This window comes from Callorhinus ursinus, unplaced genomic scaffold, assembly GCF_003265705.2.
Source record: "Callorhinus ursinus isolate GAN/ISIS: 27379988/994484 unplaced genomic scaffold, GSC_fseal_2.0 scaffold1, whole genome shotgun sequence".
In the NCBI taxonomy this organism is placed as follows: domain Eukaryota; kingdom Metazoa; phylum Chordata; class Mammalia; order Carnivora; family Otariidae; genus Callorhinus; species Callorhinus ursinus.
In genome coordinates, this window is record NW_027397063.1 from 35,017,193 (window position 1) to 35,078,963 (window position 61,771).

Here is a 61,771-nt window from a genome sequence, read left to right on the forward strand (position 1 = left end):
CTATCACTCAATAAACTTTGCTTTGCTACCCACGACTCTTCATCTGGTCTACCTCTTCATTCTTCGAAGCAGTGTGACCAAGAATTGTGGGCACCGGAGAAGAAATCCTACAAAAACAATCTGAAGGAAATAGTATATTCTATTGTTTGTCTTATCTAGTTAGGTTGTTTTTCCTACTCAGCAGAGAAATAATCTTGTTTCTCTTTCAATTTATAGCATAAATATGGAATTACCTGCTCTTTTCAAAAGATACCACATTTTTCCCTTTTAAACATTCTTATCATAGTGTCTCAATTTTCTTTTCTTCTTTCTTTACCTATATCAATCCTAGCTAGCTGAATAAATTGATTTCAAAAATTGCCTTTTCTAGAGAACCTTTTTTTTTTACCAAGCCAATAACCTAGAATTTGTGCCCCTCTCATAGGCCCTGTAACCCCTGCATTGATCTCCTTCTCTTGTTTTATTATGCTACTTACTCTGAACTTTCTCAGTCATTAGACTGTGATGTCTTTGTAGTCACGTACCCTTTCCTTATTTGTTTCCCTAGCACTTGATGTAGTCTTAAAATACCATACCAACACAATATTTATTGAAGAAATGGCCATTTAATTCTATATCTGCATCTATGAATTTAATAAATTCAATCATAATTTCTGATACTTTAGCTACTATCCCATGTATATTATTGGTTGGTTAAAAACCAGACCCATGACTCTGATTATAACTTGGTAAAGTCATGATGAAAATCTGAGAAGGAATTTTATTATAAGACTAAATATTATTGAAACTACTGATACTCTTATTACTCCAGAGATTAGAAAGTAAGCTGTCCACTTAGATAAATTTTTTTAGACTGCCAAATTGAAAAATGTTAAGAAACTAAACATGAATTCCAACTGATTCTTTTGCAGGATTGTTGAGCACAATAGTCAAGAATTCTTAAGACTTTTTATGGTACAACATTGTAAGATTGTTTGAGTAGCATGGGGACAGGAACCATGGGCAGAAAGCTGTACTTTTTGCTGTATGAAGCTGGTGGTTATATACTTAGTGCTCAAGGGGAGGGCACATGCAGAGAGTATTAAATCATAAATGTTTTCTTCGAATTTCTACTCATGCAACTACTTTCACAAGATTTCTTTGGTGCCTATCATTTAGTTTAATATTTTTTTTATTATTATGTTCAGTTAGCCAGCATATAATACATCATTAGTTTTTGATGTAGTGTTCAATGATTCATGAGTTGCATATAATGCCCAATGCTCATCCCAACATGTGCCCTCCTTAAGTTTAATATTAACTATCAGTGAGATGTACAGGCATTCATAAGACCCTCTAATAATGTAGCAACCAGCACATATTTGATCTTTATCAGAACTATGCAGGCTATATGTCAACCTTCTGGGCTAAAGGTGAACATTTTCCTACTTCTATCCCTTATCAATTCCATAGGGTTCAAATCAAAAGCCAATCATGTTACTTAGAAAAACATTCAGTGGTTTGAGGGGTAATTTTATGTGTCAATCTGACTGAGCTAAGGAATGCCTAGATACCTTGTAAAACACTACTTCTGCGTGTGTCTGTCAGGGTGTTTCCAGAAGAGATTCGTATTTTATTTTATTTTATTTTATTTATTTATTTATTTATTTATTTATGTTAATCACCATACATTACCTCATTAGTTTTTGATGTAGTGTTCCATGATTCATTGTTTACATATAACACCCAGTGTTCCATTCAATACGTGCCCTCTTTATCACCATCACCAGGCTAACCCATCCCCCCACCCCCCTCCCCTCTAGAACCCTCAGTTTGTTTCTCAGAGTCCATAGTCTCTCATGGTTTGTCTCCCCTTCCGATTCCCCCCTTCATTTCTCCCTTCCTACTATCTTCTTTTTTTTTTTTAATATATAATGTATTATTTGTTTCAGAGGTACAGGTCTATGATTCAACAGTCTTATGCAATTCACAGTGCTCACCATAGCACATACCGTCCCCAGTGTCTATCACCCAGCCACCCCATCCCTCCTACCCCCTACCACTCCAGCAACTCTCAGTTTGTTTCCTGAGATTAAGAATTCCTCATATCAGTGAGATCATTATGTTGAGTGAAATAAATCAATCAGAGAAAGACATGTATCATAAGAGATTAGTATTTTAATCATTAGACTAATTAAAGAAGATTATCCTCAACAGGTGAGTAGGCATTATCTAATCTGTTGAGGGTCTAAATATTACAAAGCACAGAGGAAGGGGAATTCACTGTCTTTGCTTGAGGACATCCATCTTCTCCTGCTCTCACATATTGGCACCCCTGGTTCTCGGGCTTTAGGACCCAGCACAGGATTATTGGCTTTCCTAGTTATCAGGCCTTTGGGATTGGACTAGAACTCTAACATTGGCTTTCTTGGGGCTTCAGCTTGCATATAGCAGTTTGTGGGACTTAGGCTTCATAACTGTGTGAGCCAATCCTTCATAATAAATCTCTATTTACCATCTGTTATCTATCTATCTTCTACTGGTTCTGTTTTTCTGGAGAATTCTAATATAAGTAGATTCCCTTAGCTTTTAGCATAACAATGCCCAAATGTTTCTTACCATGTTTGTCCTTGCTCTCTAGCTTTTCCTCAGTTCTAATTTTCTTCCTGCAATAGGGTCTTCACATATGCTTTCCCAGCCTAATTGTTTCCAGTCCTGAAATCAATTTGTAATGTTTTATTTTAAAATTATAAATACATTATACTGTCCTGATTGTTCTTGAATTACATATTTATTTATTTATAATAATATGAATATATATATACACACACACACATAATCTCAGAGGAGATATATATATATATAAAATCATAAATATGTTATACTGTCCTGATTATTCTTAAATTTCATATTTATTTATTCATAATAATCTCAGAGGATATCATTCTTGAGGATATTCTGATCCTTCTTGAATCATGTCATAAATATCACAGTTGTGTCTTGAAAAGTAAGAATATTTTTATGGTGAGGAAAAGATAGTCTTTTCCTACCCCAGAAGAGAAGTGTAAAACACATGGTAGAAAACAAAAAACTCATAACTAGCTTGAGTGAACTGTCTTATATTCTTCATCTTACATCAGTCTCATTCTTCATGAAATCAGGATAGAAGATCAGAAGATTAGTGTAGGAGATGAAAATAGCATCTACATTTCATTAAAAAAATGAATGATCTTAATCTGTACTTTTTTTTCTTCTCATCTTCCCTCTTCCATTTGCTCACTTTATTTTCTGCTCTTATATCATGTTAAAATATGTTAAATTATGCTCAGTGAAGGAGAGAATATACAAGCATAATTTTTTCAAACCTCTTGGAATTAAGCAAAAAAGAATGATAACTGGCTTCAAGTTGAGTTAAAGAGAGAAAAAAGACCATATTTATGTATTCTCTCTCTTCACACACAGACACATATACACACACATAGATGTCTTATACATATACAGGCATACTTCAGAGATACTGTGGGTTTGCTTCTAGATCACTATAATGAAGTAAATGTTGCAATAAAGTGAGTCAAATAATTTATTTTTGGTTTCTTAGCACATATAAAAGTTATGATTACACCACACTGTAGTCTATTAAGTGTGCAATAGAATTATATTTAAAAAACAATATATGTATACCTTAATTAAAAATACTTCATTGCTAAAGAATGATAACCATCATCTGAGATTCCCACAAGTCATAATCTTTTTGTTGCTTTGATGTTGATGCTTGCTAATTAATCAGGTTGGTAGTTGCTGAGGGTTGGGATGGCTGTGGCAATTTATTAAAATGAGACCATGTTTGCTGCATCAATTCCTTTCATGAATAATTTCTCTGTATCATGTAATGCTGTTTGATAGCATTTTACCAAGAGCAGAACTTCTTTCAAAATTGGTGTAAATCCTCTCAAATCCTACCACTGCTGTATGAACTAAGTTTATGGAATATTCTAAATCCTTTGATGTCATTTCAATAATCTTTATATCATCTTTACTAAGGGTAGATTCTCAACCACTTCCTTTGCTCATCCATAAAAAGCAATTTCTCATCTGTTAAAGTTTTATTGTTAGATAGCAGCAATTCAGTCACATCTTTAGAAATTACTGCTAATTCTAGCTCTCTTGGCTAAGTCCACCACATCTGCAATCAGAACACACACATTTGTCAGTTAAGTTTGCTGTCTTGTGTGGGCACCATTTGTGGTGCCCCCCAAATAATTACAATGGTAACATCAAGGATGACTGACCATAGATCACCATAAAAATATAATGAAAAAAATGAAATATTGTGGTAATTACCAAAATGTTACACAGGGACACAAAGTGAGCAAATGTTAGAAAAATGGTGCCTGTACAGTTGCTTGTTGAAGGGTTGCCACAAGTCTTCAACCTGTGAAAAACACAGTATTAATGTGTTCTGAAGAAAAGATTCACAGAAGCCATACTCTCAGTTTCAAAGGGGAAAAAACACTTTATTGATATTCTGAAAATCTAATAGAAAAAGAAAGAAGAGAAGGGAAATCTACACATAAATGAGGGCACTAGTAAGCAGTAAAGGAGAATAAGACAGAGTTACATCAAATCGGGTACTTACAACATCCAACCTCATTAGCTGGGGAAGCCCTGGGGAGACAGCCAGGCTGGAGTCCTGATTGAGAGACCTGGGCAGAGCATCCTCCCCTTAGGTGAGATTTCCAACTGACCATCCCCATAAGGCCATTTTTATAGGGCAAATGATGGGGTCTGAAGTTAAACATTTATTTGCCTATGTGCAGTTAGGAGGGGGCTGCCTTTCTATTTTATCATGTCTTTACATATTCAAGGAGTCTGGGCTAGGTGTGCTTGCCTCCCCTCCCAGATTCCACTGGGGGAGGAGGGGAGCTCAGCCTGGAGCCCCAGGGGATGTAAGGGCAAAATTTATAGCTCTAGGCGTCCAAACCAGAAGGGCCAATTCTGACCTGGAGGCCAGCTAATGTCAACTAACCAGGTTCCCGAGGTCACTTAATGCAGCATAAGTCTCACAATATTCTTTAGCCTGCCTGCGAATGTGCAGGTCGGGGTGTTCAGTTATGCGGGACAAATCACTGAAACCTCCATCCATACAATACACCGTGAAACACAACAAAGTGCAGTAAAATAAGGTATGCCCATAGATACATATAAAAGCTTATAAATATACATACGTACCTATATATATATAGGCACGTATGTATATTAGATTATGAATCCACCAGGTGTACATCATTCATGTAGCTAGCATCCAGCTATTTATCACTCATTCATCTCACATACCTCTGTTGATTTACACTCTGCAAATGGAAATTGGTTAGGAAAGAACAAAAATATCACATGAAATTAAAATAGTTGGTTATTTTACAGAATAAGGACTAATAGATGGGAAGGAGAACCAAGAAGTTTAAACAATGATTGGTATAGACATGTTTTTAAGGTGTAAAATGAGCAGAGTGGACATATAACAATGAACCACGTGATATGTTTTAAAACCCACTAGGGTATAAGGTCAAAAATAGTAATGAAGAAATTTGCCTATGGCGAGATACATATTTTGTTTATATAAGAGATGAAATTTTTATTGTGTTACTTACATTTGTACAATACAGTAATATAGAATTACTTACACTGTGGATACAATTTTTGTAAGAATAGACCAACTAAAGTCTATCAACTTTAAAAACATGAAGACTTAATTTAATTGTTAATAGGGAAAATATATATATGAGATTTTTATCTTCAAGATGAAATTAAATTGGAAGTAGGAATTTAAAATGGAAATAAATTAGTTTTTTTATCTTTAGGTTAACAAGCACATGTCATAACTGCAATGGTGCACTGATTTTATTTGCTATTTTGAAAATATTAAATTATAAAAACATGTTTATAACCTTGTTTAATAAAGTTTAAGTCAATATTGCATTATAATTTGTACAACTCAGGAGTTTTTTGTACCTCTTGTTTTACTCTCCTATTTTATTTTCCAAATTTTCTTGGCAAATATTTGGGAGTACTAGAAGCCATTCTTCACTTCATATTAGATTTTTGTAGCATGATCACTGAACAAATTATTTCTGCTATAGGCATATTATGTCAATTTCCTAGTTCTGTCCTCCCAAACATCTGCCTGGGACAGAGATGTCTCTGTGCTGAGGGGCAGAGAATCTTCCTCTCCCTACTGGATGTCAGATCCAGTGACAACAGGAATTTGTGTGTTTTGTTCCAGTTTTAGTCTCAGAAACTAGAATATGGGAAATAATGGAACCTGGTTTAGCATTTGTTAACCAAACCAATTAGTTAACCAACAAATTAGTTAATTGAATTCATTATTTTCCATGCCTATTTATTTTTATATAAATCAATTTCTTTGACTGCTTCCCATTTACAAAGGACTTGCAATGTTCTCAAACTAAGAGCTGCTTAGAATTTTCATGAAATTTCAAATATTTGCAGTCTCATGTTGAAGTTAATTTCTATTATATTGTCTTACAGGAACAAATTTTAAAAAGTATTTAAGAGGTAGATGGAAAATAAAACCATTGTCATGATGGAGCTTGTTGGGATGTAAAGTTAAGTGACGGAGATGTGCCTTTGTGTAAAATGGGGAAGGATGTTTGAAAGAGGACTGCTGAGTGGCTGTTTCTTTGGTGAATATTTTTATGCTGTGAGAACTTTTGCTTCCATATATAGACCTGTACCTGAATATTTTGGTTTATGAATACTTCTTTAATGTGTTAATGCCTACACACAAGTCCTGCCTTTCTTGTGGCCCATGATTTACATATCTACTACATATGCATTATATTTACGTATATAGTTGCATATACACGCATACTGTATGTCTAATATCTGTATATACAATAAATATGTGTATGCATATGTATATATGTACATAATATACCATTCTGGGACAAAAAAATTTTGCCTCCACTTAGTGTATCCAGACATAGATATCTTCTAAAAATATACAATCCTGAAGTCCTATTGGCCACATGGGGTTTTTTTTGAAATTTTTTTTTTATTATGTTATGTTAATCACCATACATTACATCATTAGTTTCTGATGTAGTGTTCCATGATTCATTATTTGCGTATAACCTGTTTGATTGGATCATTGTGCAACAGCATTCTTTACAATGGGCCCAGAGCTATGGTGGATTAAACATATAACAGCAGTGCTATTCCACCTAGTAACTGGAATTTAATAGAAATATCATGGGAACATTGAGTGATTTTTAGTTTTTCGTGTACTTATTTAATTTTAAAGGATACACATCTTTGAAAAAAGACTATCTACCACAAAATTCGGATGTCTTTTACAAATGTTTGTTTATTTTGTATTTTTTTCTTTTTAAGATTCTCCAATGGTAGCATTTCTTTTTAAAAAATTACTATTTTAGGAACTCAGCATATTTTTAACACTGTCACAAACCATGCTTCTGCTGAGCATCTTACTTTGAGATCCCAACATCTTAAGTCACTCAAATATTGTAAAGCTCCATTAAAGATAAATTATGTCTGTAGGATAGCATTCCCTGGCATTTGATCTCTAAACAATTGCCTTCCAATAGAATTTCCTGCAATGGAGGGATATTCTGTAATCTCAGCACCCAGTACGGTAGCTACTAGCCACATGTGGCTTTTGTAAACTTGAAATGTGGCTAGTGAGTCTGAAAAAAATTAATGTTTTAAATTTCATTTAATTTTAATTAATATAAATTTAAATCCATGTAGCTATATGTAACTACCATACTGGACAGCAGTCTATTCCAAACCTTAAAAAAAAAAAAAAAGGATTCTTCAAGACAGAAAACAGAAAGGATGGCTTGATTTAAATCAGGTTTTATTCCTTAATTCAGCCTATCATTCAATATCAATATTTATTGATTGCTCACTATTTTCCAGGCACTGGATTAATTACTAATTAGAGAGTGTCCAATCATGAAGACATGTCTTATAAGAGAAAGGGTCTAGGGTATGGAGTACTGTTCTTCATTCCCAAACATACCCTCAGCATAAATAAAAATACTCATAGGAGAGGGGCACCTGGGTGGCTCAGATGGTTAAGTGTCTGCCTTTGGCTCAGGTCATGATCCCGGGATCCTGGGATCGAGTCCCACATCGGGCTCCCTGCTACGCAGGGAGCCTGCTTCTCCCTCTGCCTCTGCCTCTCTCTCTCTCTCTCTCTCTCTCTCTCTGACTCTCATGAATAAATAAATAAAACATTAAAAAAATACTCATAGGAGAAAGGCAAGCAACAAAATAGGTGTGTGTGTGTGTGTGTGTGTGTGTGTGCGCGCGCGCATGTGTGTGCATGTGTTTAAGAAGTGGGTATATACCTATATGTGTGCATGTTTGTATGTTCTGAGCCATTGGTTAAATTTCCTGGAAAAAAGACTTCAAGAGGGAGATATGTGTGAGGAAATTTATCAGGGAATGTCGAGATTGGAGAGAGAAAAACTAATTTGAATTGAGATGTCATTGTGAAATACACCTCACTTGATTCTCCAGAGAAAGCTCTTGGAGTCCAGTTATCAGACCATGGCTGGGATGGGGCAACATCCACTAGTTACTGGGTTGGAGTAATTCCTTAAAAGGGATTCAGCAGACAAGCATTGTTGCCAACAGTCTGAACAGCTGGGAAAAGGAGTGTGTCTGTGTGGGAAACAGGGAGAAGGGCAGAGGGCAGGAGATGAAGGTGAGGGGAAGGGGACTAGTGGAAGATCAATGGGAGGAAGAGTTACAGACTGAGCTCTTTTTATCTCAACACTCGTCATTTTATGTTAACCTTGTGTTACTAAGGAATTTGAGGTAGTATATAATATCATATTCTTTAGTTTGACTGTGTTAAAAGTTCTTTAGCTGAATGATCATTTTAATGATTTTGAGGATCACAGTCCATTTATTTATTTATTTATTTAATTTATTTTTACTTTTTATTACTTAAAAAAAAAAACCTTCATTTTTTTTGTTTAGCTTTTCTGACTCTGTGCTTCTGCCTTCAACATTTTCTCAAAGGTTTTCTGCTCGTCAATAAGAAAAGCACACTTGATCCTGTCAGGAGCACACTTAGCACACGTGAAACCACCTTAGGCCCTGCTGATACGTTTTTTGTTTTAGAAAAACTCATACAAACTTTAGGTCTCACAGCACAAACTCCTCAAAGTTGGCCTGGGCACAGGCCACATTCAGATTTTGGTGCTTCTTGGTACAAAGGTAAACAACTCTATTACCAGGGGTTTGGGACAGCCTGGTTTTGTTAGAGAATATATTGTAGGACCGCCTACAAAATATGTCAAATGCTGGATCATTCTGAATGCCTGTGGACACCATTCCTAGAACAGGAAAAAGGCTCATAGTCCTCTTTTAATGGACATGATATTTTTCACAGAAAATGAATATTTACCAAATGCCCCATAATTTTAAAAGACCCATGAAAACTATAAAGTCCATATCATCTGATATGTTAGCTTATTTCAGACTTGGCCAATTTTCAGGCTTACCACCCTGGAGTAGGAATCTGCTTTGCCTTTAAATCCTCAGTAGATCTAAATAAGAAATAGTCAAGTGAATTAATTAGTATACAAAACTCTTATTTGTGTCTATGTAGAAATTGTCATCTATGAACATAGGGGAATGTTTGTATATATATTAGAAGTAGATTTCTTCTTCATTCTTTACATCCCAGTTTCTGCCCCCTCTGTCCACCCTTGGTAGTGCACAAAACCAATCATGCCCCTCTGTCTAATGGCCTCACTCACCATGGAGATAAAGTTAAACCTTTGCAATTTGTCATATCCCCTGTTAACCTTCCTGAGGATTTTGCAACATTAGTTACTACTGTTAATCTTTTCCTTGCTCCTGACATGCAGCTTACACTCCAATTACACTAACCTAACTACACATTATCTGGCTTTTTTGTGCCTCTGTAGTTCTGAACATTCATTCTCCTCTGCTTGTAGTGATCTTTCCAAATGCCTCCCCTAATAAATTCTTATCCCTTAAGAAAAAGCACAAATTAATCTCACTGTTGGTTGTTTTTCTAAACTCTTACAATTAAGGAGAATTAATCAGTCCTTTTATTATTATTTCTTTACATATTTTTCTATTTCTCATTGACTACTTATCTCTTCTGTGCTCTACTGGGAAACACATTTGCCAGACTCCCTGTCACCAGGTTTCTGGATGTGCTTCAGGTCTTTCTGGTGAGATGCTCTCAGAAGAGCCTTGGGAAGAGGAAGAGGGGCAGAAGTTTTCTTCTTGAAGCTAGGGTGGCTCCTATGTAAAGTTTAGCTGACCTGAGTTTGCAGTGGCCAGATTCTGTCTTCCACCTTTTGGTGCTTTGAGGCTCTGGGATAGCTAGAGGTTAGCAATAGGCCCTAGACACTTCTTAGGCTCTGAGTGGCAAGTGCAGTGGCTTGGTTTCAAAATCTACAAGGCACTCCTGGGGTTCCACCTTCCCAGCCCTTCTAACCGTACTAAAGGCAACTTCTTCCCAAATTAGGCTCTTTTCTGCTTGAAACAACTATAGTGGGTCTATTCTCTCAACTCTGCCCTAAATAAGGCTGTTAGCCTGTTTGATGAACTTAGGGATCAAGAGTTAATAGATGCACTGAAAAAATAAATATCACATATATTTATTTAAGTATAATATATATTATTATGTATTTACAGATCTAATTAGTATTATAATTACATGTAAATATATGAAATAAATATAAGTATAAACATATACATATATAGACATATGAAAGTATTCAACCTTTAGTGTCATTCTGAATTGTTACCCTGAAGTGCTATTATACATCACTTCTTCCCTTGGGAAAGATATAGATGTATTTTGATATAGATGAAAAGATGTATATAAACCTTTCATATATAAGAAATTTATTTGTGTATAAATATTTTTATATATAAAAAAGATACAGATAAGCCTTGATTTCTTTTGAATATGGCAAAACATAGAATTTAGCTATTCCTTCTGTTTAGTAAACTGCTTGAATGATTGTTAAATTAGCCTATAACAGTATATATAATAACTTTAAAACATTTAGTAGTTAACTGCTTGACTATTTTGATGGAAGTTGTATGTGAAAAAGGATAGGTTAATAATACCATTATAAATATTATATAACTATGGATGTATAATATTATTACACCAAGCAGTATTTATTTCCATGAAAAAAATAAATTTACTTTCACAATAACAGCAGTAGTAGTTTATGTTCTGTATTTTCATGGAGTATTTAAAATAAAATTTGAATGATCAAAATAAAATTTTCACACAACTCTTGAAACATAGCTACAAGGTAGGCTGTCACTGGAACTATATTCATTCTAGAAATAAAATATGATTAATAATGATAATAAAGTACCATTGGTAACAACCAGGTGTGAGGATTTTATGCCCTTAAACCTCATCTTTTCATTTTTAAAAAGCAATTTTTCTATCAGTTGTTTGATAAATACATATAAAACCTCAGATATCCTACAGTTTGCTTTAATGAGACTTTCTACCAAGATATCAGTGATCTTTATAAGATTTATGTATCTATTCCAACCTAACATTCAGCAGACTGAATTATTCAGAAACAAACAGCGAGCGAGTCATTCCTCTTTGCCTAAATGGAGTATTCCTCATTTTTCAAAATCATATTCCAGCACACGGTAATGTAATCATCATGCTGAGACTGTCAGTAATAACCCTTACTACTCAAGTGGCTTCTTTGAACAGCTGTTCTGACACAATTTAAAATCCCATATTCCTCTGAAGGATAACAAATAATGACTATGGCTATAGAAACATTTGAAATCTTAATGAGATACTGTATGAAGATATTTACATAGTATCAGCAGTGTGTCAACAGAGTGCCCATTTTCTTCTATTAGGTATTTATTGTCTTTGAACCTTTTAGGAACATCAAAGACATCATGCATCCTATACATGTGACATTCAAAAACTAAAATTTGAGCATACAGATCTAAAAGTATCCAGCACATTTTCCTATTCAGTAGATCAATTCTTCATGCCTCAGTGTTTTTGACATAAAACATTGTCATAAAGTGATGCAAATCATGAAAATCTAAATTACAAATTATGAATTTAAGAAATTCTTTTGTAACTTGTTAATATTTCATATGGTTATTCAAGTCCCAAACTGTTAGACCAATTTATTTTTGCAAAAAAGGAATACAGGGATGCCTGGGTGGCTCAGTCGTTAAGCGTCTGCCTTTGGCTCAGGTCGTGATCCCAGGGTCCTGGGATCGAGCCCCACGTTGGGCTCCCTGCTAGGCAGGAAGCCTGCTTCTCTCTCTCCCACTCCCCCTGCTTGTGTTCCCTCTCTCGCTGTCTCTCTCTCTCTGTCAAATAAATAAATAAAATCTTTAAAAAAAAGGAATACATAACTCATAGATTGAAGAGCCTGATCAAAACAAACACAAAAATAAAGGAAGAGAGAGAATAATAAGGAATATGAATTGATGTACAAGAAACTATACTAGAAGATAAGTATGATAGAAAACCATGTTTTCAGCATTCTACTATAATTATAAATTATTGCAAACACACACAATTAAAGAGGAGAGAATTGTTTCAATGTTAACCAAAGAATTTGGCATCCTCTTCTAACTTTATTATTGGCAAGATTCATTTTCTATTAGTTAGATAAAGTTTGCCTCAAAAAAAAAAAGAGTCTCTGACTTCTGTCTCTTACCCCAAAGGCTTCTTTTAGTGGCTCACCTGATTTGATCAGGCTCACACAAGATAGACTTCTTTGGTTAACCTCAACTCAACTGATTATAGGCTTAATTTCATCTGCAAAGTTCCTTCACTTTTGCCATGGAACTGAATTAGAAGCCCAGAGTAATATTCCTAAAATGTGCTATATTTTACTGGGTAGAAGCAAGTTTCAGGTCTGTCACACTCAAGAGTATTAAACGTGGGTATGGAGCATGGTGGAGGGGGTGTTGGTATTCTGCCTATCATAACACATAACAATATTCATTACCACTGTAAATATTTTTGCAATCATTTCACTATTGTTTGTTGGAAGTTTATCTTTTAATAGTTTCTTCAAGGATCATGAGTAAGGCTTTCTTTTAGCCAGTGAATACTTGACAATATTGATTTGTTACTTTTGTCTTTAATAATTTGTATGCTCATTGAATTATTGGTTTATATTTTCTTTATTTGTGGGATTTGCAGGCATTGCTACAGTACATTCAGAATTTACTCTTGATGTCTCAATTAACTTTATTAAAATATTTCTAAACTGATCACTGTTGTTTTTTTTTCTAAGATCCAGTATATCCTTAAATTTGGTAATTTTACTACATTTTCATTAGTTTTCTTGAATTTCATTGTTTCACCTCCTTTAAAATGTTTTTATTTTGTAGATTTTTCGACTTCTCTCATTCTTGTTCTGTCTCCCATCCTTTGTTCTACCTCAAAGTAATTTTTTCCTCTAAGATAGTTCATTTTTCTCTTAAAATTCCTTTCAGAAAACCAGTACCTACTTTATTTCTATAGTTTGATATGTTGTTCCTGAAATTTTGTATACTCTAATTGCACAAAAATAAAATGACATATTGATTTATCATATATTTTTTAAAAATACAATGACAACATTTTTGGTCAGTGTTTACATTTCTCTGTACAGTAATCCCTCATGCACTCACCATAGTCTGGAAGCAGATAATACTCCTGATGTATTGTCAGGTCAGTAGTAAGTTAATGCTACATCACAATGCCTACATCACTCACTCACTTTATCTCATCATGTAGGCATTTTATAATCTCACATCATTACAAGTAGACAGGTGAGTTAGTACAATGAGATATTTTGAAAAAGATGACATTTACATAACTTTTATTACAGGATAATTGTTCTATTATTAGTTATTATTAACTTCTTACTGTGCCTAACTTATAAATTAAACTTTATCTTAGGTAAGTATGTAAAGGGGAAAAATGTATACATAGAGTTTGGTACTATCTGTGGTTTCAGGCATGCCCTGGGGTACTTGGAACATATCTTCTGCAAATAAAGCACAGGGATAGAGGTTACTCTGGTAAAAAAACAAACCAACAAAAAAAACTGAGAAGTGTTAACCATCTGGTTTCTCTTTTTTTCTTTTCTCCTTACATTTTGTAGATTCTATGCTTGATATTTTATACTTTACTTAGATTTGAATGTTCTAATTACTTCCTGAATTTGATTTTTATCAGGAACACCAGCATCATGTTATAGTATAGCAAAGCATTTCTTGTGTCTATTTGAGTATGGTCTCTTAGTCTATATTTCTGCCAAACAACAACGATCAGTTGCTTATGGTCTACTCACAGTGCAGCATGGTTCTCCTTTACCGGCCCATTTCCCTGAAAAACCTACTTTCTGGAGATAGGGTCTCTGCATAATTCCTCAAACATAGCTACCTTCCAGATTCTTCTTTGTGCCAAATGAGCCTGGAAAGAGGAAACTTCTGCCACTAGCCGTAACATACATCCCCTGTTCAAATTTTGTCTTTGAATCTTAAGCGGTATCACTTAATTTGGAGAATTTGCCTCAATTAGTAGTATACCATTTTCAACCATGGGCATCTTCTCTTGACATCATTCCAGGCCATTACCTCCCATTTACCTCCATTAAACAGACTTACCTTACATAATGTAGTACAAGGATACATAAATTTTCCATTATTATCGCAAATAGAGATTGCATTTCATCTTATTTATCCTTCTTGATTTTGAAGGATTTCTGAAAAGACAATAAGAAAGGCACATGCCCCTTGAAATTTTTAGGTTATAGTTCTATTCTTGAATTCCATACAAGATTTTTTTAAATTGTTCAGTATTTCTGTCCTTCTTTATTCCAGATAAAGAAGATCCTATATATTAGTTTTGTTTTGTATTATGTTTAGTGATGGTTGTTAGGTAGTTACGTTGGTCATTGCATAGCTCAAAATAAAGTCTTAATATTACCCTCTTTTGAATTACAGTGTAGATAACATTCTAGGTTGTTAATTACTTTTCCTTAATATTTTTTCAGATATTCTTTATAGCTGGTTAAAAACAATCTGCTATTTTATTTATTTATTTTTTAAAGATTTTATTTATTCATTTGAGACACAGAGATACAGAGAGAGAGAGAGAGAGAGAGAGAGAAAAGCAGGCTCCCTGATGAGCCAGGAGCCCGATGTGGGGCTTGATCCCAGGACCCTGGGATCATGACCTGAGCCGAAGGCAAATGCTTAAGGACTGAGCAACCCAGGTGCCCCCCACCTATTGTGTTTCTATCTTAAGGACAATATAGAATATTTTTAGTATTTCCAAAATTTTTAATTTTTTCCATAGTCATAAATTCTTATTTTATTCTTTTATTTACTAATACTAATTTTAATTTTATTTTTTCATATAACTATTTGAGCATCACAAACATGCTGAATTTGATCTCTTCATTAAACCACTTTATAAAATTATATTTAATCTATTTAATTTATTTACCAGTGGTTAATTTGTTTTTATTCATTACCATTATTTTGTCTTTTATTAGAATTTGATATGTTGTATCATTTGGAAAAGGAGTTTTCTTTTTAACATATTCATATTTTTTTCTTTGTTTTGATTTTCTTTTGCTATCTCCTAAACAACAGTTTGCTAGTGTGTATTCCCTGATCCACTAGTCCTTTGGACTTAAGGCTGATGGTGAAATTTTTCAGCCTTATAAAATTAATAAAATATTGGGCTTTTGAGTGTATGGTGGTATTGGGGAGAAAATTTAAACATGAAGTTTCCACAATTTTTTTCCGTTTTGAAGTTGTTCATGTTTCTTTAATCTGTAGCTTTAGGAGTACAGTTGCCAGATAAAATACAGGCTGCCCAGTTAAATTTGAATTTAAAGCAAACTGCGTAATATTTTTATAGAAGTGTGCCCATTTTATTTGGTATTTCTATTTGCTAAATGTGACAATCTTATTTGAAAGGTGGTCCTTTGGTGGTATGGCTAGATTCATTTGCTGAAGATAGGGATCTTGACAAATAATGCTTACATTCAAGTAGGGAGCCTGACCCTTGTTCCCATATCACATAGTGCATGTATCCCTTTATCATGCCAGAGCCAAATCCTTGGGCATCACTTGGGTATCACTTGTCATGGTCAAGGACCCATGACTTCAACACTGTATGCATTCTGTCCATTTCTCTTTTTTCTCCCTGCCTACCCCTTTTCAATTACCTATATTTATAATGGTTTATTTGTATTTAAAGTTAAGAAAGGACATTGTAATCTGAACATACTGTGTCATCTTGCCCAGAAATTCATCATTATTTTAAGAATAAAAATACATAGAAAAGAAGTAAAGCATCACAATATTTTTCAGAGTATCCAGTTATCTACATAAATATATCCTATCCCAGAATATAGATTCTGCACAAATATTTAAAGAGAGATAGCCATAATCCCACAATTAAATCTAAAGCCAGTGCAATATACTATTGAAATTCAATGTGAACATTTTCTATGGAATCACAAACCCAGTAAATATTTGGGAGAACTTGACATTCGTATTCTGAATTGTGTATAACACCGAACTTTTATGAAGTATTTTGTTATTAGGGATTAATTATAACATTACCTTTTAATGGAATCATAAATCTTTAATTACAGTTCAATATGTTGCTGACTTAAATTGTTTTTGGACTGAAAATTCTATTACAGTGTACAGTATGAAGAAGCAATTACTTTTCCTTAAAATAAATATCCCAATTTCTAAACATAGAAGAGATGCATTTTGTAGTACATATCTTTTGGTTGTCCGGGGCGGGGGCGGCAACAGTAAGACATCTTTCCTAGTGAAGAGATGTGACATTATTTACATGTCTTTACTAAACAAGAGAAAATCAGAATGGGAGGAGGTACCTTAAAGATCAACTGAGGGTTCTAGAGGGAGAGGGGGTGGGGGGAATGGGTTAGCCTGGTGATGGGTATTAAGGAGGTCACGTTCTGCATGGAGCACTGGGTGTTACACGCAAACAATGAATCATGGAGCACTACATCAAAAACTAATAATGGTGATTAACATAACATAATAATAAAAAAAAAGATCATTAGTTTAAACCACAAATGGAATCAGGATTTACTTTTATTGCACTCATAGTAATAGTAACACACCAACAACAATAACAAAGACCCTAGTAACACAGGATCAAATGTTTGCTTGAACATGGTCCACTAAAATAATATCTAAGAATTGTGTTTAAAATTATTCTTTGTGTATTGTATTTAATTCAGTTTATATGAAACCTCATATATATGCACATGTATTTATGTGATTTAACATGTAAAATAAAAAAAGACATACCAGTTAAGTGCAAATATGATACCAGACTAATTTAATCAATATTTTTAATTTAACACAGACTAGAAAATATTGTGTGATAAGATAAAACTGGGCTTTAAATATCATCTTCACATTAAATTTCTTAATTTAACATTTTTCAAATAAATTTCTTTCAGTTTTATTCTATATAAATTTGAGAATACTAATAGCAGGCTAATAATTTATTAAGATATGGATGTATCATGTTTAATAGCATAATGCCTGGGTCATAGTAAATGTACAAATAATAGCTCTTTTTTTGTTCCATTTATATTCCAAATCGTATGAAAATTTATAGTAAATACCTATTTAAAAGTATACTATGCTGGGATTTATTCTAGGCATACAAGACTGGTTCAATATTCAAAAGTCAGTTAGGTTAAAAAAATCATATGATCATATCAATAGATACAGAAAAAGCAATTGACAAAACCAACACCTATTCAAGATAAAACTCAGCAAAGAAGGGATAGAGAAGAACTTCTTTAATTTGATAAGGAATATTGACAAAAACAAACTATAAATAACATCATACTTAATGGTGAGACACTCAAAGCATTCCCAAGATCAGGAACTAGGCAATGATGTCTTCTCCCACCAGTCTTATTCAACATGGTACTGGAAATTCTAACTAACACAAAAAGATAAAGAAATAAATGGTGTACAGGCTGGGAAAATAAAACTTTGTTCACAGATAACCTAATCATTTTGTAAAAATATGAAAAATTCCTCAAAAACCTCCTGGAACCCATAAGTGATTATAATGAAATTGCAGGATATAAGATTAATATACTTAATTGCTTTTCTATTTCAGCAATGAGTAAATGAAATTTAAAATTAAAAACACAATGCTATTTATATTAAAAACTCCCCAAAAGAAATACCATAAGTATAAATCTAACAAAATATGTACAAAGATCTATATGAGGAAAACCACAAAATTCTGATGAACAAACTAAAGAACTAAATTAATGGAGAGATATTCAATGTTCATAGATAAGAAGTCTCAATATTGTCAAATGCCAGTTCTTCCTAACTTTATAAATTCAGTGCAATCCCAATTAAAATTTCAGCAAGTTGTGTTATGATAATCAATAAACCGATTCTAAAGTATATATGAAGAGGCAAAAGACCTAGAATAGCCAACAAAATGTTGAAGGAAAAAGAACAAAGTTGTAAGACTGACCGTACCTGATTTTCTCAAGACTTACCATAAAGATACAGTTACCAAACAGTGGTTTTGGTGAAAGAGTAGATGATAGATTAATGGAACAGAATAGAGAACCTGGAAATAGATTCCCAAATACATACTCAATTGACGTTTGACAAAGGATCAAAGGCAATACAATGGAACAAAAATAGTCTTTTCAACAAATGATGCTCAAACAACTGGACATCCATTTAAAAAAACAATCTAGACACAGGACTTACATCATTGATAAGAATGAACTCAAAATGGATCATATAGACTTAAATCTGAAACACAAGACTAAGAAACTCATAGAAGATAACATAAGAGAACTTAGATGACTTTGGGTATGGTGATAACTAGATTCAACACCAAAAGTATGATCCATGAAAGAAATCATTGATGAACTAGACTTCATTAAAATTAAAAATGTCCACTTTGCAAAAGATTATATCAAGAGAATTAGAAGATAAACCACAGACTTGGGGAAAAATATTTGTAAAAGACATATCCAGTAAAGAACTGTTATCCAAAACACACAAAGAACTCTTAAAACTCAGAAATAAGAAATAAGAAAACAGCCCTTAAATGGGCCAAAAACCTTAACACTTTACCAATAAATACACAACTGGCAAATATGCACATAAAAAGATGCTCCACATCATGTGTTATCAAGAAAATGCAAATCAAAACAGAAATGAGATATCACTATATAACTGTTAAAAAGGCCAAACTCTGATGACCTCACTGATATGAGGAATTCTTAATCTCAGGAAACAAACTGAGGGTTGCTGGAGTGGTGGGGGGGTGCGAGGGATGGGGTGGCTGGGTGATAGACATTGGGGTGGGTATGTGCTATGGTGAGCGCTGTGAATTGTGCAAGACTGTTGAATCACAGATCTGTACTTCTGAAACAAATAATGCAACTATGTTAAGAAAGAAGAAAAAGAAGAAGATAGCAGGAGGGAAGAATGAAGGGGAGTAAGTCGGAGGGGGAGACAAACCATGAGAGATGATGGACTCTAAAAAACAAACTGAGGCTTCTAGAAGGGAAGAGGGTGGGGGGATGGGTTAGCCTGGTGATGGGTATTAAAGAGGGTACATTCTGCACGGAGCACTGGGTGTTATGCACAAACAATGAATCATGGAACCCTACATCAAAAACTAATGATGTAATGTATGGTGATTAACATAACAATAAAAAAATTAAAAAAAAAAGGCCAAACTCTGGAACATTGACAACACCAAATGCTGAAAAAGATGTGGAACAACAGGAACTTTCATTCATTGCTGGTGGGAATGCAAAATAGTACAGCCACTTTGGAAGACAGGTTGGCAGTTTCTTACAAAGCTAAACATTTTATCATATATAATCACTGATTGTACTCCTTGGTATTTACTCAAAGGAGTTGAAACTTAAGTTCACACAAAAACCTGCACATGAATGTTTATACCAACTTCATTTATAATTGCAAAACTTGGAAACATTCAAGATGTCCTTCAGTAGGGCGCCTGGGTGGCTCAGTTGGTTAAGCGACTGCCTTTGGCTCAGGTCATGATCCTGGAGTCCCGGGATCGAGTCCCGCATCGGGCTCCCTGCTCAGCGGGGAGTCTGCTTCTCCCTCTGACCCTCCCCCCTCTCATGTACTCTCTCTCTCTCATTCTCTCTCTCAAATAAATAAATAAAATCTTAAAAATAAAAGATGTCCTTCAGTAGGTGAATATGTAAATAAACTGTGGTATATCCAGACAATGGGATATTATTTACTGGTAAGAACATGAGCTATGAAGCCATAAAAAAAAAAAAAGGAAGAACCTTAAATGTATATTACTAAATGAAAGAAAATCTGAAAAGGCTACATACTGGATGATTCCAATTATTTGTCATTCTAAGAAAGGCAAAACTGTGGAGACAGTAGTAGATTAGTAGTTGCCCAGGGTAGGTGGGACTGGGCTGGAGGGGGTAGGATGAGCAGGAAGAGTACAGGGGATTTTTAGGGCCATGAAAATACTCTGATACTGTAATGATGGATACATGTCATTATACATTTGCCCAAACCCGTAAGACATACAACACTAAGAATGAACCCTAATAGAAATTATGGACTTTTTGTGAGGATGATGTGTCAGTGTAGGTTTGTCAGTTGTCACAAAGGTTCAATCCTGGTAGATGGTTTGATAATGGGGGCAGGAGGCTGTGCATGTGTGTAGGAATAGAGTGTATAAAAAAATCTCTATGCCTTCCTCTTAATTTTGCTGTGACCCCAAAACTGCTATAACAAACAAAAAGTATGTTATGTTGTATGCTGTTGTTATGTGCTGGTGTTTTGGTGTCAGGTGAATAGGTTAAACATATCCTGTTGCCTTTGAACTGTGTTCTTTCACATGAAAAATACACTTGGTCTTCTCTATTTGTTTAATTTATTGATTACATCTTATTTTTGCATTTCCCACTATAATTTAACTACATCATATTTTTATTTGTATAAAACAAACACAAACCCCACTTCATTTGATTCTAAGGAATATGGTATAAAGACTACATTTTATAAAATATCAAAAGAAAAATGTCATGAAATTAATCATTAAGATGACTCATTATTATATGTGGTTAAATCACATTGATGAAGTTATTTCACAGAAGAAATATATATATTACATATGAATATATATGAAAATTTTGATCATTTTAAATAATGATCAAACAAAACAGGGAGACTATTAGGCATTACATAAAACATGCAATATTTATAAAAAGTGGATGCCATTTTTTTAATTGAAGTATAGTTGACATACAATATTATATTAGTTTCAGGTGTACAACAGTTATGTACATTATGAAATGCTCATCATGTAAGTATAGTTACCAGCCGTCATGATATAATGTTATTATACTGTTGACTATATCCTCTATACCGTAGTTTATATTCCTCTAACTTATTTACTTTATAACTTGAAATTTATCTCTTAATCCCCTTCACCTATTTCATGGAGCTTTCCAATAGGAAACCCCCAATTTTTCTCTGTATTTACCATCTATTTCTGTTTTGTTTGTTTGGGTTTTTTGTTTTTTTGTTTTTGTTTTTTAGATTCCACATATACATGAAATTTGTTTTTCTCTTCTCATTTATTTCACTTAACATAATACCCTCTGGCTCCATCCATGTTGTCACAAATGACAAGATCTCATTCTTTTTTATGGCTATTACTCCATTGGTGTGTGTGTGTGTGTGTGTGTGTGTGTATCTGTACACACACACACACACACACATATATATATATATATCTCACATCTTTTTTATCCATTCATCTATGGATGGACACAGGTTGTTTCCATATCTTGGCTATTGTAAGTAATGCTTCAATAAACATAGGGATATAAATATCTTTTTAGATTAGTGGGGTTTTTTTTGTTTGTTTTTGTTTTTGTTTGGATAGTGTTTTTGTTTTCTTTGGGTAAATATAAATAACCCAGCAGAGGAATTACTGGATTACATGATATTCCTAATTTTATTTTTTTGAAGAAACTTCATATTATTTTCCATAGTGATTGCACCAAATTACTGTCCCACCAAAGGTGCACAAGGGTTCCCTTTTCTTTACATACTGACCAACACTTTTTTTCTTGACTTTTTATTTTGAGGGGATACCTCATTATGGTTTTGATTTGCATTTCTCTGAGGATTAGTAATGTTGAGCATCATTTCATGTACCTGTTAGCCAGCTGTACATCTTCTTGGAGGAAAAATGTCTATCAGGCCCTCTGCCCAATTTTTAATTGAATTATTTTTAATTTTTTAAAATTTTTATTATTATTTTTTTAGATATTGAGTTGTGTAAGTTCTTTTTATATTCTGGATATTAACCCCTTGTTTGATATATCATTTGCAAATATCTCCTCCCATTCAATAGGTTGCTTTTTCATTTTGTTAATGATTTCTTTCACTGTGCAGAAACATTTTAGTTTGATATAGTCCCATTTGTTATTTATTTATTTTTCACTAGCCTGAGTAGACATATCCAAAAAAATATTGCTAAGACCAATTCCCAAAACATTAATGCCTAAGTTTTATTCTAGGTGTTTTATGGTATCACATAGTTATGTTAGGTTTTTAATCCATTTTTACTTTATATGAAGTAGAAGAAATGGTCCAGTATCATTCTTTTGAAGGTAGCTATCCAGTTTTCTCAACTATTTATTGAAGAAATTGATTTTTCCCCCATTTTTTTTTTTGCTTCCTTTAATTAACCATATAAGTGTGGTTATTTCTGTGCTCTCTATTCTGTTCCATTGGTCTGTGAGTTTGTTTTTGTGCTGGTATCATACTTTACTTTGGCTTTGTAGAATGACTGGGTGATGGACATTGGGGAGGGTATGTGCTATGGTGGGCACTGTGAATTGTTTAAGACTGATGAATCACAGATCTGTGCCTATGAAACAAATAATACATTATATGTTAAAAAAAGAAGAAGAAGAAGAAGATAGTAGGAAGGGAAAAATGAAGCGGGGGGAAATCAGAGGGGGAGACGAACCATGAGAGACTATGGACTCTGAGAAACAAACTGAGGGTTTTAGAGGGGAGGGGTGGGGGGATGGGTTAGCCTGGTGATGGGTATTAAGGAGGGCACGTACTGCATGGAGCACTGGGTGTTATACGCAAACAATGAATCATGGAACACTACATCAAAACTAATGATGTAATGTATGGTGACTAACATAACAATAAAATAAAATTTTAAAAAAAGAATAGTTTGAAATCTGGGATTGTGATATCTCCTCCTTTGTTCTTTCTCAAGATTGCTTTGGGTATTTGAAGTCCTTTGTGGGTCTTTTGTGGTTCATACAAGTTTTAGAAGTATTTTTTTCTAGTTCTGTGAAAAATGCCACCAATATTTTGATAAGAATTGTGTTGAATCTGAAAGTTGTTTTAGGTAGTATATGTATTTTAATAAGGTTAATTCTTCCAATACATGCACATGGTGTATTTTTCCATTTATTTGTGAGGTCTTTGATTTTTTTCATCAATGTCATAGAGTTTTAAGAGTATGTTTTCATCTTTTTGGTTAAATTTTTTCCTAGATATTTTATGCTTTTTGGTACAGTTGTAAATGAGATTGCTTTTCTTTATTTCATTTGGGACTAGTTTGTTATTAGTATAGAGAAATGAAACAGATTTATGTTTTAATTTTGCATCCCTCAACTTTACTGAATTCTTTTATTAATTCTAATAGATTTTTTTGTGGAGTCTTTAAGGTCTTTTATATATGTAACATGTTGTCTGCAAATAGCAAAGAGTTCACTTCTTCCTTACCAATTTGGATGCCTTTATTTCTTTTCCTTGTCTGGTTGCTGTGGCTAGGATACCCAGTACTGTGTTGAATAAAAGTGGATGTTGTGGATATTCTTGTCTTCTTATTGACCTTAAAGGGAAAGCTTTCAGCTTTTCACCATTGACTATGATGTTAGCTGTAGGTTAACAAAGACAGAGGTATTACAATCCCAGATTTCAATAAATATATGGTCTTTATTATGTTGAGGTATATTTTCTCAAAACCCACTTTGTTGAGTCTTTATCATGAACATAGGTTGAGTTTTGTCAAATGTTTTTCTTCATCTATTGAAATGATCATTTGATTTTTATTATTCATTTTGTTAATGTGATGTATTGCATTGATTGATTTGTGGATATTGAACTATCTTTGCATCCATGAAATAAATCCCACTAGATCATGGTGAATGATCCTTCTGATGTATTGTTACATTTGCTAATATACTAATAGTTTGCCAATATTTTGTTGGGCTTTTACATCTATGTTCATTAGGAAGGATATTGGTCTATAATTTTTTTCTTTTTTTCTTCTTTTTTTTGTAGTGTCTTTGTCTTGCTTTGATATCAGGGTAATACTGGTCTCATAGAATGGTTTTGGAAGCATTCATTTCTATTTTTGGGGAATAGTTTGAGAAGGATAGATACTCTTCTTTAAATGTTTGGTAGAATTCATCTGTGAAGCCATCTGGTAATGGACGTTTGCTTTTTGGGATTTATTTGATTACTGACTCAGTATTGTTACTAGTGATTGGTCTGTTCAAATTTTCTCTTTCTTTCCAATCCAGTCTTGGAAGATTGTGTTTCTAGGAATTTGTCCACTTTTCTAGGTTGTCTAATTTGTTGGCATATAATTTTTCATAGTAGTCTCTTATAATTCTTTGTGTTTTTTGTAGAATCCGTTGTTACTCTTAATTTGATTTTGAGTCCTTTTTTTTTTTCTTTGTGAGTCTGCCTAAAGTTTTAAAATTTTGTTAATCTTTTCAAAGAACCAGCTCTTGGTCTCATTAATCTTTTCTGTTTTTTTATGTCTATTTAATTTTTCAGTCTGATCTTTATTTTCCTACTTCTACTAACTTTGGGATTTGCTTCTTTTTTTTTTCTAATTGTTTTAGTTATAAGTTTACTGGGTTTATTTGATGTTCTTCCTGTTTATTGAGGTAGACCTCTCTCACTGTATACTTTCATCTTAGAACTATTTATGCTGCATCCCATCGGTTTTGGAGCGTTATGTTTCCATTTTTGTTTATCTCAACGTACTTTTTCTTTTTTAATTTCCTCTTTAATTTCTTCGTTGAGCCATTGCTTGTTACTAGCGTTTTGTTTAGCTTCCATGTGATTGTATTTTTCTAGTTTACTTTTTGTAATTAATTTCTAGTTTCATACCATTGTGGTCGAAAAAGATGCTTGATATGATTTCAGTCTTCTTAAATTTATTGACTTATTTTGTGCCCTAAAATATGATCTGTCCTGGAGAATGTTTTATATATACTCAAAAAGAATGTGTATCCTGTTGTTTTTGAATGGAGTGTTCTATATATAACTGCTGAGTCCGTTTGTGTCATTCAAAGCCACAGTTTCCATACTGATTTTCTTTAGGTTCACCTATCCATTGATGTTAAGTGGGGTGTTAAAGTCCCCTACTATGGTGTGCCTGGGTGGCTCAGTCGGTTAAGTGTCTGCCTTCAGCTCAGGTCATGATCTGGGGTCTCAGGATTGAGCTCTGTGTTGGGCTTCCTGCTCTGCAGGGAGTCTGCTTCTTCTTCTCCCTCTGCCCCTGCTCATGTGCATGCTCTCTCTCAAATAAATAAATAAAATCTTTAAAAAAAGTCCCTACTATTATTATATCGCTATTTCTCCCATTGTTAATATTTGTTTTATATATTTAGATGCTCTATTTTGGAAGCATAGTTATTTATAATTGTTATATCCCCTACTGGATTGGTCCCTTTATCATTATCTAATGCCCTTCTTTGTCATATATATATATATATATATATATATATATATATATATATATACTCATACATATATATATAGAGAAGACTTCTATATAAAATATATATAGAAGACTATATTAAGTTGATGGTTTGCTTAAGTTTGAATACATTCTAAAAGCACTATATTTTTAATTCCCCCTCCACATTTTGTGTATATAAGTCACATTTTTCATCTTTATTTTTGTATCCTTTAGCTAATTATTATAGGTATAATTGATTTTACTACGTTTTTTAAGCTTCATACTAGTTTTATAAGTGATTGATCTACTCTCTTTATTATATATTTGCTTTTATCAGTGAAATATTTTCCTTTCATAATTTTCTTCTAGTTATGGCTTTTTTTTTCTATTTAAAGAAGTCCCTTTAACATTTTGTATGGCTGGTTTAGCAGTGATAAATGTCTTTAACTTTTGTCTGGGAAACCCTTTATCTCTCATTCAATTCTGAATGATAACCTTGCCAGGTAGAGTATTTTTGGTTTAGTTTTGTTTTTGTTTTTTGTTTTTTTTCCTTTCAGTACTTAGAATGTATCATGCCACCCTCTACTGGCCTGAAAAATTTCTGATGAAAAATCAGCTGATAGCCTTTTGGAGTTTCCCTTATGTATAACACATCACTTTTTCTCTTACTGCTTTTAAAATTCTTTTTTTTAATCTTAAACTTTGACATTTTAACTATTGTGTATCTTGGTGTGGACCTCCTTGCATATATCTCATTTTGAGTTCACTGTGCTGCTACTAAATACCTGTTTCCTTCCCCAAGTTAGGGAAGTTTTCAGCTATTCTTTTCTTCAAATAAGTTTTTTACCTTCTAGGATGCCTTAAATGTAAATGTTAGTATGCTGATGTTGTCCTAGAAGTCTCTTAATCTACCTTCATTTTTTAAATTCTGTTTTATTTTTGCTGTTCAATTCGGTTGCTTTCCATTACCATATCTTCTAGAATCGCTAACCCATTTTTCTGCATCCTCTAATCTAGTGTTGAATCCCTCTAGTGTATTATTTTAGTTATTATATCTTCCAACTCTGATTAGTTCTTTTTTTTATATTTTTGTTCTCTTTGTTGAAGTTCACACTGAGTTTATCCACTCTTCTTTCAAGTTCAGTGAGCATTTTTATGACACTTACTTTGAACTCTTTATCAGGTAATTGGATTATCTCTAGTTCTTTTCCTGAGATTTTTTTCCTGTTCTTTTGGTTGAAACATATTTCTCTGTCTCTGTATTTTGTCTCTCTCTGTTTGTTTCTATGTATTAAATAGGTCAGCTGTTTTCTCCTGGTCTTGAAGGTAGTGCCCTTATGTATAAGGCATCCTGTGGGGTCCAGTGGTACAATCCTCCCTAGTTACCAGAATCAGGTGCTCCAGGAATGCCTTCTGTTAGGCTTGCATGCCTTCCTGTTGTGACTGGGCTGTGACTGCTACATGTGTATGCTGGTGTGTGGGACTGGGCCCAGCCTAGTTGAATGCAATGATTAGTTGTGACTACTGTAGGCACACCAGTTGGCAGGGATGGCCTTTGGCACAGCTGGCTAAGATGCCCAGCTGTAACTGCAGCAGGCATGCTGATGTGCAGGGTTGGCCCCCAGCATGGCCGGCTAGCAGCCCACCTGTAGCTGGTGCAGGCATGCTGGTAGGTAGGATTATCTCTTGGTACAGCTCACTGAGAGTTCTGGCTATAACTGTTGGTAGGTGTGCAGGTTGGCAGAATGTAACAACCTTCCTGATGCAGAATATGCTTTGTAGTGGCACTGGTTCTGGCTGAGACTATCCACTGGGTGTGGTAGACACTGTGGGGGGATGCTGGTCCTGACTGTTGCTGCTCACTGGGTGTGGCAGGAGGGTATGCACTTTGCAAATGTAGGTTTGTATGTGGGCTGGGTTTGCATGGCAACACTAGGGTGGGTGCAGCATCAGCAAATTAAATGGGAAGTGTCAGAATGGGCTTCCACCATCATCAGGCCAATTAGGCTGAAAGGAAGGCAACATATGTGTTACTGCTAGCTTATATTCCCTAATTTTCTTTTATATTATCATATTTTTGGTAGGGATTTTACATACATGTATATTGTATATAATATATAATATATAATATATGGCATATGTATAAAATATATATTATATATAATATATGACATATATAAAATACATATATATAAAAATATATATGCCACATATAAAAATGTATTATATATATTATATATTATACATGTAACATATTATATGACGTGCCCAAGAGCACTTCCACTCCTGGAGAAAGTTCCTACAGTTCCCTGCCCATCCAGCACATCTTAAAATTAGTCAACAGATGGCCTTCACTTATAACCCAATCTCTTTTGAAATCGCTGCCTCTGTGCTGGTTCTCAGATTAAGTGATATAGTGTACTGGCCCGTTAAGAGCAGAGTCTGAATTTCCTATAAACCTTTGGTTTCATGGAGTTAAGCCCCATTGATTTTCAAAGCCAGACATTATGGGATTCCCCATAATGAATCCCATACAGATTCCCCATAATATCACCCATACAGATTCCCCAGGGTAGGATGTGCCTGATGTAGGGCTTGATTTTCTTGCTCCTCAGGGAGAATCTCCATGCTTGTGATATCTCTCCTGCTTGTGGGTCACTGCACAGGGGGTTTGGGCCCCAATCATGTCTCTGCCCCTCCTACCCTTCTCACTGTGGCTTTCTCTTTATATCTTTAGCTGTGGAAGTGCTGTTCTGTTAGTGTTCAGGTCATTTTCAGAGTGAGTTACATTATATGTCGTTGTAACCTCAGTATGTCTGTGGGAGGAAGTGAGCTCAGGATCCTCTGACTCTGACATTTTCCTTGACTTCTAATGCTATCTTAGTTTCAGTATGTTAGTGTCCTTTGATTTTTATCAATACTAACTAAACAGTAAATATCCTGTTTAAAAACAGTAATTGTTAAAAATAGCAACTATTCACTGTTTAAAACCAGACACAGTAGGATTAGCAAAATAGTATAAACAGAGACAATTCTGTTAGTTCCCACGATAAAAACAAACAGGTGCAGTGCCAAAAACAGGGACTCGTGGATTATACTTGGAATAATAAAAGGAATAGAATGTATCTGATCCTCATCTGTACACATAAATCCAATGACTAGATCAGAGTGGTACTTTTTAATTCAATAAAAACTTCATCAACTAATATACACCTCACAAAGGAGTGCAAAGATGAATGAGATATAACTCATTTCTCATGTGAAGGAATATATACTTTATTGGTGGAGAATGGCACATATTTAAAATATGCAGATAATTAGTAGGAGGAGAAAAGTGTTTTCTAAATTGAAACGTGTATTGTGCGAAAACCTTCTTACTTTGACATTATAAGTTCTGCCTCCATTAACCCTGTAAAAGAATATGCAAAGTACTCAAAAATATTCTTAAATGTTCTATGGCTACCTATAAATAGTAAGTTGTATATTTTCCTTTAAGGGTGGAAAAAACATGTTTCCATAGGAATTATTACTCCAAAATCTTAAAATTTTAAGTAAAACAGTACATTCTGCTGAAACAAATGTTACACTATAAGTTAACTAACTGGAATTTAAATAAAAATCTGGAAAAAATACATTCTGAAACTCTATATTTTATTAGCCTAATTTGGTTCAAAATTGAAATACCTGCATGTTTACGTGTGCACATGTGCATACAAGTGCAAACAAAACCTTGTTTGTATATTTCCAGAAAGTTAATTGAATGTATATTTCCAGAAAGTTAATTGTGGTTATTTTCCATATGTGTTATTGCTAGCTTATATTCCCTGATTTTCTTTTATAATATTATATTTTTTGGTAGGGATTTTACATACATGTATATTGTATATAATATATAATACATATATAATATATGGCATATATATAACATATTTTATATATTATATATAATATATGGCATATAAAATATATTAAATATAAAAATATATATGCCATATATGAAAATATATATTATACATGTAACATTATATGAAATATGTTATATATGACATGTATTATATACATATTATATACGTACAACACATGTTACATATATAAAAATGTATATATAATATATATTATTTTATAATTAAACATATTAAGTAGTAGAAATAAAAGATCTTTTCCAGAATATAGAAGGATGTTAAATCTCTGTTTAGTGGGATAGTAGTCAGTCATTGAAACCATGTAACACTTTTGACATCAAGGTGGCCACCAATGCATATAGGTCAAGTCCAAAGCAGAAAGTGAAGAGGGATTAAATATACATAGAATACAATTACAGAAAGTAAACTGTCAAATTTTCTGAGAAATCATATGTGCAAAATAACAAGAGAAAAATCTCAATGAAACCTGGTAAATATTTATTAACTATTTTAAAAAGCTTTTATAGAGTGTACTATACTTTGTGCATCACTATTTTAAAACACGACAGCAAAGCTGGTTTTTTTTTTTTTAATATTGAAAATCTCTGATACATTTATATGCTATGGAGACCTATGAAAAGTTTGAAATTTTAGTCAATCAACCAGATAGTTTATCTGCATGATGCCAAATTGCCACCTGCTTAATAACAGTTGCATAATTAACTGTACTTTAAAAATTTTTAGCCACGTGTTTGGCAAAATGTAGGAACAATCATTATTTTATATGATATTTTAAAGCATTTAATGTTACCACATATTTGACAGCGTACAAAATCTTTATGTTTCAGGAAGATAACTCTATTAAGGACGTAGCACAAAAGCACAAAATGTACTGTATGGTGTAAGTGTTCAAATCATTGTGACTCTTGCACTTTTTATTATTTCTAGAAAATATTTTGTAGACTCAGTCTTCCGCCTATCTGCTATTCTGTTTCTTTGATTACAAAAGGCATAAGGAGAGCATTTATGTTCAATTTTCTAAGTACCAAAGCTGCTTTGCAATGCTACCTCAGAAATTTGGTGAAATAACTTAGAGATACGGTATTTTGTCTTTGTATAACTCATATAATAGACTTAATTTACACAAACATTAGAAAATTTAATGAATATTTTCTTTATTCATTAAATGTGTATCAACACATTTTAATAGCACTACAGCTATCATGCAACCAGCTATTTAACCTTAGCTGTGTTAATGCAGGTCATAAGCACAACTTGCATGCTTTATGCAAATAATAAATGAATAAATTACATTCTGATAATAAACTCATAAAATTTTGAGAGCAAATTGTATATAGGCCATTTAAATAGATGATGCATAAAAATGGAATTCAGTAAGTGACAAAGTTAGTTTAAAAGGATCTCAATATTTTCATTATGAGTGTATATTTTAAAAACATAGGTTTTCTACATTTCTTTTCTCTTTTACTGAACATCACAGTATTCAAAATGCTGTGCATGATAATTACTGAAGTTGTTTTACTGCTTGGCATTTATTATGCATGCAGTTGTGAGTGCTGCATAAATGTTGCTGCCTGTCAACTTTTTCTTCCAAATTAAATATTTCAATTATCCAGAATGTGTTATCATTAAAACAAGGCACACCCAAAGTTTTCCTTTTTCCCCCATTAGTCTCATGAGCAAATTTGGCTTTAGTAAAGTTATAGAAATAGGATTTCCAAAAGCCTTCAATACAAAATTTAAAATATTGCAAAGAATCTCAAATATCAAGATGATTGGGCTCAGATAAAATAAATGAATTAAAACTCCTTTAAAATTATGTTATTTGGATACATATTTTTTATATATTTGATCACAATTCTTAAAAAATATAAATCTAAAATATTGGCTTTATTTAGGCAATGTTTTGGAACTTTCTGAAGCTACGTTCTGAAACCCAAATCTTTCCCTGACTTTTCTAATCTTGTTTATTCATCCATTCCTTAATTTCCTCTTTAAAACAATTTTCTTCCCACATTATTTGTAATTCTCCCCCACACTGTCTAGCTAGTAGCTCAATAATAACTTTTACTGTATTGTGACAACTATGGACACTAAGTAACTCTACTCAAAGTTAGTCAAAGTCTAACAATACTCTCTCCCTCTGTTCTAAGCCTCCCTACAACATGAAATTTTAAATCAAGGATGTTTGATAACTATGACATATGATGTTTTAGATTTTAAAAACAAGTATTTCTGTTTATCAAAATAGACAATGTTTTTAGATATTTAGTGAGAGACACTATAGGTGCATACTGATTATTAATATTATTTTGCAAACATTTTTTCTTCAAAAGAATTTTTTCAAACATACCTCAAATATTCAGTCTGTTCAGGTGCTTAGAAGTAGTTCTGCTGAAAGGAAAAATGAAGACACTGATACTACTCTAGAAAGTATGGCCATAGAAAGAGAAAATAATATTGTGTGAATATTTCTGTGTGTGTATGTGTGTGTGTGTATGTGTGTGCGCGCGCGCATGTGCATGCGTGTGTACCTGTGCATATACAGGTTTATTACATATTTTGGGAAAATCATCTTCCTCCCTTTTTAAAAAAAATTCAGTTTTATAAGAGATTTAGTGTCTAATCACTATCACAGTTTATAATTTTAATTTTTGCATGTAGGAGCCTTTGCTAATTTATAGAGTCTTTATAGTTTTATATTTTTTCAGATAAGCACATTCTTTCTACACATTAGTCCTTTATTTTTGTATAATTTTTGGTTTGATGCCATTTTTGAGACTAGTTGTTAAACTTTCTGAGTACTTTTCTGCCCCTGGGGTTGGATTTAGAATGGCACAAAATTTCTTCTAAACTACAAGTAGAATAATATTTTTATCTTCTAGGAGGAAAAAAAAAAACAATTGATAGAATTTTAATTTATTATGACATTTAGAAATAGATATTCAATATATTTTGGCTTAATATATAAGAAAAACAAGAAGATGAGCTACATACAAGTGTTACTATCTTCCTTAGCAAAAAGCAAGTCGATATTAACATTCAAGATTTATAGACTAGGGTGCCTGGGTGGCTCAGATGGTTAAGCGTCTGCCTTCAGCTCAGGTCATGATCCCAGAGTCTTGGGATCGAGTCCCGCATCTGGCTCCCTGCTCCTTGGGAGCCTGCTTCTCCCTCTCCTTTTCTCTCTCTCTCTCTCTCTCTCTCTCTCTCTCCCCCCCCTCTGTCTCTCATGAATAAATAAATAAAATCTTTAAAAAAAAAGATTTATAGACTAAAAATGGTTTGTCTTAAATGGTACAATTAAATCTGTACTTTGTGACATAATCTGATTAAATGTGTGTTTTAATTTCTAAAGTTTTACATTTGTTCAATGAGATAAGAATATCATCCTTGAGATCAAAGACTTGGGAATAAGCAGGTGACTGAGAATATAACCTGAATCTGATAGAAAGGACTTGGAAGAAGTGAACAGGAACATGCATTTTGCTTATTCAGATATTTTGAGACTCCACACAAACCTGTTAACTTTCCTAGTAAGAATAGAACAATCTTCAGTGTAGGCCCAACTGCAGCTGTCTTTGGCCTAGTACATACATTAATCAATACCTCAGTGGTTTGAATTACTTTTTTTTCTTCACCTGAGGAGTAATGCAAAAGTTTTGCTGAGGAAGAATCCCCAGGTTCCGAGAATCTTTAAACTTTGTATTTAGCTTGGAAGCTTAGAGTGTTGAACACTGACTGCATTTTTTAAAAAGTTATTGTCCACATACCCAGCGTTCCTTGTCCCTTACTTTTAATAGCGTTTATGTCATTGAACTATGCAGGGAGAATAGAACTATGCAGGTCTCTCTGAATATAAATTAACTCTTAAAAGCCAACCTAAAAAGTCACAGACATTTTGCATATTTCATGGGAAATTTTGTTTTCTTCTAATGCATATTTGTATCTCATGCTAACTTAGTTGTGCATTTATTTTGCAAAGTAGCCATTTACTAGGATTTTTATCACTTTTCAATTTGCATTACTTTCCTGGTACCACTTATTCTAAGTTTGACTTAATTTATAAGTACTTTGCCTGTAAGGCCACCCCAGGATATGTCATTTATTCCCTGAGTGTTATATTGGCACATATTGTCAATACTCCCAAGAAATTAACCTGCCAATTATCAAGCCAAAAACAATAAAAAGCATTATACAGAGAATGCTAAGGGCGAAGTCCTACACTGTCTCTATATATGAGAATAATGAGAGAAGAGTTACCAAATTCAGTTTTTATGGCAGGTATATAAGAAATTCTTTCAAAATTGTGCAAATTTATGTGAAATTTTTGAATTATAATGAAGGAAAATGTGGTTTATTCTAGAAAGAAAATTGTTTAGTTCAATGTCTATATGCACATACTTATACATATGGATAAGAATATATGTCTATCTGAATGTATGTGTATTATATATATGGATACAGATATACATATGTTGATATTTATCACATGACACTGATATTTTAAAACTAGAATCTCAATTATTAAATATATTGTCTTGTTCCTCACTTAAAAAAACCCCTCATATACAAAGAAATCAAAAGAAGTACTGAGTGAAATTAAAGGTAATTTTCTAATTATCTAAGAATTTTCCAAATTCTTAAGGACCAATAAAGTAATTACCAAAGTGTTCAACTAATTTTAATAAAATTAATAAAATAATCATTTTTGTCTTTGCTTCCCTGACACCTTTCCTACATCCCCTTTCTCTACATTTCCTACATTTTCTCCTCATCCCCACCTATTTTCCCTCCTAACTTCATTCTCCTTCAATGCTACATTTTCCTTTCCTACTTTCTCCCTCGTTGGCTACTATCATTATTATTATCAGTATCTTCATAATTATTTACCTCCAAAACAACACATACTTCAATATCACATTAGGCCATTCAGGGATCATTTCACAATATTAATATTTCTTATTTTTTGTGGTTATGGATTTTGATGCCATAACAGAAAACCTGATGGGCATCTGGCATATATTTCTAAACATAATCCCAGTAGTGGAGAAGGTAAATTTGTAGTTAGTATTATCTTTTTTAAAGATTTTATTTATTTATTTTGACAGAGAGAGACACAGTGAGAGAGGGAACACAAGCAGAGGGAGTGGGGGAGGGAGAAGCAGGCTTCCCACAGAGCAGGGAGCCCGACGTGGGGCTCGATCCCAGGACGCTGGGATCACGACCTGAGCCGAAGGCAGACGCTTACCTGACTGAGCCACCCAGGCTCCCCTGTAGTTAGTATTACTTTAAAGAGGTAGCTGTACTGTTTGTAATTTCCTTTTCCTAAGCAGAGGTATTTTAACATTCTCCATTTTTCCCTTATTCAGTTGATTATCATCTTAATAGAATATAATTATTTAGACAACTTGTGAAACATTTGATCATGAAAAATACAAATGCAATAGACAAAAATTTCAAAACAATACATTTTATATAATGCAGATGTTTCATGCTTTTTGACCACAAAAATCCCTACAATATTCCATATGTATAGTCTGCCCCATAATCAGTTGAAGTAAACACACTCAAAAACACTATTTTAGTACAAAATGAAATCAAACAACCAAGTAAAACTCAACTTTGTTGCTTTATTGCTATTCCCCTCTCATTTTATGAAGATCAGTGCCTGCACATTGGCAAGAAAAACTTGGATTCTACAACCTAAGAATCATGTAAAATGCATTTGTTTTTTAAAGTAATAAACACTGTGAATATTTTTTTTGCTTAACAGATTTCTACCAGAAGATTTTCATCTTTTTTTTTCTTTTAGACCACTTTTTTACTATGATTCAACAAGAAATTAACAAATATTTAATAAATGCCTGCCATATACAATGCAGTATGTTCCCTGTCCTTCAGTAAAGCCAGTATCTCAAGTATATCTCAATATGTATTTTTCTATAGAAACACATTAGAAAGAGAAAACAATATTTAAAACAAACACAGAAACATTTACTTTACCTCCCTAAGATATAGCAGCTTAACAATAAATCCCTTCACTGTCACTTTAGATCTTGCAGAGTTGGTTTCAGATATTCTCTGGTGGTGATGTATTTGCTTCTCCTTCCTCATCTCCCCATAAATTGTGTAGTGGTAACTCTATGTAATAGAAGAAAATTTAGGTTGATACAAAGAAAAAGAAAGACTTATAAAAGATCATGAGAGTCTTGACAGTCCAGGCACTTCTGCCAACACAATTCTTTTTTATTTTAAACTTTATCTGAGTCTAATTGGATTTTCTTCTTTCAACTGGGAGACTTGTGAATAGTACCAAAGAATGTCTTCTTTTACTTAGGTTGGCTTAAATCAATGAAGATCCAAGGATAAACATTTATGTGTAAGTAATTAAGAGGTTTCTAGTAAAAATCAGAAGGAGAGTAAGGAAATTGCTCAACTGGGGCAAGGTTCAGTAAAGACAAAGTCCTTTGTAGGAAAATTTTAGTTTCATTGTGCAGAGATCTCTTGGAATAATGTAAGTAGCAATTCAGAGTGGTTCTGACCAGAAAGAGAGGAGCGGACACATTTGTCAATCTCTGGGTTACAAAAGGCTGAGGGGATGCTGGCTTACCCACCTGTTAAAACGGGTAGAATATGATCAGGCAGGCTTAAGGGCAGGTCCTTTGATAAGAAGATGCAATTGCTATTAGGAGTAGAAGCACATCAGTAGCCACTGTACATGAAAGTGATAAGGAAACAGAAAATATATGCATGGACAAAGTGAGCTTCAATTTTTACAAAAGAAGAGGTATAATCTCAGCTTCTGAATTATATGAACTTTATTTTAGCTGAAAAAAAGTCAGTATAAAAATAAACTAGAATAAATTTCACCCTTTAAGTGTGCCTTTGATGAATTTTGGCAATTACATATAGTCATTATCTCATCAATCATGATACAAAGCATTTCCAACCAACTAAAATATAACCTTGGGCTCCTTTGCAGTCCATGTCTCCTCTGGCTTTCCTTCCTCACTGTTGGGAACCAGTCATCACCTTTTTCTCCCTATAATTTTACCTTTTCTATAATTTTGTATAAATGATATGATAATGCTTGTTTGTGTTTGATTTTTTTTTTTGATGTAACATGATTTTTGAAATTCTTCCATGTTTTTCAATGTTTAAATATGTTTATTTTTGCTATGGAGTAATATTCTGTAAAATTAGGATATCACAATGTGTTTGTTTACAAGTTGATGATGGCTGTATCATTGAGCATTTCAATCAGAAATCTCTAAGAGTTCTTTTTGCTCCACACCCTTGCCAACACTAGGTATTGTCAAGCATTTTGATTCTAGCAAATCTAGTAATTTGGAAATGTTATCTCATTATGGTTTGAATTTGAATTTCTGAGTGACTAATTTTGAGTACATTTTCATGTGCCTATTGGCCATTCATCAATCTTCTTTTGTGAATGGTCTATTCAAAATTGTTTGCCCATCTTTTTTTTTTTTTTTGAGGAAGTGTTTTTGTTTTTTGTCCATAGAGGTATTCGGTTGTTTAAGTATCATTTATTGGAAAAACTATCTTTTTTTTTCCATTTAACTAACATGGCATTTTATAGAATATAAATCTGTGATTATTTCTTCACTCTCTATTCTTTTTTATTGATCTATATATTGATCTTTACCACTATGCACACTATCTATGGTGTATCTTTCAATGGCAAATGTATTCTGCTGTTTTGGGAGTATATAAATGACAATTTGGTTAGAAAATTGTTCAGATATTCCATATTCTTACTGATTTTTTATGTTTTCCTTTCTTTTTTTTTATTTTATATATATATTTTTAATTTGACAGAGAGAGAGAGAGACAATGAGACAGGGAACACCAGCAGAGGGAGTGGGAGAGGGAGAAGCAGGCTTCCCGCTGAGTAGAGAGCTGGATGTGGGGCTTGATCCCAGGATCCCAGGATCATGACCTAAGCCGAAGGCAGACGCTTAATGACTGAGCCACCCAGGCGCCCCTTTTTATGTTTTTCTAACAATTATTGATAGATGAGATGTTGAAATCTCCAATAATAACATTAGTTTGTCTATTTTCAGCTTAGAGTTGTCAGTTTAGACTGATCTATCTTAAAGCTCTATTATTAGGTTTTCAGAATTGTTATGTCTCCTTGATGATCCTTTCCTTATTAAGAGACTCACCGATCTATGGCAACTTTTCTTGGTATTGCCCAGTTTCTCTTGTCTGATAATAATACAATCAACAATATATTCCTGGTAACTTTCTATTAGTACTTGCTGATTTTTGTCTTCCTGTCCTTTTTTTTGTCCTGTTTTTATATTTAAAGATTTTTTTTTTTTTATTTGACAGAGAGAGACACAGCGAGAAAGGGAACACAAGCAGAGGGAGGGGGAGAGGGAGAAGCAGGCTTCCTGCCGAGCAGGGAGCCCGATGTGGGGCTTGATCCCAGGACTCTGAGATCATGACCTGAGCTGAAGGCAGACACTTAACGACTGAGCCACCCAGGTGCCCCCTGTTTTTATATTTAAAATGAAAGTATTATAATTAGCATATAGGTTAGTCTTGCTTTTGGATACAAATGAAACACTTCTACATTTTATTGAAGTATACAGTTCATTTAAATTTAAAATAATTATTGATATATTTAACGTTACCAACTTTGATTTATATTTGTCTTATCTTTTTCTATTTCTGCTTCCTTTAGGATTAAATTTATTTTAAATATTCTACTTAATATTGTACTGGTTCTATCACTTTGTGTAGGTGTTGGCTCTAGGAATTACAGTTTTCAATCACAACTTATCACAGTCTACATAAAATTAATATTACATTCCTTCACATATAATATAAAAACCTTTCAAGAACATACATTCATTTGCCCCTTTCTTCCTTTGTAGATTTCATACATTTTATCTATACATATATTAAATCCCACAGTATATTGCTATTATTTTTAAGATGTCAATAAATAGTGTTCATAGTTTTTCTACATCCAAATCTCTATATGGTATTTTTTCTTCTACATTAAAAACTCTCTTTAAAGTATTTTCTCAGGGCGTCAAGGTGGCTCAGTCAGTTGAGTGTCCAACTCTTGATTTTGGCTCAGGACATGATCTCAGTGTCTGGGGATTGAGCCCCATGCCTGGGTCCATGCTCAGTGGGGAGTCGGCTTTATAATTCTCTCTCTTCCTTTCCCTCTGCCCCTCCCCCTGCTCCCATTCTCTCTCTCTCTAAAATAAATAAATAAATCTTTTTTAAAAAATGAAGTGTTTTCTCTTCCAGGTTTCCTAGTTACAAATTTTGTCAGTTTTGTTTTTTTCTCTATAAGATGTTTATACTCTTTTCATTTCTGAAGCATATTTATTACTGAATAAGGAAATTTATTTTGACAGTCCTCTCTTACTTCCTTTGGACCTTAAAACATTATCTTCTGGCTTGCATTGTTTCTTTTAAGAAGTTAGTGATATTCCTTATTTTTGTTCCTGGTATATAATGTCTCATTTTTATTTGGACTGTGTTTAATCTATTCTATTATCATTTCTTAGTAATTTGATTATGATCTTCCAATGTGTTTTTGTTTTGTGTTTATCCTGATTAGAGTTTGTTAAGCTGCTCAAATCATTAGGGTTATAGATTTCACTAAGTTTGAAAAAAAAAGTCCACTATTTCTTTAAATGCCTTTTTTTTCTGCCCTAATATTTCTCTCTATTCATGTGGGAATGTTAATACATATATGATAGAGTTATTGCTATTGGCTAAATTCAATGATACCTTGTTTGATTTTTTTTTGTCTTTTTTCTCCTATTTTATTTAGATAGTTTTTATTTTAAGTGGTTTCAAGTTCAGTTTGTATTTGTTTGAAATAGCTTATCTAAAGGTCATTTTTTCAAGAGAATTTATTGTTTAACCCTATATGAATGTTTGCAGCCCAGTAATTTATATGTGGTTCTCTTTCTTATATATTTGATTGATTGTATTGTATTGTATTGGTATTGTATTGAAGTCCTTTATTTTTTCCTTTAATTCCCCTTGCCTTTAAATTCTTAAACATAATTGTAAAAAGTATTTTTAAATCTGTGTCAGCAAAATCCATCATGCTTATCATTTCTGAGTTTGTGTCCTTTGATTGGCTTTTCTCCTTTTTTTAAAATCAGTAATTTGCTATTTTATACTAACATTGCGTGTGTTAGGCTATGAATGTTTGGATTTTGTTCTCTTAAGAGCAGGTGAAGGTTTATTCTGTCAGGTAGTTGATTAATTTGCAGATGAGCTTGATTGTTTTGATCTTTTTAGATTTTTCTGAGATAAGTCTGGGGTTGCTTTCTCTAGGGCTATATGTCTTATTTTTAATGCATTGCCTTTCTGGGAGTTTACTGAATGCCTGGAGTATAAATTAGATCTCTCCACTCTAGCTCATGGGAATTTGAACATCTAGCAGCTGTGTTTGAACCCAAACAATTGTTCAGCTCACGTCTCTGCAGTAGCTCTTCTTTGGTAGATTTATTTTGTTTTGTTTTTTTCTTTCCTTTTTCCTCCCCTTTCTTTTTCTTTTTTTCCTTTGGTTGTGGAGTGGTTAGCCTTGCAGAATCTCCTCGTATAACTCACAGCTTAATATTTAGCTAAACAGAAGACAACCCCTGTGCACATTCCTGGATTCCCTTCATTGTATAATTTCTTCTTCAGTTTTTGCCCCATAAAGCCAATAGCCTCAATAACATAACATTGATCTCTTTAGTTTCAACTCAGTGTGATTTTCTGCTCTATTTGGACTTGCAGCACTCCAGAAAGGTCTCTAGGCATAAAACTGAGGTTACAGAGCCATCTGCCAGTTTTTCCTTCTTTCAGTGATAACAGTGTTGCTTTGCTTATCATGCATTATTTGAAAATAGTTATCATAGTTATTAGGAGCGGCTAGTTGCTAACAGTTTTGCCATTTTAATCATATGTGGATATCCCTATTTATTCTCTTTTTCTATGAGTTTTTATTTTTTAGCTGAAGTAGAGCTGACACACAATGTTATGTGTGTGTCAGGTATATAACATATTGATTTGACAAATCTGTATAGTTATGCTCACCACAAGTGTAGTTACCATCTGTCACCATACATTGCTATTACAATACCATTGGCTATATTCCCTATGCTGTACCATTTATCCCCATAATTTATTCATTTCCTGACTGAAACCCTGTATCTCCCACTCCCCATCCTCCATTCTGCCCATCCCTCCCACCCTCCCCTCTGGCAACCAGCAAGTTTTCTTTGTATTTATGGGTCTGTTTCTGCTTTTTGTTTGTTTTATTATTTTAAGATTCCACATATAAGTGAAATCATATAGTTTTTATCTTTGTCTCACTTAGCATAATATCCTCTAGGTATGTTATTGCAAATGACAAGATCTCATTCTTTTTTTATTGGCTGAGAAATATTCCATTATATGTATTTATATTTATAAATATATATGTATATACACACACATACACACACACCCATCTTCTTTATCCATACATTTATCAATTGGATGTCCCTAAATTTTTAAAGTGAGTTTTTCAACCAATTGTTTTGATTAACTGGACAGGTTTTCATAGTTTTTGAGCAATATTTTTTGATATATAGACATCCTTGGAAAATCCCCTTCATAATTAATGACAATTTTCAATGGGGAAAAAAGAATAGTATACTTTTATCAACAGCAAAAAGAGAATGGTATATTTTTATGGTATTATCCTAATAATAATATTAGGCTTATGGTATAAAGTCATTACTGAAAAAAAGAAAGAAAACTTTCAGAATAATGTCTATGTCCTTTCTCATTAATGTAGTGTTCTAAAGATCACAACACTAAGTGTATTTGTGAAAATTAGTACTGTGTCCTTGATTTGGTTAGTTCTGTCTCAAGGTGAAATAATCATGAAGAGCTTGGGGCGCCTGGGTGGCTCAGTTGTTAATCTTCTGTCTTCAGCTCAGGTCATGATCCCAGGGTCCTGAGATGGAGCCCCGCATCGGGCTCCCTGCTCAGCGGGAAGCCTGCTTCTCCCTCTCCCGCTCCCCCTGCTTGTGTTCCCTCTCTGGCTATCTTTCTCTCTCTGTGTCAAATAAATAAAATGTTTAAAAAAAAAAAAAGAATCATGAAGAGCTCAACTTTACAAAATAGGTTACTGAGTATATACTACAGATAGGTAAGAAATAGTGAGTAGTGACCTAAATCTGAAAGCTGTCTACCCGGTTACTTGTACTTGCAACATCTTTCAAAAACTAGTTAAAAAAATCAACTAACCACTGAACAGAGAAAGCAACCCAAGAGAGAGTGTGATGGTTAATTTTATTTGTCAAATTGGCCAAAGAACCCAGGTATTTGAATATCACTCAGACGTTGTTGTGACGGTGTTTCCTAGCGGAGATTAACATTTAGTTCCCTTTACTTTGAGTAAAGTAAATTACTCTCCACAGTGTAGGTGGGCCTTATCCAGTTATTTGAAGTTCTTAACAAAAAAAGACTAACGTCACCTGAGAAAGAGGGAATCCTGCCTCCAGCCTGTCTTCAGATTGAAACCGCAACATCAACTCTTCTCTGGGTCTCTGGGCTGCTGACATAACACTGCAGATTTTGCACTTGTCAGCTTCCACAATTCTGTGAGCCAGTTCCCTTAACTTCTCCCCCCACACTCTCTTCTCTCTTTCTATATGTATACACACAACCTGTTTTGTCTGGAGAACCCTGACTATTTCAAAGGCTCTCCTCGTTTTCCTTAGCTATATGCATATGTTCATGTTTCATCTCCTTTGCTAGTGATTCTTATATGCTGTTTTATTAATGTCCAATTATTTTATTTACATAGAGTTTCTATCACAAATTAAAGCATAAAATTCCCTACAGCTGAGATAGTATATAATACCACTTTTATATCTGTGTTTACTCCATTTTTTAACTACACAAGTAGAATGCCAATATATGTAAAAAAAAAATCCTTTTGCTTTTTATTTTGCTACTGACTCTTGTGAATAAATATGAAGCATCCGATACATTAATAAACCTGAAGTAATGAAGTAATACCAATAGGAGTTGTTTCTAATGACTCTCAAAAGAACCAAAAACTAAATGAAATGTTTGTCCTGTATCTGTTCATGAGTGTGCTTAAAAGATGTATTACAGCTCTGTTTATCATGATTAGTATCATGTCATAATATTTTAGATTGTTTTCAATTCAGTTTAAAGAGAGAACAATGCCATATCTATTTTAAATATACTGTTGTTTTGTACCGAAAGTCAATATAGCTAGGTTTACTTTTACTGCCAGTTTATTTTTAATGAGACTATTTCAATGACAACCACAGTAGGATATTCTGATTGTCTTCCAATTAGGGGTAGAAACTGTACTTCATAATTTACTTTTGCCTCTCTACTTCAGAGAATATCCTTTGTTTCTTAGAACTACAGTTTCCTCTAAATGATCTTCATCTTTCTTTAAATTTCTCAGAGGCAAAGACTAACTGAAAGTTTGCATTCACCTATTTTATTTTCATGGGAATTACTTGAGACAGAAGTTTCTTTTTCTTTCTCTTTTTTTTATTGGCAAATTCACAAATTGAAGCAAATCAAATCAATTTATAAAATATAGGCATAAAATACAGGAGGATAAAATATAGACATAAATCCACTGAACACACATGTAACTAATATACACACTCTGCACATATTCTGCATGATTGCAGCTAACACTACTCTGTCCACAGACACATGTGACACCAATGCAGGCGCTTGGAGACTTGGCTGTCTTCTTCTTTTTTGTCTGTAGGCTCTGCAACTTTTAAGTTTTTCATTGACTCCACTGAACTTCTCTTGAGCTTTCTAGGTTTGACAAAGCTGTCCTCTGGCATGTTTTTGCCAGCTGTCATGGCTCATACTGCAATTTAAGCCTCTGTTGCACACTATTGTAAATCCAGGTAATGAAAGCCACAAACTTCTCACAAGCGTTATAAAGCTGACATCTGTCACGATAAATATTGTGCAGTCGGCAAGGAGGGGATGGCCTAGATGGCTTAGACAGTTAACCTTGACATTTCATTTGAGAAGGCTTTAGATGCTCCTTCAAAGTATGGTGGTCTGCATACGTTGTTATGTAAAATCTGCAGATCACTTTCATGTTCTTAATAAGTAACAGTTTAAGTTTTTAAAAACATATTTGTGTTTTGGAGAAAAAAGGATGAATCATTTCCTAAGCCCACTATTTAAAAACATGATACAATTTTCTGGGTAAGTTTTTTTTTTAATTTATTTACTATTTTATTATAATATTAATACCTATTGCTTAACTAAAATATATTCCTATGTTAAAGTATTCACGTGAGGACTATCACAAACCTTTCTTTGTTGTTTAGTAATACTTTATGTTCCTTTAATATTCTTTTATTTTTACATTGAACACTATATGCAAATTTGCATCTTCTTATATTTCAGTAAAATTTATGTCATAAACATTTTCATGTTAATGATAGTAACATAACTAACTAACCAAATTCTAGCATGAAGTTACCATATAGCTTTCTGGCTATTACTAACAGTGTTCATAGAGTGCTTTAATTACAACTAATAAAGCAGCTGTACAAATAAGCTCTAACACTGACCATTTCTTATGGGTCAGACTATTTCCTATATGATATATATAATCCCATTTAATTCTAACAACCATCTAGTCATAGTATTATATATTATATAAATTAAGTAATATACAAATAATTATGTAAATACAATAACCATTATGTTATTACGTTTTCTCTATGTTGTAGACAACGAAGCCAAAGATTAGAGGAGTAAAATAAAATGGTTGAGACAACACAGCCAATAAGGGCAAAACCTGGGACTTGAATACATTCTTGTAAACATCTTTAGAATGAGTTCTTGTAAATACCCCATCATATATACCACTATGTAACAGGAAAATGAAGACTGATTTTTAGTTATAGCTCACAGGCTATGAGATTATTCTTTCACTCTGTCCTGCTCCTTTAGTGTATGCAGAGAACACTGTAGAAACAACACTGATCACTGTGACAAGAAAATACAGCTGATTATGTAAGAATAAAGAGACAAACTTTGGCCATTCCCCTTGAGCACAGAAAAAATCTAAAAGAATATGCTTTTTGCCAAGGTATAAGCAGAAAGAAATGAGGATGCCGTAAGAATGATAGTCTCTCTTATCACGCAGTGAAACACCACAGATCAAGAGTAGACCAGAAGAAATGTTCTTGACATAGACAAGCTTTTTATCACTATTTTTTAAGGAAGGAAATACTGAAAACTGGTTTGGAACCCATAAAATCCTTTAGAATTTTTCCATATAAGTATGTGTATAATGATTCAGACCCATATTCTACATGTGTGAATCTTTTGGTATACGTGTGTGTGTGTGTGTGTGTGTGTGTATGTGTGTGTTTGTGTGTTTAAACGGTAACTAACAAGACCTAATTATTCTGTTTATTTTTGTAGGGAGATTGGGAGTGAAAGAAAGAACCTGTCATTAGAGTCTAAACTGTGTTACTGTTATCTACAAAAAACCTATCACTTTATTGTGAGAAAGAATAAGGAAGAACTTGATGAAGTCAGACTGAGTAACATTGGGGGGTGGAGGTGGGAGGAAAAGCTAATATAGTATGCTCTTGCTCTTTACTATAAGGAGCTAAATAAGATTAACATACATATTTAATTTCTCAAGAGAAACAAGAATGAAATATGAACTATTTAATTTTATACAAAACTTAGAAAAAGGGGAGTACAGAGAAGCAGTTACATTTATATGATTTTGACTTTGAACCATATTTCTTTTACATTTCCAAAAATGAAATTCACCCACAAAAATAGGAAAATACCTTAAAAAGTAGGAAAAATAGGGGTGCCTGGGTGGCATAGTTGGTTGAGTGACCAACTCTTGGTTTCAGCTTGTGTCCTGATCTCAGGGTTGTGAGATACAGCCCTGTGTCAGGCTCCCTGCTCAGTGGGGAATCTGTTTGGGATTCTCTCTCCCCCAGCAGTGCTCATGTGCTCTCTCTCTCTCTCTCAAATAAATAAATAAATTTTGGGAAAATAGGAAAAATAAATGCAAAATTAAACACAAACATTAGAAAGTATCTCCAACTCTACATTAAATTGATAATACAGCTGTAAGGCATAAATAATATTTCAAGTAACTTTAACACAATTCTCTATATGGATTTGAATATATATATATATATGTAAACAAAATGAACTATAAATAAACTTTTGGTACATTTTCAGTAAAAATGCACAATAGGTTTATTGTTAGTAATAATGTTGACAATGTAATTTTAAGCTACATTAAAGTACATTCCTTAAAACTACAGTAAATGTATAAATGAATTTAAAATTATTCCATAATGTATGTTATAAAAAAGTATGTAAATATACTGAGGTTATTTGGAACTAGTTTTAATAGTATAAGAGTATTAAATAAAATAGTTTTTGTAGCATAAAAGTCTAAATAAAATAAATAAAAACCTTGTTAAATTTGAGTTAGAAATAAGAATGTAAGTTGTAATTTAAAGTGTACATATTCCCTGGTTTTTTGCTACTGAAACAACCTAGAAACAGTGACCTCCCAGGAGTAATATGTACATGTAGCACCCGGATCTTGATTCTAAAAACCATTCTCCAATATAATGAAGAGGTGAGACTTGAAGAAATAGCTATTTCCAAGTCTGAGAACAGGGAAAATAGAGAAAATGAAAAATGCACACAAGGAACTGATCAAATATGAATGTATTCATATCAAAAGGACACAGGAATGGGGTTGGCAATTTGTGTGGAAAGTTATATATATATTCATATGCATATATATGTTTATATCTTACATGTTTATAATATATATATAAATGTTTTGTTTTTTCAATGCTGTACATCTTAAATACTTGATTAGTTCTTCCAGCATGAATAATATGATATCCACCTTAATTTTGGCATATATACTTAGTTGATCTTTCCATTCTGTTTATTTTTAAACTTTTTGTATCATTTTGTTTTAAAATCCTATTGTGCAAAAATATATAGCTTTAGAGAGGAGACAGTAAGATTCCAATAGGAAGCTAGTGTGTTTTAATCAGTAGGCTTAAACCATTCGTATGCATACTGATTTTTGATGAGTTTAAATATATTTCTTATTTTTGTTTTATGTTGTCTTATTTGTCATTTTATTTGCTTGTTTTATATGTGCCATTTCCTACATTTTGGTGATTTTAGTTTTCATTGCTTCATTCTGTTAAAATATTTAAACCTACATATTCTATTTCAAAATTTTCTTATTAATTTTATGTACATATTTGACAGATCACATTAAACTTAAATTTTCTAATAAAAGCTGAAGTTTTATATGACCAGTTTTACTCTCTGCAAGGACATTAGTACCTATTTAATTTTATCTCCTTTTTTTTATCCTCTTTTCATATAGACACACAGACACACAGACATACACACACCATACACAAAACCTTGTTATTGTTTTCATCTAGGTTGTAGTTTAACTTTTAACCAAAACACTTTTGTAAAACAATTACTAATTTAGATATATTGCAAGACATATTTGTGGTAGTAAATTCATGAATAGTATTATTCAAATGCCAGTAAGCTTATTAAATAATTTGTAGAAATAGAGCATATCAAGAATGGAATATTTTTTAAAGATTTATTTATTTATTTTAGACAGGGTAAAGGGAGAGAGAAAAAATCTCAAGCAGACTTCCTGCTGAGAGTGGACCCTGATGTGAGGCTGGATCCACGACCCCGAGATCATGACCTGAGCCAAAATCCAGAGTCCCATGACACTTAACTGACTGAACCACCCAAACATCCCAAGAATGGAATATTTTATTGTCATTAATAGTGAAGCGATTTATCCACATCGGCATATATTTAAAATACTCAAAATATATTGTAAGTTGAAAAAATTAATTTATATGAAGATATCTATTTTAGGATACCATTTTATTCAACCTCTATCAATAGTTATGTCTACAGAGATACCTCAGTAGATAAATAGGTAGGTATATATACATAAACATACTTATCTTCTGAAAACAGGCACCATTATTTTATAAACATATTTACCTTTATTGATGGGAACTGGTACAATGTATTACATATACATTTGTAATGTTGAAATTTTGCCATGTTTAAATGTAATATGTAAAGAAAACATATTCAAAATGTCTACCATAAAGTGACAATTTTAAAAGAAGTTCTTACAAGTCAATGGTTATATGCCACATGGGCATCTGGGCAAAAGTTATTTAAAAAATTAATTCATTGATAAAGAAAAATATATGTCCTTAAAATAAGAAGAGTTGAATCTTCACAATCAGTGAAATGTGATTTGCCTATAATTTTGTCATCTCTAATTTTTGTAAAACATTTAAAAATAATCTGATGGAGAATATGAGAAAAATGTTACTGAGGTGAAAGTTGGTGCTTAATGGCTATACATATGTCAACCTTCAGTTGGTATGAGACAGTGTAGTCATTGGCATAGAGTTTTAGCAAACTTATGTGAGTTCCAACTAAGAATATGTTTAACAATACTCTGCCCTTTATCATAAGAAATGTATTTCTTCTGTTTTATTTTCCTTCAATTCAATATTAAGAATTATGTTGATTTGAGGGGCACCTGGGTGGCTCAGTCACTTAAGTGTCTGCCTTCAGCTCAGGTCATGATCACAGGGTCCTGGGATTGAGTCCCACATCAGGCTCCCTGCTTAGCAGGGAGCCTGCTACTCCCTCTCCCACTCACCCCTGCTTGTGCTCTCTTTCTCTGTCAACTAAGTAAATAAAATCTTTTAAAAAAATTATGTTGATTTGAGTTTCTGAGGATCACGTCTTTGGATCAGGATTTCTGATCCAGAGACAGTGGCCCAGGGGGATGGAGCCTGAAGGGGTCATTGAGAGTAACTGAAATGAGATTGACAGCTTTGGTGACATGAACTTCTCTTGAGTCCCTTCTCTGTGGCATCTATGCCTATGGTTCCAAGAAACCTTCTGCCATCCAGCATTGAGCCATTTTCTTTGTATCAAGGGTTATGATGTGATCACTCAAGCCCAATCTGGGACTGGGAAAACAGCCACTTTTGCAATGCTGATTCTGCAACAGATTGAATTGGATCTAAAGACTAGACAGGCCTTGGTCCTGGTGCCCAAGAGAGAATTGGCTCAGCAGATACAAAAAAGGTAGTCATGACCTTGGAGGATTACATGGATGCCTCTTGCCATGCCTGCCTTGGGGGGACCAATGTACATGCTGAGGTCAGAAGCTGTAGATGGAAGCTCCCCATATCATCATGTGTACCCCAGATCATGTGCTTGATATGCTTAACTGGAGATATCTGTTTCCCAATTATATCGAGATGTTTGTACTGGATGAAGCTGATAAAATGTTAAGCCATGGATTCAAGGACCAGATCTATGAAATATTCCAAAAGCTCAACAGCAACAGCCAGGTGGTTTTGCTGTCAGCTACAATGTCTTCTGATTGCTTGAGGTGACTAAAAAGTTCATGAGGGACCCATTCAGATTCTGGTCAAAAAAGAGGAGCTGACCCTGGGGAGGGTATCTGCCAGTTCTACATCAATGTGGAATGAGAAGAATAGAACCTGGAGACTGTGACTTGTATGAAACCCTGACCATCACTTAGGCAGTCATATTTATCAACACTTGAGGGAAAGTTCATTGGCTCACCGAGAAGATGCACACCTGAGACTTCACCATGTCCACCATGCACAGAGATATGGACCAAACGGAACAAGATGTAATCATGAGGGAGTTCTGCTCTGGCTCTAGCAGAATATTGATTACCACAGACTGGCTGGCCAGAGTCACTGATGGACAGCAGGTGTTTTTAGTCATCAACTATGACCTTCCCACCAACAGGAAAACTATATCCATGTTTTGGTGGACAGGTATGGCTATAAGGGTGTGGCTGTTAACATGGTGACAGAAGAAGAAAAGAGGATTCTTCAAGATGTTGAAACCTTCTACAACACCTTCATTGAGGAGATGCCTCTGAAGTTACTGACCTCATTTGGGGCTGTCTTGGTACCTAGCCCTACCCAGGGTTCAGTCTGTGGAGGGCTGAAGAGGAGCAGGAAAGGGGAGGGAAGAGAGCCAAGGGATGGACTCTTCTCATTTTTTTTTCTTTTTCTTTGAATGAGTGTCACTTTTTGAGGCAAAAAAAAAGAATTATGTTTATTTCATTACATAGGCTATACTTATCAATATAAACAGAAAACTTTTTAATACATTTTATAAATTAAAAGAAAACAACATGTTTGGCATCAAAAAACAGTATTGGTTGAAGTTTATCTATTGCATGCATTATAAATAATCTTACAACAACCTGATGGATTTTGGTCCTTTTCTTTCTTTTCATTTTCATGAGTGTGTGTTTGCAAAATCTATTTTATTTTTTTAAAGATTTATTTATCTCTTTGAGAGAGGGAGAGACTGAGAACGAGTGAGCATGAGCAGGAGGGGCAGAGGGAGAGGGAGAGAGAATCCTAAGCAGACTTTGTGCTGAGCATGGAGCCCCATGTGGGGTTTCATCTCACAACACTGAGATCATGACCTGAGCCAAAACCAAGAGTCAGACTTTTCACCAACTGTACCACCCAGGTGCCCCTACAAAATGTATTTTAAAAAGAAAACCACATCAGTTTTCATTTGCCCAGAATGAGGGATGGAGATCATCATTTACAGTCACTTTCTATATTTTACTGAAGTAGAATGACATATAATATCCTATTAGTTTATATCAATAGTACATCATCGTAAGTCAGTATTTTTATCCATGATGAAATTATCTCCATAAGTCTAGTTACCACCTGTCACCCCACAGTTATTACACTATCATTGACTATATTCCCTATGCTACATATTATATCCCCATGATTTATTTATTTTAAAACTGGACGTTTGTACCTCTCAATCCTCTTTACCCAATACAACTGAAATCATACAGTATTTGTCTTTCTCTATTTGACTTATTTCACTTAGCATAAATACCTTCTAGGTCTATCCATGTTTTCTCAAATGGCGGAATCTCTTCCTTTTTCTTATAGCTAATATTCTATTCTACACACACACACACACACACACACACACACACACACACACACACATCTTCCCTATTCATTGGTCTATTGATGTACATTTAGGTTGCTTCCATGTCTTAGCTATTGTAAATAATACTGCCATAAACACAAGGGTGCATACACAGATTTTTGGATTGGTGTTTTTATTTCCTTTGTATAAATGCTCAGAAGCAGAATTGCTGGATTGATTTTTAATTTTTTGAGGAACTTCCATACTGTTTTCCATAGTAGATGAATCAATGTACATTGCTACAAATGGCATATGAGGTTTTTCTTTTCTCCACGTTCTTGCCAGCACTTGTTACTTTTTGTCTTTTTGATAATAGTCAATCCAAGAGGGAAGAGGTGGTATCTCACTCTGATTTTGATTTGCGTTTCCTTGATTATTAGTGCTGTTGAGAATTTTTTCATGTGCCTATTGGCCATCTGTATGGTTTCTTTGAAAAAGTATCTATTCAAGTCCTCCCCCCATTTTTTAATCAGGTTGTTTGTTTTTTGGTATTAAGTTGTACAAGTTCTTTATGTATTTTGGATATTAACCCTTTATTGGATGTATGACTTGCAAATATCTTCTCCCATTCAGTAGTTTGCCTTTTAATTTTATTGTTTCCTTCTCTGTGCAAAAGCTTTTTAGTTTGATGTAATACTATTTTTTTTTTATTTTAACTTTTGCTGCCCTTGCCTGAGTAGGTCCAAAAAGTAGTGCTCACACAGATGTTGAAAAGTTTCCTGCCTATGTTTTCTTCTAGGAGTTTTATGGTTTCAGATCTTACGTTCAAGTCTTTAATCCATTTTGAATTTATTTTTTAAAGTTATAAAATAGTGGTCCAGTTTGATTCTTTTGCACATAGCTATCCAGTTTTCCCAGTACCATTTATAGAAGAGACTATCTTTACCCTACTAAATATTCTTTCCTCCTTTGTCATAGATTAATTGGTCATGTATGTGTGGGTTTATTTCCAGGCTCTTTATTCTTTTCCATTGGTCTATGTGTCTGTTTTTGTGCCAGTCCCCCACTGCTTTGATTACTGTAGCTTTGAAATACAGCTTCAAATTAGAGAGCACTATATTTTTAGCTTTGTTTTCTTCTCAAAATTGCTTAGCTATCTGGGATCTTTTCTGGTTCCATACACATTTCAGGATTCTTTTTCTTTGTTCTGTGAAAAATACTATTGATATTTTGATGAGAACTGTATTGAGTCTGTAGATTGTTTTTGGTAGTATACACATTTTAATAATATTATTTCTTCCAATGCATGAGCACAGTGTATCTTTTCATTTATTTGTGTAATCAATATCTCCCATCAAGATCATCCAGTTTTCGGCATACAGGCTTACCTCATATTATTGCACTTTTCTTTATTGCACTTCAGAGATGCTGTATTTAGTACAATTGAAGGTTTGTGGCAATCCTGCATTGAGCAGTCCCATTGGTGCCATTTTTCCAGCAGTATTTGCTCACTTTGTGTCTCTGTCATATTTTGGTAATTCTCACAATTTATCAAAATTTTTAAATATTATTATATTTGTTATGTGATCTGTGATCAGTAATTACCATTCCCTGGAAGGTCAAATGATGGTTAGCATTTTTGAGCAATAAGGTATTTTTAATTAAGGTATATACATTGTTTTTTTTGACATAATGTTATTGCACACTTCATAGATTACAGCATAGTGTAACTTTTTCATGCAGTGGGAAACCAAACAATTAATTTTATTCACTTTATTGCAATATTCACTTTATTGCAGTGGTCTGGAATCAAACCCTCAGTGTCTCTGAGGTATATCTGTACAGGTGTCCCACCTCCTTGGTTACATTTATCCCAAGGTATTGAATTCTTTTTGATACAATTATAAATGGGATTGTTTTCATAATTTTTCTTGCTGATAGTTCATTAATAGTATATAGAAATGCAACCAATTTCTACATGTTAATTTTGTATGCTGCAACTTTAATAAATTCAATTATTAGTTCTAATAGTTTTTTGATAGAATCTTTAGGGTTTTATATATATAATACAATGTTATCTCCACATAGTGACAGTTTTATTTCCTCCTTTCTAATTTGGGTGTCTTTTACATTTTTCCTGTCTGTTTGCTGTGGCTAGGACTTCCCATCTTATGTTGAATACAAGTGGCAAGACTGGGCATCCTTGGCCTCTTCATGATCTTAGAGGAAAAGCTCTTAGCTTTTTACCATTAAATATGATGCTTTCTGGGTTTCTCATTTATGGCCTTTATTATATTGAGGTGTGTTCCTTCTCTACCCTCTTTGTTGATGGTTTTTATCATAAAAGCATGTTGAATCTTGTCAAATGTTTTTTCTGCACCTAATGAGATGATCATATTTTTATCATCCAATCTGCTGTTGAGAGGTCTCCAGAGTATGCTGTGCCAAGGTCACATTGGCAAGATGGCTCTACCTAGTGTGGACCAGGAGTCCAGGGCTTGCTGGGGGAGCCCTAAAAGCCTGGCTAGAGTACCTGGACCCTGCTCCTGGTTACACTATTAACGTGGAAGGGAAACATACAAAATGATGCTTGCTGGAGCCTCTGACCCTGAAGAGAGTTCCAGCTGTTCCCTACCTGTTTGAGTGACCGCTAGGATTAGTAAAATGATTTCCTTTATTTATGGTCCAGATGCCCTTTAAACCACTTATTTTTTGCTCATCCTGAGTGTGGGCAAGTCTGTGCACAGTGATCTCTCTCCCTACTGCAGGTCATAGCATTGGGGGTAGGTGTGCCAACACTACCATGTCTTCATCTCTACTATCCTTTTCTATGTGTACCCTCTGTTGTTGGTTATGCAAAAGCTGTTCGGTCAGCCTCAGCTCTTCAGAAGAAATTCCTCTATATGTGTGTATATATTTGGTGTGTCTGTGGAGGGTGTGAGTTCAGGGTTTTCTTATGCTACCATTTGGACGGCCTCCTACACACAGTCGTTTTCTATTGACATTTTCAATGAGCATTAAGCAACTAAACCTTACTCTAAACGTAATCACCAATTAGGGAGCTTCATTTATGCTTTGATACTAGTTATGCTAAATATAAGTATGTCTCTGTCCTCCCCTATAAATTTAGATTAAGAAATAATACATTTATGTAAATATATGTTCTTCACTTATTATAAGACATTTACACATGTTGTGAATCACTATGCTGCCAGTCATTATATGTTATGGAAAAATAAAAAAAAATATTATCACCAATAGATATGGAAGGTATTTAACATAATATTTTAAATGCATATTTTTTGACAATTTAAAAATTTCATTTATTTAGTTATTTGACATATTGTTCTATTAAGGAGTCAGGCAAATTTCAGTTACAAACATTAATAACTATAATAATTACTTTAAAGTAAACTTAATCAGCACACTGTTATCATATTACTTCTTTACTACAGTCATTTAGCTAAATGTAAAAAATGACAAAAATGAGCCTTGGATTTCTTTGTTTATTCAAAATTCTCCAGATATTTGCTGGAAAGACCATTATGTTATGGTCCTGGGTTTTAGTCCAAGTCCTATCACCCACAAATTTGATATATGTGTGCATAATATTAATATATAATTTTTATCCTCCATTTGCTTTCAAAGAAAAGAAAATATTAATATATTAATATTATAATTATATATTATATTTTTAACTGTGAGAAGACCAGCTGAGAATTAAGAACATACTATATATGTTATGAAATACCATGTGAATGTCTATTATTATTTAATAATGTAACAGTGTATTTTTTGTATGTTTTCCTTTCATTCTGTCTCTGATATTCTCTTATTGTCCTAAATTTTATCTACCTATACAGTTAACTTATCTTTGTATGAATGCTGGGATATTTGTCTGTTTCTTTCTTTTAGACATTGTAAAGAAAGCCTGATGTGGGTTATTAAAAGGAAACAAATAATTTTTCCCCTTTTGTTCTGAAGAAAAGATTCTCGGAAGCCATAGTCTCGGTTTCAAAGGGGGAAAAAACACTTTATTGATATTATAAAATATCTAATAGAAACAGAGAGAAGAAAAGGGAAATCTACACAGAGATGAGGACAAAAGTAAGCAGTAAAGGAGAATAAGACAGAGTTACATCAAATCGGGTACTTAAAAGATCCAACCTCATTAGCTGGGGAAGCCAGGTGGAGACTGCCAGGCTGGAGTCCTGATTGAGAGGTCTGGGTGAAACGCCTCCTCTCAGGGAGACTTCCAACTGACCGTCCCCATAAAAGCCATATTTAGAGGGCAAATTGATGGGGTCTGAAGTTAAACATTTGTTTGCCTTTGTGCAGTTTGGAGGAAGCTGCCTTTCTATGTTAACATGTCTTTACATCTTCAAGGAGCCTGGACTAGGCGTGCTTGCCTCCCCTCCTGAATTCCAATGTTGGGGAGGCGGCGGGCCCGGCCAGCCTGGAGCAGGAGGGGATGCAAAGCAAAATTTACAGCTCTTGGTGTCTAGAATAAGGGCCAGTTCTGACCTGGAGGCCAACTAACGTCAACTAACCAGGCTCCCGAAATCACTTATGCAGCACAGGTCTCACAAACAACATTCTCTAACTTGCCTGTGTATGTGCTGGTCTGGTGGTCAGTTATGCAGGACAAATCACAGAAACCTCCATCCATGCAATACACCTATGGGCATGTAAACAAAACCCAAAAAGTCTATGACAAAGATTTGCTGAATTCACTTATTCTTGGTGGTGGTGGTGGTAGTGGGGTGTGTGTGTGTGTGTTGTGTGTGTGTGTGTATGTTTTACCCCCAGCAATAGACACAGTGTTTAATAAATGGTAACTGCTTCATAAATACTGTATTGATTGGAAACAAATAGACCCATATGAGCCTTGTCTATAGCCCAGATTTCTGTGCATGGCTGGATGAATTACCATATATAAGCACAAGTTACTGTTAACATTTATTGAGCACTTATTATACGTTATAAGTTTTTCTAAGCATTTGATTCTGGCAGTCAGTAGTAGCGTCAAAATTTAAATCTGAGCGTTTTGATTCAGAACCAATTCTTAACCACCACACAATGCTGTCCTCTAACATTAATTAACCGAGTGAATACAGATTTTGTGAGACCACTATTCTGTTAAGAAATACTTTCAAATGGATGAGTTTTGATCTACATTTTAAAGAAAATAAGAACAAGAAAGGTAAATCTGGTTTGTGAGTCATCTCTGGGGTTTGTGAGGATAATTTTTACAAAGGCACAGGGAAAGCATATACATTTATTTGAAGACAAGATGAGTATTCATGAGGGGGACAGATGATACAGAATCTAGGAAGAAAATAACCTCAAACTTGATTTTTTTTAATTTAATTTTATTATGTTATGTTAGTCACCATACAATACATCGCTAGTTTTTTTTTTTTTTTTTAAAGATTTTATTTATTTATTTGACGGAGAGAGACACAGTGAGAGAGGGAACAGAAGCAGGGGGAGCGGGAGAGGGAAAGGCAGGCTCCCCGCCAAGCAGGGAGCCCGATGCGGGGCTCGATCCCAGGACCCCGGGTTCACGACCTGAGCCGAAGGCAGACGCTTAACGACTGAGCCACCCAGGTGCCCCTACATCGTTAGTTTTTGATATAGTTTTCCATGAGTCATTGTTTTCTTATAACACCCTGTTCTCCAGGCAATACATGCCCTCCTTAATACCCATCCCAGGGAAAACCCATCCCCTGAGCCTCCTCCCCTCTAAAACCCTCATTTTGTTTCCCAGAGTCCATAGTCTCTCATGGTTCGCTTCTCCCTCCAATTCCCCCCCTTCATTTTTCCCTTCCTTCTAATGTCCTCCATGCTATTCCCTATGTTCCACCAATAAATGAAACCACATGATATTCTCGGCTTGACTTATTTGACTTAGCATAAACTCCTCCAGTACCATCCATGTTGATGTAAAAGTTGGATATTCATCCTTTCTGATGGCTGAGTAATATTCTATTGTATGTATGGACCACATCTTCTTTATCCATTCATCTCTTGAAGGACATCTTGGCTCTTTGCACAGTTTGGCTATTGCGGACATTGCTGCTATGAACATTGGGGTGCATACAGCCCTTCTTTTCACTACATCTGTGTCTTTGGGGTAAATGTCCTGTAGTGCAATTGATGGGTCATAGGGTAGCTCTATTTTTAATTTTTTGAGGAACCTCCACACTGTTTTCCAAAGTGGCTGTACCAACTTGCATTCCCACCAACAGGGTAAGAGGGTTCCCCTTTCTCCACAACCTCTCCAACATTTGTTGTTTCTTGTCTTGTCAATTTTTGCCATTCTAACTGGTGTAAGGTGGTATCACAATGTGGTTTTGATTTGAATTTCCCTGATGGCTAATGAAGATGAACATTTTTTCCTGTGTCTGTTAGCCATTTGTAAGTCTCTTTTTGAGAAGTGTCTGTTCATGTCTTCTGCCCATTTTTTGACCTGATTATTTATTTTTTGGGTGTTGAGTTTGAGAAGTTCTTTATAGATCTTGGATAACAGCCATTTGTCTGTAGTGTCATTTGCAAATATCTTCTCCCATTCCGTGAGTTGTCTCTGTTTTTTTGACTGTTTCCTTTGCCGTGCAGAAGCTTTTTATCTTGATGAAGTCCCAAAAATTCATTTTTGCTTTTGTTTCCCTTGCCTTTCATGACGAATCTTGAAAGAAGTTTCTGTGGCCGATGTCGAAGAGGTTACTGCCTATGTTCTCCTCTAGGATTTTGATGGGCTTCTGTCTCACATTGAGGTCTTTCATCCATTTTGAGTTTATCTTTGTGTATGGTGTTAGAGAATGGTTGAGTTTCATTCTTCTGTATATAACTGTCCAATTTTCCCAGCATCATTTATTGAAGAGACTGTCTTTTTTCCTGCTTTGTCAAAGATTATTTGACCATAGAGTTGAGGGTCCATATCTGGGCTCGCTATTCTGTTCCATTGGTCTATATGTCTGTTTTTGTGCCAGTACCATGCTGTCTTGGTGATCATGGCTTTGTAATATAGCTTGAAATAAGGCAACATGATGCCCCCAGATTTGTTTTTCATTTTCAACATTTCCTTGGCAGTTCGGGGTCTTTTCTGATTCCATACAAATTTTAGGATTGTTTGTTCCAGCACTTTGAAAAATGTCATTGGAATTTTAATTGGGATAGCATTGAAGGTATAGATTGCTCTGGGCAGCATAGACATTTTAACAATGTTTATTCTTCCAGTCCATGAGCATGGAATGTTTTTCCATCTTTTTGTGTCTTCTTCAATTTCTTTCATGAGTGTTCTGTAGTTCCTAGAGTATAGATCCTTTACCTCTTTGGTTAGATTTATTCCAAGGTATCTTATGGTTTTTGGTGCTATTGTAAATGGAATCGATTCTCTAATTTCTCTTTCTGCAGTTGCATTGTTAGTATATAAGAAAGCAACTGATTTCTGTGCATTGATTTTGTATCCTGCCACATTACTGAATTGCTGTATGAGTTCTAGTAATTTAGGGGTGGAGTCCTTTGGATTTTCCACATAAAGTAACATGTCATCTGCAAAGAGAGAGACTTTGACTTCTTCTTTGCCAATTTGAATACCTTTTATTTCTTTTTGTTGTCTGATTGCTGTGGCTAGGACTTCTAGTACTATCGTGAACAATAGTGGCAAGAGTGAGCATCCTTGACGTGTACCTGATCTTAAGGGAAAGTCTCTCATTTTTCCCCACTGAGGATGATATTCACTGTGGGTTTTTCATAGATGGATTTTATGAACTTGAGGAATGTTCCCTCTATCCCTTTACTCTGAAGAGTTTTGATCAGGAAGGGATACTATATTTTGTCAAATGCTTTTTCTGCATTAACTGAGAGGATCATATGGTTCTGCTCTCTCCTCTTATTAATGTGTTTTATCACATTGATTGATTTGTGAATGTTGAACCACCCTGGCATCCCAGGGAAAATGCCACTTGGTCATGGTGGATACTTTTAATGTATGGTTGGATCCTATTAGCTAGGATTTTGTTGAGAATTTTGGAATCCGTATTCATCAGGGATATTGGTCTGAAATTCTCCTTTTTGATGGGGTCTTTGCCTGGCTTGGGGATTAAGGTAATACTGACCTCATAGAATGAAATCTTCTGTTTCTATTTTTTTGAAACAGCTTCAGGAAAATAGGTATTATTTCTTCTTTGAATGTTTGGTAGAATTCCCCAGGGAATCCATCAGGCCCTGGACTCTTGTTTTTTGGGAGGTTTTTGATCACTGCTTCAATCTTGTTACTGGTTATTGGACTATTCAGGTGGGCAATTTTGTCCTATTTCAGTCTTGGTAGTTTATAGGTTTCCAAGAAGGCATACATTTCTTCCAGGTTGCTTAATTTACTGGCATATTGTTGTTGATAATAATTTCTAATAATTGTTTCTATATTCTTGGTGTTAGTCGTGGTCTCTCCCCTTTCATTCATAATTTTATTAATTTGGGTCCTTTCTCTTTGCCTTTGGATAAGTCTGGCCAGTGGTTTATAGATCTTATTAATTCTTTCAAAGAACCAACTTCTAGATTCGTTGATCTGATCTACTGTGTTTTTGGTTTCTAATTCATTGATATCTGCTCTAATCTTAATTATTTCTCTTCTAATGCATGGCTTAGGCATTGTTTGTTGCTTTTTTCTCCAGTTCTTTAAGGTGTAAATTTAGTTGGTAAATTTGGGATTTTTCTTTTTCTTTTTCTTTTTTTTTTTTTAATGAGGCTTGGATGGCTATGTATTTCCCCCTTAGGACCACCTTTGCAGTATCCCATAGGTTTTGGACCGATGTGTTTTCATTCTCATTGGTTTCCATGAATTGTTTAAGTTCTTCTTTGATTTCCTGGTTGACCTGAACATTCTTGAGCAGAGTGATCTTTAGCTTCTAAGTGTTTTAATTTCTTCCAAATTTTTTCTTGTGATTGAGTTCCAGTTTTAAAGCATTATGGTCTGAGAATATGCAGGGAATAATCTCAATCTTTTGATATTGGTTGAGACCTGATTTGTGATCCAGTATGTGGTCTATTCTAGAGAAAGTACCATGTGCACTTGAGAAGAATGAGTATTCTGTTGTTTTAGGGTGGAATGTTCTGTATATATGTATGAGGTCCATCTGGTCCAGTGTGTCATTCAAAGCTCGTTTCTTTGTTGATTTTCCACTTTGATGGTCTGTCTATTGCTGAGAGTGGAGTACTGAGGTCTCCTACAATTAATGTATTATTATCACTATGTCTCTTTATTTTGGTTAACAGTTGGCTTATGTAGTTGGCTGCTCCCATGTTGGGAGCATAGATATTTAAAATTGTTAGATCTTCTTGTTGGATAGACCCTTTAGAATGACATAGTGTCCTTCTGTGTCTCTAACTATAGTTTTTAGCTTAAAATCTAATTTGTCTGATGTAAGAATTGCTACCCCAGCTTTCTTTTAAAGTCCATTGGCATGGAAGATGGATTTCCATCCCTTCAATTTCAGTCTGGATGTGTCTTTAGGTTCAAAATGAGTCTCTTGTAGATAGCATATGGATAGGTCCTGTCTTTTTATCCATTCTGCAACCCTGTGCCATTTTACGGAAGCATTTAGGCTGTTCACATTGAGAGTGATTATTGAAAGATATGAAGTTATTGTCATCATGTTGCCTGTGAAGTCCTTGTTTCTATAGATTGTCTCTGTAAATTTCTGTTCTATATCACTCTTGGGGTCTTTCTCCTTTTATAGAACCCCCTTAATATTTCTTGCACGGTTGGCTTAATGGTCATATATTCTTTCATTTTCTGCCAGTCTTGGGAGCTCTGCATCTCTCCATCCATTCTAAATGACAACCTTGCTGGAGAAAGTATTCTTGGCTATGTGTTCTTCTCATTTAGTACCCTGAATATGTCTTGCCAGCCTTTGGCTTGCCAGGTCTCTGTGGATAGGTCTGACATTATTCTGATGTTCCTACCTCTGTACATAAGGAATCTCTTCCCCCTAACTGCCCTTAACATGGTTTCCTTGGTTCTAAGATCTGTGAGTTTTACTATTTCATGCCGGGGCATTGGTCTCTTTTCCTTGATCTTGGGAAGGGTCCTTTCTGCCTCTAGGACACGAATGTTTGTTTCATTCCCCAAATTAGGGAAGTTCTCGGGTATGATTTGCTCAAATATATCTTCTAGTCCTCTCTCTGTCTCTCTCTCCATCCCTCAGAGTTCCCAATAATTCTGACATTGGAGCGTTTCATGGCAACACTTGTTTCTCTAATTCTGTTATCATGGATTTTAAGCTATTTCACCCAGGCCTCCTCTTTTTCCTTCTTTTCTAACAATTTGTCTTCTAGATCACTAATTCGTTCTTCTGCCTCACTTACCCTAGCTGTTAGATTATCTAGATTAGATTGGATCTCATTGATAGCATTTTAAAATTCTGCCAGTTCAGCTTTCATTTCTGCCCTTAGAGACTCTATGTTGCCATTAATCAATTTCTCCACTGACATCTTGGTTATATCTGTATCCATTTGTAAATCTGTGGCAGAAGTCACAGTCTCTGCATCTTTCCTATTTTGGGGATTCCTCCTCTTAGTCATTCTGTTCAGGAGTGGTTGAGGGAATGTACAGAGTCCAAATTATTGACCACAACTCAAGCAATATGCATCTGTTTTATAGGGACCTTAGGAGTGTCAGCCTCTTGTTCTCCTAGCCTGTCTTCTAGGGGAGGGGCCTGCTGCACTGTTACTCAGGCAACCCTGTCTGAGCAGAGTTGCCCTGCCCCCTGTGGTGGTAGATAGGCTCAGTAAAAACCGGTTTTGGGGGGCTTTTGTTCTCTGGCGGCTTTCCTGGTGGCTTTCCACGTCTCTTCTG

General features: G+C 34.2%; 1 pseudogene; it reads left to right on the forward strand.

Annotated features, from left to right (window-relative positions):
- The first annotated feature begins 27,458 nt into the window (after nt 1-27,458).
- Nucleotides 27,459-55,452, forward strand: LOC112817731 (eukaryotic initiation factor 4A-I-like; annotated as a pseudogene).
- The last annotated feature ends 6,319 nt before the right edge of the window (nt 55,453-61,771 follow it).